The sequence below is a fragment of the Eutrigla gurnardus genome (genome assembly GCF_963514095.1).
Source record: "Eutrigla gurnardus genome assembly, chromosome: 16".
NCBI lineage: Eukaryota > Metazoa > Chordata > Actinopteri > Perciformes > Triglidae > Eutrigla > Eutrigla gurnardus.
This window is the reverse complement of record NC_139927.1, coordinates 8,073,284-8,128,298: the sequence shown is the minus strand read 5'-3', so window position 1 is coordinate 8,128,298 and position 55,015 is coordinate 8,073,284. Positions and strand designations below refer to the sequence as shown.

Sequence of the window (55,015 nt, the reverse complement as noted above, 5' to 3'; positions counted from 1 at the left end):
TTTTTCCGAGAAAATCAACACAATATTATTGTGTGTCTACTAGATTAACTTTTTGTTTTTCTATTCTATTGGTGAAGAAATCGAAAGTTCTACAGTTAGTTATTATTTCCTGTTAAATGTATTTACAATAATCATGTGGTGTTGTATCGAAATTAAAATAAAGACACTGAAAAACATGATTTTTAAGTTTATATATTTGCAGAATTGTGCTGCTTTGCAAGTTACACATAAAGCGATCAAGATATTTTTAAAGTTTAAAACACATTTCGGCCGATATTAATGGCATAATTAATTCATTTTTCCTCAAGTTATCCGTCCTCCCAGGATATTAGGCTTTTTTTATTTATATTAGGATTTTATTGATTTGTATCAATTTATAACCACGTTGCTGCTTGACTTCCGTGTCCTGAACCCGCTTTTATGTATAACGAGCAACATTAAGGCCAACTATTTCTTTTATTTTTTTCTCCATTTTCTTCATGACAAAAATGAAAAATAATGCTGGATGCTTGACGCCTTGCGTCGGAAGTCTCCGGCGGTTGTTGTCGTCGAGAGGACAGATTTATACCTGTCATCAACACCAGTGAACGTAAACACACGAGGCCATTTCATTGTGCAGCCACTTCCCACAAGACAGCCGCTCATTGAGTTATGTGGCTGCCACTAGTGTGTGTGTGTGTGTGTGTGTGTGTGTGTGTGTGATCTGATGAGAAGGCGATCGACAACATAACATGAGTTGTGACTCCATTTAAGTGAGACAGGTCCCTAGAAGTGGCACATCTAAATGGAATGCAGCCATCATTATTGTAATTTATAACACCCATGGGTGCCCATATGGATGTACTTTTTTTTTTCTTTTTTTTTTACTGCAACAAGTGCAGCTGAACACATCGATGATTGAAGAAATCTGTGTGGTTGAATCCTGGAACTGCAGGAGTACTCCGCTGATTTGACACTTTTCACAGCAGCCATTTTTAAAAGGTTTTTAACAAATTAAAAAATTTATTTGAAAGCCATGTGAGCCAGCATCTACCAGTATCCTGGCCCCTTAAACAGGCCCTTAATTAATGTTATTTATTACCCCTGTCAGAATGGCTTCAGTGACAAGGGCCCATTGCAGTGCTGCAACATATATTAATAGATTTTATGCCATGCTTTCGTCGAAACCTGGTGCCCACATTCCCCACAATGCAATTGGACCACTGACAGTCCCTTGGGGATTCTGCTGTGTCATGCTTGGCCCCCACTTGCTTGCAGCAGAGACGGTGACTAGACTGGTGAGCTCACTGCTTTCTTTCTTTTTTCATTCTGAAACTTGTAGTCTTCAGCCCCAACTGACTCATGAGATTTCCCACAGTCTGAGAGAAAACCCCAAATTGCAATGCAACTACATACATGTAAGACTTTGGTGTTTAAAATTGGTGACGTTCCCCTTTAATAGGCCAGAACATCCACTATCTCTATCTGGACACGGACCTTATATAATAACCTATAAGCATATACAGCAGTACTGATTCACTGCCCCCCCCTGCCCGCCCTCTCTTGTAGAAGTCAAGGCAAATAGAGCAATATTGCCTCAATGGAAATGGGGAACTGTCATCAATGTGTAACTGCAGGCTGATAACAGAACCACCAATTGGTGGCTAATAATATCAAGGCGTGGGCCCCCTGTTTGCCTGCGAAGGCTTAAAGTAGCATCGAAGTCAGAAATGATTCATGCGTTTATGGTTCCAGTTAATGTCGACCTGTAAGAAGTTCAGCCTGTGAGTTTTGCATGTTGTACAAGAAAGCGAGTTGGTCCAAGATAAGTCAGTCGGAAGGCTTCTCCCATAGTAGCGCTCAACCTTACGGTCTAATCGGAGCAAATACAGGGTGAAGAGTTTACAAAAATACCCCGAAAATCAAACAGAGTTCATCCTCTTCTTCTGTTATTGTACAGTACAGTGAGTGTTTTGATTTGTGTGTTTGCACATGCCAGGCTGTATCACTGACAGTGACAGAGGCCAGAGCCCATGAAAACCGTGTGTGTGTGTGTGTGTGTGTGTGTGTGTTTATAACCACCATTCTGTGCAACTGTGTGTGTTTTTCAGTGTGCATGAACGAGGAGGTGTTGGGTGAGGGACTAGATAGAGATGCTGGTATGTGACAGCAGCAGACTGTTGCTGAGGAAAGTGTGTGTGTGTGTGTGTGTGTGTGTGTGTGTGTGTGTGTGTGTGTGTGTGTGTGTGTGTGTGTGTGTGTGTGTGTGTGTATCTGTGTGTATCTGTGTGTGTGTGTGTGCAGGCACCAGGAAAACTGTCCCCGTCCTGGCTGTGGTAGAGATTCAATCATTTGGGGTCGGTGACTTACTTTGGCCCCTTCGGCCCTTCTTCCTTGCACACACAAACACGCGCCCACACACACACACACACACACACACACACACACACACACACACACACACTGAGACTAGTAGACTCCTGGCTCCAGGAAGAAGACTTCAAATGGAGAAGCAGGAAAACCCAGGAGTCAGAATACTCTGTCGACATGGCAACACGCACGTCTCTCAGTCGAACTCCTTGCCTTTCTTCATTAGCGTTTTGCAAAGTAGGCAGAAAAGCAGTTCTTGTCTGCATCTGTTCCTGCCGACGTCGCCGTGTTTTATCTGATCAGATTGATCAACATGGATCCACTCATGTGATGCTGATAACGGTGAAACAGTGCTAATCAATGTTCACTCATTGTCCGTCAAATGGGCTCATAAAGACCTCTGATTGGGTCTGAAGACCCTTAAAGTCCCCTTTGTGCTGCTTTTACATTCAGTTTTCTTGTCTTACCATTTTTTGGTAAACCTCAATTGACACTTCTTAAAGATTAAACTAAATAAAACTACATTTTTATTACAGTATTATTATTTATTTTGGTTAAATGAAGTGTTTTATTCTATTAATAAGTAGAATCATCATGCCTCTGTGTGTGTGTGTGTGTGTGTGTGTGTGTGTGTGTGTGTGTGTGTGTGTGTGTGTGTGTGTGTGTTATTCTAAAGTATCTGTATGTTATGCTTGCGGATTAAGTGTGTTTGACCAGGTAAGGTCAGGGAGTCACACCGAGGAGACACAAGTCTGCTCAGCAAGACACCTTGGCTTCAGCAGCACAGATCATCTCTCTCTCTGTCTGTCTAACACACACACACACACACACACACACACACACACACACACACACACGCACACACCATTAACCAGGAGTGGGTGTTTTTTTTTTTCTTTTAGTTTTTGAATAAATTATTAACTCCCCAGTTGCAGGTTCTCATACGTGACAAGCTGGAGTGCTGAATTGGACTCTCGGTTCACGCTGTTTGAAGAGCAGCGCAAACACGTCGCACGACACTCAATTAGGGATGATAAGCATTAAAATATCCAAACCTCTTTTGTTCGCGTGGTCCACGCTGTTTGTAAAGCTACTTAAACAACTCACTCGCAGTGAACGTTTGGTTATTTCCTTGATGCTTGTAGGCTGATATTTGAAATGCCACTCCTGGGCGTTGCTTTCTCGAATGCTAAGCTGGAAAATTGGGAAAAATCCTAAAGGGAGTTCTGTGAGTGACTCATTGTAATCAGGTGAGTAATCGGCCCCCATGTGCAAAATCCACCACTGACCAATCACATTGGCTGGATATCTGGCCTCACAGCAGGGTGCCCCATGATCCCCAGAGTGTGTTTGTGTGTTTTTGTGTGTGTTTGTGCTATAGCGAGCATATTTTTAGCAGTGAAGACTCAGGGATCCCAGGACCTCTCCCTGTGATAAGCAGTGGCCAAAGTCCGCAGGCTAGCAAAGGCCTGAAGAGCAAACAGGGAACACACACACACACACACACACACACACACACACACAAATGCAAAGGCAGTGTTTAATATGCTGATGCTTAGTTGCAGAGGGAAAGCTTTTTGTTTGTACGTGGAGGGGCAAGTTAGGGGCAAGATCCAGGTTAGGTAAAGGTGAGGTGACATCATCAAAACAATGGATTCTGGTGTCTCTGAAGGGTTCACGCAGAGTTCGTGGCGAGAGGGTCAAAGAGGCGTCGGTGGCGTACGACGATGGGGGACTGGCAACGAAGTGTGAGCACTTTTCGGCAATGTCAAAAAAAAAAAAAAAGCTTTTTTCTGCCCATCAGTCAAAGGCAGGCTCCTCCCGCTCTCAAAACACTGAGAGAAAACAAAAACACGAGGAGGAAGCAAGAGGCGAAAAGGTGCCTCAATTCAGGGACGGTACGTAGCACACAGGCCCCGATAACAGCAGGGATATTCCTGTTTGGACAGGGAGAGGAGGATTGGTGGAGGAGAGAGAGAGAGAGTCCAACAAATTGGACAAAAGAAGTTGAAAGTGGACAGAAAAGAGAAGGGGACGTCAGAGAGGAGGAGAAGGGAGAAGCCACCAGACAGGAGGAGCAGTGGAAAACAAAAGAGGCTCCATGCTCTGCTCCGTCTTATCTGTCTGAGGGTCTTATCCACCGCCGGCTCTGTTAGTGTAACCCCATTTGCTCCCTCCCTCCCTGCCGGCCGCTCTCCTTCCACCTCATCCCTCCATCTCCATATCCCCCTTCCTCCCCCCCCCCCCCCCCCCTTGCCACCTCTCCACCGCTCGCTGCGGACGCCGTTATCAGGCCAGAGCTGACGTCAGGGGGGCCCACTGGTGCTGGGGGGCCGGAGACGGAGGCTGATAGCGCGGCAGAGGCTGCCTCCACACAGGCTGTGGGAACTCTGGACCCAGCCCACTTCGACCCAGCCGCCCCGCACGTCCACCACCGAAACACTCACAAAGGTGAGGATGTATAACAGTTTCTACAATTTAAAAAAAAACATTTTTTTTAAAGGGTAGATTTAATTTTAAGGCAAAAAGGGGAACAAATCCATATTTAAATGCATACAAACTGCTTGCATACACAAATGTGTTTCAAGCTATTATAAGCATCTTCCACTCTCATAGACTGCTGTCTCTTTGAGCCTAAAATAAACACAAGTATCTCATCCACTGCAGATATAAATTCGACACTTAATGAGCTGTTTCTTATCAAAATTCCCAACTGCTGAACATCTCAATATCTCTTATCCGCTTCTATAAAAATAGCATGTCCTTTTCGCCCCAAATATGTCCCAAGGTAGCAATATCGCTGCACTTTGTTATCTCCCAGCGTGTTTGTCGCAATATCTCATTGCAATATCTGACTTCCACTTCACAGAAATAAAGTGCACAAGTTCAGGGAATCACTTTATGCATCACAGGTTACACGTTTTCTTTTTTTTTCCGCCACGCTCCTCAGAATCCCCCAGGCACCTTCTCAGCCCCGATAAAACATGACAGATATTATGTCATTTAGCTTTAGATAAAGCTGAGGTTGCTCTCTTTTTGACATCCGTCAGCCTGTATCTCCATAAAAAAAGACAGTTGCGGTTGCCGTGCAGCTGAGGGATTACGTATGATGTCAGGGTTGGTTTTAGTCCACGAGACGCAAACTCACTGGAGGAAAGAAATCAAGGGAATTAATTGCTCGAGTGTGGGTTAAGGAGGCACTTAGCCCTGAGTGGGGGAATGGCTATTGTCACGCCAAAAAATAGCATCTGTAAAAGGTGTGTGTGTGTGTGTGTGTGTGTGTGTGTGTGTGTGTGTGTGTGTGTGTGTGTGTGTGTGTGTGTACGGGTCAACAGGTGCAAGTTTGATCTAAGGGGAGTGAGTGGAGCGTGGAGGCCTGCAGCAGATGAATTTGGCAAGTTTCACATCATTAGTTGCAGGTGCTGCACTCCCAACATGCAAACACACACACACACACACACACACACACACACACACACACACACACACACACACACACACACACACACACACACACAACTCAAGTCATCTTAACCTTGTTAATTATCATCCTTCAACAACAGAGCAGCAACTCAACCCTTCTCCGCTGTTCAACTCTGGTTTGACTCATGTACAGTAAACAGGGAGGGAATTGAACCATCAATCTGCCAGTTAGGAATATATTTCCACGTCGTCCCTACGTGCGTCTCAGATGTTTTTTTCGGAGATGGATCTGTCGGATGGGGAGTGGAGACACGCTTATCTGTGTGTTGTCCTCGATAAGGCGGGGAAGATTTGTAACGGTTGCGGTGTGTGTGTGTGTGTGTGTGTGTGTGTGTGTGTGTGTGTGTGTGTGTGTGTGCTGCTCTCTCACTTGCTCTGACCTCCTCTGGGTCGAACAAGTAGGAGGGAGAAAAGAGTGGCCTTGACGGGGTGAGAGGAGGGGTGAGATGTAAAATAAGAATCGGCGAAAGAAGGAGGCCATTGTTTCTGAAGTTGCTTATTTCTTCTCCTCCACCTCTCCGCTGTCATTTTCTCTCACCCTCTTTGTCAGCAACACACACTCCCCTACATCTCACCGGTGGCTGCCGTGTCCTTGGGTGTAAATAGTTATAAAATATTAGAGCGGGAAACCGAACGTGAACCTTAGGTGCACTCTGAGAAATTTGATGCATGGGAGCAGGAGTGAAAAGCGACTACAGACGTTCACAGCTTGAACTGTGGATGCTCTAGGAATACAACATTGATTCATTATTTGTAATGTGGTGCACTGAAAAAGTATTCATCAACCGTTTCAGCATATGAATCAACCTGAACTATAAGTAGCTTTGGTAGCGCAGCAAAAATGTCTGGCGGGAAACTCAAATGCATAGCAGAACCAGCCACCGCATTATAACTGACTAACATCTCCAGAAATAACCACTAAGTTATGAGTGTGATGAGGTGATTTAATTGAATTACACCAATTCAGATAACACGTTCCACTTCTTGTGTTCTTGGTGGCGATTTCCATTTTAAAGCTTAAAAGAGTCAGAAGATCGATTCATTCAGAGAGATTGTAAATGAATCACAAAGAGAAATCTTATGTTTTGAATTCGGTTATCAAGTCATCAATCTGTGACAGTCAGTGTCATGTGATCAGCTTCCAACCAATCTCTTCGTGGTCTGCCATGCTGCCCCCCCCCCCTCCTCTGCCCCCTGGGTGACATGATAAGCGTGCCTCATTAGTCTTTATAATTGGCCCAAAACAGTTGTAGTGAGCCGGTCTGAGGTCTGGCCACATGCCAGGCTAAAGTAAACCGACCCACTGGAAACATTGCACAGGCCGACCAACAGATCACAGACGAAGACAGCTTTGGATTTCTGACGACCATAGCACATCATTTTTATCTTGAATTTCTGAGTTGAACACTAGTAGTATAAAAAAAAACATATGAGCTTTTAAAATGTTTCTCGTGGATTTTGTTCGATTTTTAAAATAATGCACAATAAATGAATTTCTACAAAACAGAGCATCTTCTAACTGTTTCCTTTAGACTTTTGATTTGTCTGCTCAAGTAAAGGGTGTATTTTTTAATTAGCTTTTAATCATTTTTATTTTTGTTAATCTGTCTTTTCTGCTACTGAGCGTGAGTGTGCATGTGTGAATCGGTGAGCGTGTGTGTGTGTGTGTGTGTGTGTGTGTGTGTGTGTGTGTGGCGTCCCATGGCGTCTATAGCTTGCGGGGAATCCATCAAAGCTTATCATTATAAGTAAACATGACAGAGTGGACAAAATGTCTTGTGCGCCGCCAGACCTGCTATCTAACCACAAGCCATATCTGTGATGATGGACTGATGTGGCGCTGGCTTGGACAAACCAGCGTCTGAGTGTGAGAGTGGGAGTGTATGCATGTATGAACGCACACACACACAAGGACACACACAAGGACACACACATCAAAAGGCGTACACATGTAAACACTCAGGAAGCACACACTCAAGTTACCTTTAACATGGCCCTTATATCTTTTTGCCCCTCGCGGGGAGGACGACCTATACAGTACACAGAAAAAAAGTCAACTTATCGCACAATCATAAATGGGCAGGCACGGTCATAATTCATAGAGGAATTCATAGCGGTTATTTATTAGCGAGTATTTGCTGGTTTTATCTACTGAGCTGAGCTGTGCTTTTTCTTCTGAAAAGAGATGGTTACTGTACGGGACCAGCCTCTTTTTTTATGGCAGATGAGATCAGAGGCGAGTTAAGGAGGGCCGAGGGAGATTTATAAGTAATGTTAGCTAATAGGTCCTGAGCTTTACTCATCATCGTGGCTTCCCTGAGTGTTAGAATAGAGACCTCTGTTCTGTTCTGCGTGGGTTTATAAAAAATCACTCGAATGAACGTCCGAATCTCCGAGCTTTGGTGAGATTCCCTGCATGTGTGTGTTGAGGTCAGCCTGTGTGTTCCTCTACTTATTACAACACCACTGATAAGCAGGGTAAACAGCCGTGCACTGTTTGCGGCCCTACCATGGTCATGTGATCAAAAACACTGATGTGAGGGTGTGTGTGTGTGTGTGTGGGGATATAGTGCTTAATGTCCATCTCTCTGCCTCGTCCTCGAGGTGTGGCTCCTGCATAGTCTGGCTGCTCAGCTTTAAGAACTAAAAAACCCTACATTGATAACCTTTCCCCCCCCTCCACCACTCAGGTCCTGGGTCGAAGGTCATGGCTGCGGCGACTCGGCTGACTTGGCAGATTGACAGCGGGTGTCGTGGCACTCGATGGGATACAGTACGGAGCTGTTTCAAGCCTCCATCACTTTCATTCCCCTCTCTGTCTTTGTTAAACTGACTGGTCTAGTGCAAGTGGTCAGTGTGTGTGTGTGTGTGTGTGTGTGTGTGTGTAGGGGGTCATTAACCTCATGGCAACCTAGAAGGTGGTCTCTCTCACTCTGGACTCTCACCAGACCACCAAGGGAGTGATAGATGTGTCTCCATCACATTAAACGGTTGCCGCTTACGATGCGTCATACAGAAGTTTAAAAAGAAAAAATGGAGTTCTTGGTAACTGCTGCCATTTTTCAGGCCTTTTCTTGCCAAGAGTTAGATTAATGGACCATTATCATTTCTGTGTGGTAGATATGATGCTAGAATCCACATAAAAAAGTGTAAAAAGTTTTATTTTTTACATATTTCTAACCATGGGAGTGGTATCATTAATAAGCCTATTTTCATTCATTTTAAATAATTTGCTGGGAAAGATCTGTTAGCAACTCTGTCATTTGGTCATTTATTTATTATCATAATGTTTTAATTTAATGTAGGCCTTCAAGGTCGCCCATAAAGTTGGAATCATTTGCAAATGTCTTTGTGTTTAATAGCGCCAAACAAAGGTTATGCATGAATGAATATCATATGTAATTCGTGACACATGATGTAATCGTTGCACCTTGTCAAAAGTCATTACTCTCTGTATTTAATAGGGAAAAAAACAGAGGATTGTGTCTGAAAACAAAATATTGCAACTTTATGGGCATATAATGTGTTGTTATTGTGGAATGCAATTAAAAATCCCATCAGCTGCTCTTATATACAGGTATATAGTTAACGTTTTCTTTGTCAGCTGATTTACTGAACTGTATGGTTACGTCTATCACAGTTGTTGGTTGTTGAGATTTTTTAAGTGGGTCTTAAAGATTTCTTGCTTTGCTGCTCTGTCAGCCTTCTCATGACTTCCCATAAACACATAGATAAAAACCCACTGTCTGACGGAAGATTTTCTAAAATATAGCTCCTTCATTTTTTTTTTTCACAGGTTTAGTTCATTATAGTGAATTATGACTCCCATAACTCCTATCAATTATCATTTGTGTGACTTATCCTTTTACACTGTTTAGGTTCTGCAGCTTCCTGCTGCCAAAGTGTACTTGAAGTTATCAGTGTCTGTAGTCTAAGCTAGACTTGTATGACGTCTGACTAAAATGATTTTAAATCTCTCCAAGGCCTGTGGCAGGTCAGACCTTCGTGACCACATCAGTTTAAAAAATACATAAGCAAGGTAATATCTTTATTTGCGCCGACTTAGCATAACATGTCACTGGATAAAACAAGGAAGCATTCCAGTAGCTGCCACTGTGACCGTCAGATTGAAATGTCATAATATTCAGACTGAATACGTCACTATTAGGCTCGGACAAAAACGCATGCATTCTCAGTGGCACGTACACATTTTCAGATATACAATGTGCTTCATCTTTTCCTTTTGCCCCTTTCATCTTTCTTCTTTCCTGCTCATCTTCTGCGACATACATTCCTCTGTGTGTGTGTGTGTGTGTGTGTGTGTGGCTACGATATCAACACACAAAACAGACACTGTAATGCTACCAAGCTGTTTGTGGGACAGTACTGTAAAACTTCTAATATCAGTGGCTGAAATTAATGCATACTGTCCAGATTTTATATGACGGAGAGACCGGGGATGCTTTAGGTTAGACTGTGATTATAAACCGTCTGAGAGCCACATCTTGAAAACATTACACAGAAGAGAGTCAAAAGTTTACTGGAGCTCATTTTGATTTCTTAAAATCCTGTGAAACTGTGCTTCTCCGTCTGCCTTAACGTGTTTTGTTATTTTTTCGTATCTTTGAGAATTCTTAAAGAAAAATAAATGAGGAAAGGGAAGCAAGAGAGAAGGTGGGCGGCGACATTTGGGAGGCGGTCACGCTTGTCCCGTTGCTTAGTCACATGAAGGTTTTGATGGTCTTGAAGGGGGCCGATGATACCCAGAGCCGTGGGGTCCCTGCCAACACAAACCCTGCTCCCAACCAGCAGGGTCCCACAATCCTTTGCTCCAGGCAGGGTAAGGAGAAGTGGGGGGGGCGGAGAGGGGTTGATGAGAGTCTGAACAGGACGGAGGAGGGACACACCGGCGCCATGGCGATCCCTTAGACAACTTATCTGCTCTCTCACAATGATAGCGCCTGTCAAAATAACTGCCAAGATACATAGCCAGACAGGAACTGGTTAACTCCGGCCTTGTCCAATCAGAGGGCCTGCAGTCGGGGGTCTCAGACTCTCCCCACCTTAGAGGGCTCTCTGGGACCAGAGCTCCACAAACACACATTATCTCCGTCTCATTGCTCTCTATCTCGGTTCACTTCAACTAAACGTCACTGGAACGAGTGACAGGGATTTACCACCAGATTATATTTACATCTGAGTTACATTTGTATTGATTTGATACTGATCTTGGACATTGGTCTGACTCACACAGACTATGCCGTTCTGGTATCGGATACTATTTTTTTTAACACTTCCATATATGTATATCTATTTGTTATATTTTGTTTTACAAACTTGAAAAGAAATGTTTTTTTAAGTGAAGCCTGATGTTGCCTCAAACGGAAAAGAATGATCCCATTGAGACATACAGCTTACTAATCAAACACTGGTCTCCTAGGAACTCTGTAGCCTATTGGCTAATACACAAAGTCCAGATATTGGTGATCACGACTGAAACGATTGGCTCCTTTCATACCTTGAATATTGGATTTGTAATAGTCCACGTGCAAACTGAAGAAATTATACAAAATAAATGTAAAAGACACTTAATAATCTCTCCTTCTCAGTGTGAAATGCTTTTATCTATAATCATACAACAAGGAAATGGAATGTTATTGTTCTTTTTGTTATTTTTTTAATTTACAGACAAAATTAAATGTAAATTACAGGATTGTTATGGTTGAGCCTGATTTATTGCGTCGTATATTTTATGTAGGATGTGGAATGTTCTACCTGATATAATATGGCCTCTTTAAAATACAGCATTGCAGATTGTGTTTTTTTGGTAACTGTCGCCACCGAGCGGTGTAGAACTCACACTTGCGACTGTTCAAGAGTCACGTGATAATTCTGAGGAGTCTCCAGCTGGGGGGAAAATTTTATTATTATTTTTATTCAGGCATTAATCTTTAATTTTACACAATTTAGACTATACTATACTATAGTCTGATTTACTAGTCCATTGTTTACTCATTAAACAATTAGTAGAGGCCTTATTAATAGTAACCCCATCTGTTATTCGGTCAGTTTAGTTTGCTCAACTCTATCAACAGGCGAAGGTATTTTAGCCTTATTGGGAGGAAAAAAAGGGAGTTCCCTGACCGGGAATCGAACCCGGGCCGCGGCGGTGAGAGCGCCGAATCCTAACCACTAGACCACCAGGGACTGCCACGCCACTGACGTTCAAGTGATATTTTTAATATACAATCTGCTGTGAATTAAATTGTATTCGTCACCGCGCTACATAATATCAACCAACAATCTCATATTAAGCCAAGCTAACCTTAAACGGGAATTAGCCATTAGCTAACGTAACGTTTAGCAGCACATGCAAACGTGGTGAGCTCATGTCTCTACAAGGATGACACCAGAGGGCGTAGCGAAGGGAGGGGAGGCTTCATTTTGATATAACGTTAGTTAGCTGCTGGAAGATGCACGCAAGGTATGTGGGCAATTTTTTAGCTACCTATTTTCTTTCGGTTTCGCGTTAAAACGTCGTACATAAGCGTTTGGCGTCCACGTTTGTCCAATATTGCAAGAACGGGAAGAAGGTACTTTTATTTATTTAATTATTTTAGAAAACGGGCGAGCGGCTGGACTGTAAAATCGCCTTACCGTCTCCACCAGGTTGCTATTGTCCTGTAAACAAATTGGCTAGCTAGCATAGTTAGCATCCGCTGTTTAGGTCGGTTGGAAATGCAGTATGTTTGCTTAGGCGGTCGCTTTTTAACGTTAGCACGGTTGATAATCTAGTCTTTTGTTGCCGCTGCATCTTAAAAGGAGAGCCCGAAGTCTGTCCTATCAGACCGTAGACGGGGATTCACGCAAGTCGCCACAAACCGAAGAATGTAGCTAGGTGGGGTAACGTTATACAGCCTTCACCTTAACCCTCGGCGGTTAGCCGTTCACCTGTTATATAACGCTTTTAGGGCTTACACTCGGGTGAACTCGCCTGCTTTTTCGTGCGGGGGTCGCGGTTCGTAACGTGTTTTTCCAGTTATTTCGTTTTCATGTTGTGTCGCCGTTCGCGTGTTTACATCCACCGAACAGATGGCGCAGAAAAAGAGGCAACATTGTTGCGATGAAGCACAAGTACGTCACAAAACGGTTTCTAATTGTGGCAAACTCGTAGCGGACGTGTCTTCGCTCCACATGCATTTTTTTCCTCCACCCTGTTGGTCAGCCATTGTCTGACATGCTTGTTACAGGATGCTTTAAAGCGACGAGGCTGCACCGTCACGTTTTGGGGAGTGAGTGTTTGTTGATAAGTGGGGAGGCATTAATCCTCCAAATCGCCTATTCCCTCCGCAGGACGAGAAAGAAGCGTGACAGGTGATCTTCCCCCCCTGAGTCTGCTGGACTGTACACACTGAGTGGGTGTGTGTGAGGGTGCGTGTGTGTATGGGTGCGCGTCACTGCGCGCACATTTAGGACCTCGGCCTGATGGAAAAGAGAGACAGGAAGCCAGGGTACTTTTCCAGGTAAGGGGCCCATGTTTGTTGTTAATTTGTGTCTTTTGCCAAAGTGATCGTTGAGCATATTGCGTGTGTTTATGACAGATTGCTTTCCATCTAAAGCTGGTACAAAAGCTAACTAAAGAGTATCATTTACTTAAGCATTCATGATGATTTTTTCTCTCTCTTTCAGTTGCCATGTTGGTCTAAGTTAGTCATCCTTAGACCCTTGATTAGAATAAGCAAACACCACCAAAAACGTAGAGGGAGATCAAAATGTCAATATGGAGAAACAACATTTGGGAACAAAAGTGCACATATATGTGCAAAACTTTACGTATGTATGTATTATGTGCTGTAGTGTAAAGTCCAAATCCTTTGTGTAATACTTAGTGCATTGCTTGTATCTAATCTGCTGCAAAGGTGCATTGGCTAATTATTTATTCTCACCTTTTTTTACGAATCATGCATCAGCACCGTTAAGACACCTGTCTCTGAGCTGCACCGAAATAATAGGGCCTCCCATTTAATCCGAGTCATGCGTCAGAGCTTCCCGGCCCCACGGGGATGATGTCGGCTGTAAAATTGGATTTTTGGCAGCACCGTGAAACAGAATAGCAGAACATTTTTTTGGAAAGAGTCTGTCTTATCACACCCGAGAAGATGCATAGACTGACTCAGAATCAGCGGGTTATGAACAAAGAGACGCCCACTTGCTCTCTGGCTGACGTCTACACAGATGATGAGACGTCTCTGTTTATTTAAGGGAGAAAATAAAGCACCTTTATGTACTCCTGTGTATGTAGAATATGTCTGAATATCCTTATCCTCAGAATTTAGTTTCAGTTCTGCTTGATTTATCCTGCCGGTTGTACAGTAACTGTATACCATAAAGTGATGAACACACACATAGCTTCTTTGTCTTGTTTATTTGCCTGAAACAGTTGCTCGTATGTACTGTTAGGCCAAAGTTCACCCAGAACCAAATAAACAAGACCGTTTATGGATGAGCAGATGTCGTCTGGTGAGTGTGCTGCTAATATCCCTAGTTGTTGAGTAGGCTTGTGACAAATGGTGTGAGGTAATGCAGTGTAGCCTAATGGCCTTCATCCTTTCCTATTATGTCTCGGGTTACTTGTTCAGGCCTGGTATTGATTTGATCGGCTTGTGTTGGAAATCCTACGTTATTATTTGTTTGTAATGGCATTGCATTTCAGTAGCTCTCCTAACTATTATAGGTAAGCCGTGCGTAAGATGTTAATGGGATTGCTGGGTTTTGAGCCGAGTCGCTGGTGTTTTCCTGCAAAGGCAGGGTTCCCACCTGTGGGAGGGAGAAGCAGAATAACAGTGGAAAGGTGGAGTGGTGCCTGTATGGGTAGAAAGGCAACATGTCAGGAAGGAAAGTCTGCCTTATCTCGGGACGCAGCCACTGCTACCGCCATATGCTGCCTCACTTCCTGGCAAATGTAGGGAAAGTACGGCGTGGAGGATCATGCCAGTAACGAGAGCTGACATGTTTTATTGTTTTACAAAGGTGAAACTTTCACTTAAAGTTCAAAGGCCCCAAATAAACAGTGAGAACAATAAGACCAGGCATACAAAACAAGCTGTACGTGTTCTCAGAGCCAGAACTGGTGATTGAGGAACTCATGGCGACTTTAAAGGAGCTCCATGGCTGTGCTGGAGAGACACTGCACAGGAAGTACCCGTTGTCTGGGCGATTTGACTGCTCCCAGCTTAGTTGCTGTTGAGAGAACTTGCATGACATCATGACCACAAGATATGTGGGACACTTTGAAATCAAATGGGGAAAAAGGTTCTCTTGTCTATTGAGACTAAAATCACGCTTTGTGGCCGTACTAAACTCTATTTTTGATGTAAGCCAAACCCTGCACATCAGCGGTAACGTGAGATTTCCATCGTGGAGTCTGGTGGCGGTAGCGTCACGATTTCGGGTTGCCCTCTTTGCCACAAGAAAGTTGTGAGACGAGTGCTGGAATAAAGAAATATCCTGAAGGGAAACTCACTAGTTTCTGCTAGAGAACTGAGGTTTCCTTTCCTACAAAACAACATAAAGGCCAAGTGAAACCGGAATTTGTCTAAAAATAACAATATTAATGAAGTTGTTTATTTTATTTTTTTATGGAATCCACATTTATAGTTCCCATGGCAGTCCTGCCTCCTGGGTTTCATATTTCAAATATAATAGTGTAAACAATTAGAACAAATTAGATAAACGGACCAAACAAACCAGCAATCATAATCTCAGATCATGTAAACATCCATATTGCAAAAAAACAAAGATTTTGCTGCCATACGTGCCCATTGTCTTGAGGGCTCTCTCCCTCTTTCTTTTTTGTATGTTACATTTCAAACTTCTTACTAACAGCATTGAGCTTTCTCTGCCATTATGCTGTTAATGGATGCCGTGGGTTACATAATGAAAGTCTGAGTGGAGTGAAGGAGAAAAGGGCCGAAGATGAAGTCTTGAGAGATGCTCTGAGAAATGGCCCAGTGTGAAACAGACCCAGTGTCTGCAGATTCTTGAGTTCATCGCTACCAGATGTGTGCTGCATGGGTTTGAGCATGAGAGAGACCTGAGGCTAAGGGGAGAGGCCTGAACTATGTCTGTCTGCAGCTTTATCGACCCACTCTTGCCTTCCCATTAAGGCACTTGGAACGCTCAAAACGCTTCTCTTTTTGTTTTTCTTTTATTCTCCCTTTTTGGCCGGGGCTTTGCCATCACTCAAAGCTTCTGATAATCTAATTTTGATCTAATCTTTTCTTAACATACTCAAATCCACACTTAAGGTTGGGTTAATGGGCCTCGTGGAGCGTGCACTATCCTTAAGTGCACCGCTAACCCTCGGGTTCCACTGCACTGCAGTTGCCCCCCTTAATGTACCCCAAAAGGGTCTGGAGATGCCATTACACCATTGCCTCATCTATCAATGATTTAACAGGGGTAGAAGACCGACTGGGAGGGAAATACAGCTGAGGCAGCAAAGTAAAGAGAGAGAAAAGTTCAAGCTCAAGCCAATAAATTTGAGCTCATTTGCACCTGAAGAGAAGGTCTGAATTCACAATGGAAGTTTTCATGACGTCGGGCAAAGAACAAGCATGTGCTGCCTGGTAGTCCACTGCAACACTAGTAAAACGTACAATTTTATATTTTATTATGAAAAAGGTCTTTATCTACAGCATTAAAGTGGTTCAACATTGGTTGTATTATGAGGCCATGAGCACCTGGGCACAATCTTACAAAAGGCCCACCTCTCCAAATAGGAGAAAGACACAGACTTTATAGCCGTTGAGCCTCTTCTTGGTCTCTTTCTAGACATTTTGGGTCTCTTTTTGGTAATTTTGTATCTCTTTGTTGTCATTTTGAGTCTCTTTGTGTTTGCTTTGCGTCTCTTTGTAATACTTGTCTGTCTATTTGTGGTTGTTTTTGGCCCTTATCATAGTATTTGTGAGTCTGTATCTCTTGCTGTCTCTTTGTAGTCATTCTATGTTTATTTGTTGTCATCTTCCTGTTTTATGTGTCCTGTGCATCCGTGGCCTGTGTGTACGTTTATATATCTACCGATATCACCCCATTGTAAGAGTTGTCATGTGATCAAATGGCCATCTACACTCCCGTGTTTTCTTTATTTTACTTATAATAAATGCTTAACGTCCGTCTCTCCTCTGGCGTCCCATCAGACTGAAGAGGCGGCGACAGCTCAAGCAGAGTCAATCGGAGAAGAATGTGACTGAGCAGAGCTCGGCGATCATTTCCTGCCCGGACGTCCCACGTGACGTTGACCCGAACAAGAAGACAGACCTACAGAGAGTAACAGCGAAGGCACCTGCAGGCTCAGGTTTGTCTTGTTCTTCTTCGTTTGATCAGACAGATTCACTCTTCATCATCTAGCTAAGCCTTTTACAGAGCAAAACCCTCTGCTCACCACAGCCCTGGTAATGATGTTTCCTGAATTCAGGACTCTCCCGTCTACAGAAGCTGTGTGACACAAAAATCACTGGGTGAAGTCCCTGAGAATTATAATTTAGTCGTAAATGTTCTCGTCCTAGTCCACTATTATGGCAGTTAACCTTGGTGTAATAGCTCCATTCAAAGCAGGTTTACTATCTAATTAAATCCGGCAGGGCAAATCCAATTATCGCTACTGCTACAGAAGTATTCAGGCGTTTGTTTCTTAGCAAAATCAATTATTTTTTTGTTGTTCTCCGTAAATTCCCATTTTCAGACAAGTGCTGTGTTATTTGACTGTTATGCAACACAAGGGTCTTCTGTGTTGGGAACAACTTCAGCAGTTTTAAACAGGAAGTTGCATAACTTTTTTTAAAATCCTGTACTCTTTTTCTCTTGATGATGACATTTACGATGCTGAGTTGGTGTTAGGGAGTTAAAAAGTGGAAAAAATGGATAGAATTCTAGTTAGGATAATAGCATCAAGTTATTTGAGAGGACATTTGATGAAATAATAAATAGATATCAACTGCATTGTATCGTTAGGCTATTAAACTGATTGAGACTAAGATTAATGATTAATATCCGTGTAAGCTAGTTGTCCGAACACATCTAAAGCTTCATATTAAACCTGATTGAGATTTAGTGTATGCTACCTTGTGTATCATGCTGTCATGTGCTGCTGGGGGTTTTTTTTTGCAGCATAAATCATCACTAACTCCTTCATATTGACTGTGATAATGGAGTCTCGTCATGCGTGCATGGCGACAGCCAGCTGTGTAAACTCTTGTTACCTGCAGCCCATCAAACCAGACACGATGCTCTGCTGCAGTGGGACTCTTTAGGTTTATGCAGCCTTCTGCATAAATCCCCTCACAGTATAAATTCAGTGACTAAGCGACGGCGTTCACAGAAGTGACTGCGGTCTCGTCTTTAATGCTCCGTACAGTAAGGAGAAGCGGTAGTCTGCTTAGTCATGCCCCTCCGTTTCCATGGAGGAGGCAGCAGTGTAATTTAGCATTCAGGGAGTGGTACGCTAATAGCTTCTGTGTTCTTGGCAAGGGGAAAGTGCTGACTGACTGTGGACCTTGTCTACTACAAGGGTCAGATTGTGCGTGTGTGTGTTTGTGTGTGTGTTTACGATAACTGCTTCAGCATGTGTGTGGCAGGGTTTTAAGGCTGGGTAATGATAGGGGACAAACAACCATTGGTACCGACTCGAAAAGGCAATGAAGCACATTTAGATGTTATACTGGTTTTCATCTCTGGTGGCCTATTTCTTTCATTCATTCTAGACATTTAAATATATGTGTTTCAGGTTGACAGAATGAGCATGAATGAATGTCTTATGAGAATCATTTTTTGTTTCTTTTTCTAGATGATGGCTGTAAAAGTAACAATCAGGCAAAGAAGGAGAAGAAGAGGCCACCGGGGACGGTGGAGTTCATTGTGAGTAAAACTACGATGGCAACACGTTAAAATAATGTACTGACTTACTAGCAGTAATGTTCTGACTTGTGCCCCTTTTTTTCCCATCTCTTGTTACAGGTGGGACCGAGTGATTCCCTCAACAGCATCGCGCTCAAGTTCAACATCACCCCAAACAAACTGGTCCAGCTGAACAAGCTCTTCTCTCGCAGTGTCTACCCCGGTCAGGTGAGAATCTCGGCAGGAACACGAACCGCCGCTTCGGTTTAACCTCCGACTGGCTGACCATCGGCTCCCCATCATGATTATTACAGAAGCTGTTTGTCCCGGATGTGGGCCTGTCGGAAGCTTATCCAGAGTCTCAGAGTTCCTCCGATGCCTCCTTTACAAATGGCTCATCAGAGAAAGCATCTCATGTAAGTAGAGCGTTATTCGATACGTTGCTTAGAGCACATGGCATTTAGCAGTCGTTAACAGAAGCCATTTAGGGACAAATCTGTTTAAAATGTTGTTAAAAGGCAACTTGCAGAACATATATCCCACTCAATCTCTTCAAACTTTCCAGAAAAGGCCTTATGTCTTTATTTGGTGTTATTGTATTGATGATACTCTACTTCAGGGTCTGTCAAAACAGTATACAATTTTTAATCTTTGTCCAAAAAGATCCATCTCCACTGTTTTATTTATGTTTTAGTAAAAAATATAGCTTTCAAAATGCTTTAATATTGTCTCGTAATTCAAATTCTGATACCGTCCATGATTACAAATTTAATCTACGGTATGAGTCAGCAGTTTTTAACGATGAGTGTTTTTTTAAATTGAAGTTCTTTTCATAAACCAGCATTTGACCGTCGAGTGAAAAAGATACTTTCAAGCACTTTGAAAAGTGGGTAATGAATGTAAATGTAAATTGGTCCCTGATCTTTTTTTCGAACCTCCTTCAGGACGGAACTTCAAACTGCATGTCAGCGACGGCAACGTCCCTCCGGCGTGAGCTCTCCCCAAACTCGGAGGACGACAGCCCGGCAACGGTTAAATTCATCAAGATGAGCTGCAAATATTTCACTGACGGCATGGTGCGAAGCCTGGAGACTTAATGCTGAAACGCTTCCTTTAATGAACTCATTTAATGCAGCGCTGCTGTCCGTCTGTGTTGTTTCACGGCTGCAGGGCGTGGTGGGCGGCGTGCTGATCGTGACGCCCAACAACATCATGTTCGACCCCCACAAGTCGGACCCCCTGGTGATCGAGCACGGCTGCGAGGAGTACGGCCTGATCTGCCCCATGGAGGAGGTCGTCTCCGTGGCGCTGTACGACGACGTGTCGCGCATGAAGCTCAAAGACGCTCTGCCATCGTAAGAGCGCCCGAAACCGTCCCTCTTTACTCTCGTTTCCCTTTCTGTCTTCTTTCAGTCCGCCTGTTTAAAACTGTTCACAGGACTTTTCACGTTTGCTTCTTTACCACATCTCTTTTTTTTTTTATGATGTACCTTTTGTTTCCACTGTCGATTTTAGTTTCAAATTTGATCGTGTTCTTTGTCTGTTCTTCATGGATCATTTTATTTGCTGTTTACATTACATGTGTTGTTTTTGTATCATTCTGGTCATTTATAAGTTCTGTTTGGACCTTTTTCTTTTTCCCCCCCTCCCCCCCTCCCCCCCCCCCCCCCCCCCCCCCCCCCCTCCCTCCTTTTCATTTTCACCCTGGTTTGTGGTGCGGTGTGTTTGCCGCCCCGTGACCCCACAGAGACCTACCCCAGGATTTGTGTCCTGTGTACAGGCCCGGCGAGTGGGAGCAACTGCCATCGGAGCGAGATCTCAACCCCTTCAGCCGCTATGAAGCTCTCGATCCCAAGCGGCCGATCGTTTTGGACGACATCGAATCGGCCATGTCGGAATCCGGTAACATCACGTCATCTAATTTTGACTTGAATTGGCTGTAATGAGTCTAAACTCCAAGGACTTAATCTTCTTAATCTTCTTAATCTTAGCGATGAATGAAACCACTGAAAAATGTATTAATGAAAGCGGCTAGGGAATGTTCAAATTCTTCCAAGTCATTCATTTCTGTATCGTCAACTCTTGAGTATCCAAATTTCCTTTGGTGTGAGTTTAAATGTCTTATTTGAGGTGAAGGAGGATTAATCTTCAACCTGTCAAAGCTTCTTCCTGCTTCTCAGATTTTTTTATCAATACTGAGTGTGATTTTTCACCATATTACGGTCCTAGAAACCAAATTATTTATCCACAAAATCTGCAAATTGATTGTTCATGAAAATGTCTTGATACAATATTTCAAGGTTCAAGAATGAACTGTTTCATCTTCTTAACTCCAGCGAGCACAGAGGGCGGGCAGACAGAGAAGTCTCCGTCAGACGAAGGATTCACAGAGTTGGACCCAAGTGTCAACGGGAGCGTTGAAGAGGTGGAGGGGGCTTCCTCCAAAAGCATCGTCGGCAGGGACCAAAAAGAACTCGGACCGAGCCGCCCAGGCACGGGAGACTTTCAGGACAAGTCGATGCTTGGTCAAAGTAAAGGGAAGCCGAATGACGAAGAGGACGAGGGCGTAGCTCAGAACAGCTCCCTCGAGGACGGGGATTCGATACAGTCCTCGCGTGATGAACCTACGATCCGGGAGGAAACCAAAGATAGAACACCTAAAGAGAATGAAGAGCTGCTGAATGGTGTGTGCGATGAAACAATCGATGCACCGGCGGACCAAAGCGGGGACTCGAGTCCGAGGAGGCAAAGCCCGGACAGACCAGCAGGTGGCGCTGAACTCAGCGAGGAGGAGAGACGGAAGAAAAGCTATGAGGCAGAAGTGAAGTCGTGGTTGCTGGAGAGGATGCAGGCTCCGATAGAAGGTTGGAATACTGAACTGCATATTAAACTCATGGCTCACAATTACTGTAGCTATTTGACAATATTCCCTAAAAGGCTCTTCATAAAGCTCCCTGTGTGTCGAATATGACCATGGTGGCCTTTTTTGTCCACAGCCATGCTTTTCTCATCAGAGGAGAAGAGTAAAATCCCACCTATGTTCCTGTGCTTCAAAGTGGGGAAGCCAATGAGGAAGTCCTTTGCCACCGGGGTGACCTCTAGCCCCGCCCACTCATTTGGGGGTCGGGGTAAACAGCCCGAGTACTGGTTTGCCGTACCACAAGAAAGGTGAGACTTTGAGAAATGATACTCGACCCTCGTCTTAAAATATAATGTGCTGTTAACCGTGTGTGTGTGTGTGCGTGTGCTTCGTTCCTTCCTTACTTCGTTCCTTCCTTCCTTCCTTCCTTCCTTCCTTCCTTCCTTACTTACTTACTTCCTTCATTCCTTCCTTCCTTCCTTCCTTCCTTCCTCTACTTCCTTATTTCGTTCCTTCCTTCCTTCCTTCGTTTATTCCTTCCTTCCTTACTTCGTTCTTTCCTTTCTTCGTTCCTTCCTTCCTTCGTTCCTTCCTTCCTTCCTTCCTTCGGTCCTTCCTTCCTTTCTTCGTTCGTTCCTTCATTCCTTCCTTCCTTCCTTCCTTCCTTCCTTCCTTCCTATGTTCCTTCCTTCCTTCGTTTGTTCCTTCCTTCCCCCCTTCGTTCCTTCGTTCCTTCCTTCCTTCCTTCCTTCGGTCCTTCCTTACTTTCTTCGTTCGTTCCTTCATTCGTTCCTTCCTTCCTTCCTATGTTCCTTCCTTCCTTCGTTTGTTCCTTCCTTCCTTCCTTCCTTCCTTTCTTCCTTCCTTCCTTCCCTCCTTCCTTCGTTCCTTCGTTTGTTCCTTCCTTCCTTCCTTCCTTCCTTCCTTCCTTCCTTTCTTTCTTTCTTTCTTTCTTTCTTTCTTTCTTCCTTCCCTCCTTCCTTCGTTCCTTGCTTCCTTCCTTCCTTCCTTCCTTCCTTCCTTCCTACAGGGTGGACCATCTGTATGGATTTTTCGTCCAGTGGTCTCCAGATGTGTACGGGAAGGAGGCTCGAGAGCAGGGCTTTGTTGTGGTGGAGAAAGACGAGCTGGACATGATAGACAACTTCTTCAGTGACCCTGCATCTTGCAGCTGGGAGGTAAGCTCAGCAAAAAAAAATGTGCTAATATCTTTAATGCAGTCGTCTCTATAAAACTAGGAATCTCCGTCTGTCTCACGTCCGGAGAAGCGCTCACCCGATCTACTTCTCACGTGGCAGCTGCCTTGATTTCTCTTCACTGTTGACTCGCTATGTGCTCATTTTACTCCCAAGATCATCACCATCGATGAGGCCAAGCGTCGGCAGAGTTTCGGCAGCTGTGACGGAGAACTGTCCGTGGATGCGCTGCCCATACTCAGCGATGACAGCGATCTGCTGCAGGACACACACATTGAGAAGGTCATTTTTTATTATTAAGCAGTCGTTTGCCTCTGGCTGCTTATCACATTAAAACAATCCAGTTACTAGTCGAGAAAACTTTCAGGATGAAATAAACCACATACCAATCAGGAGTTCTAGTAATCTGATTATGTTTTCCCCTCTGCAGCTCGCCTGCCGCTTGCCGGCCCGTGTGCAGATTTACCCGTGGAGACTGGCCTACAGCACTGTGAAACACGGGACCAGCCTGAAGACTCTGTACAGGAGCCTGGCAGACGTGGATGGTCCGGTGCTGCTGGTCATCAAAGACATGGACAACCAGGTAGATAACCGTCCAAAGCAACGTACCATGTGCACCTGGTCTTGAATTTGGTGGTCACTGAGGCTTCACAAAACAAAAGTTGGGCCACAACTTAAGAATTCATGTGCTATTTCTGTCTGCTCAACACAAAGCAACCTGTTTTTATTGTTCATTAGAGGTCACGGATATTCAGATTTTAAGTCTGTGACTATTGACTTTGAGTGGGAACCCTGTGTTTATTTATTCCAACTCTTCTCATCCTGAATCTCACTCTTGTCACAGATATTTGGGGCTTTCTCAACTCATCCCTTCAGAGTGAGCGAACACTGTTACGGCACCGGAGAGACATTCCTCTACAGCTTCTGCCCTGAGGTCAAGGTTTGTATCACGTTAGTTTAAGACCTCAGTTTTGAATTTGTACTTTTATTCCACAAATGTCAACATCGGACATTGTCTGCCCCTTGATGTCCAGGTGTACCGCTGGACGGGGGAGAATTCCTACTTCGTGAAGGGCAACACTGACTCTCTGCAGCTGGGAGGGGGAGGGTAAGTAGATCCAGCAGCTGCACTGCAAGGGACTCGCTTGTTTCATAGGTTTTCTCGTGACTGAGCACAAACTCTCTGCCCTCTCTCCATCCCCTGCAGCGGTCAGCTGGGTCTGTGGCTGGACTCCGAGCTGTACCGAGGCACCACCAACAAATGCGCCACCTTCAACAACCAGCCACTCTCCGTGCAGCAGGACTTCAACATCCACAGCGTGGAGGTCTGGACCTTCGAGTAGCCTCACCTGTCGCTTTCACCCTCCACGCCGAACCTTCGAAAACAACCCCCAAATCTATTACGCACCGCTTGGAGGCCAAACTAGCAACCCCACAATGACGCTAAATGTTCTGAGAGAGAGAAGCCCGTGCAGGTGTTACGTTTTCTGGAAGCGGAGCGCTCTTCTGCAGCCTGTCGTTGAGGCGGGTTCGACCTGCAGGTAGGTCGGCCACGTGTCTGGGTCCTCCTTCCTTCAGCAGGTGGAAGTGTGAGGAAAAGGCTCTCAGTTCATTGACTGCCTTAGACATCGGTCAACGCCTTCAGCTTTCCCAGCATGCAGACTGCCATGAGCTCATGAGGATGGAGAGAAGAGGAAGGGCTGCTGATGTTACTGCTGAGGTAAAGAAAAGCATGTGTGAAAGAACAAGATATCCCACGATGCTGTAGGTTAATTTGTGCAGATGTAATTATTTTCTTTGGGAATGTACAGGATTATGTGCTGAAGACAAAGCGCAGTTTGTTTGTTTTTTTAAATAATGCAATTAATTTCAAACGTAAAGGAAGTGGAGTTTGCCGGGGACCTAATTTTTGGGATTCTCCACCATTTTTAAAATTAATTTTCAGAGCAGGAAATGTTGTGATTGTTTACAATGGAAGTGTTGCACTTCCTCTGAAGGCCGACTTGTTCTCTTATTTTTGAGATTTGGAGGAACCGGATGAGAATTGTTCCATTGCATTTCCTCACAACCACATATAAGGTTTTAATTCCCCCCGTACAACCCAAAACAAGCGGTGAAGCCAGGTTTGTGATGACCAAATATGTTCTTTTAATTTCATATTTCTTGTGAATTCATTAAATTTTATAAAATATTTTTAGATTATTTTATTTTTACATTCTGTTTTTACATTTTTTTTTTTAAATGGTTGTACTTTTTATAGACATGTTGTGTTAAATGTTTCTGATTGGAGCCAACAAGCACTATTAATAACTGTTTGTCAGTATTGAATTCATATCTCACGTCGACTGATTTTTCTATTTTTTATTTATCATGCGTGGTCGTTCAGAGAGCCAGTGGAAGTTAGACATGATGCCACTTTGCACTACAGGATTAATCCACGGTCGATGCTGTGATGTGCGTGGCCCCGTGGAATTAAAATCGTTACTGACTGCTATTTGACCACTACAGGAGGGACGCTTCCTGTCCAACCGGGGTCAGACTCTGTTTGGATTTAAAATGGGTGTAAAAGGGACCGCCTGTTTTTTTTTGCACATTGGTATGCCACTAACTAAATATTCAGATCTACTAACGCGGAAAATAAATGTTCATTCATATCCTGTGTATCCCGTACAGGCGTGTAGTGCATGGATATGCGATACTGCAAATGTCTGGCACCACTGTAATGACCCCTGCCATCCTATCCACTAACGCCACTTATCGCTTCATGTGAAAATGAGCTTTTTTTCGTCTTGTGTTGTAACTGTGAATGCTCCCCGAGTATTATTTCTTGTGAATCCAAAACTGCTGTGATATCACTAAGGATCTATTTATTGTGTTGTTATAGCAAACACATTCAAACCTAAATAAATGTTAAATATATACAAATATGACAATGGCTTGTGTCAGATGGTGTATCCCCACATGTTGTTGTCTGTGCAGGTTACCAGTGTCGTGATGAACGATCTTGTTATGAGTGGGAGATAAAATTAAATCAGGATGCTGACCAGCTGCAGAGACGATGAATGAAGAGGTTTCACTCCACCTCTGTTTTTAATTAGTTGTTTAGGTAACTTTCTTTATTTCTCTGTAAAACAAAGGAGAAATGATCTTACACCAAGTGGACATGCATAAAAACATATTTGCAGATGATGAAAAGCATAAAGCAGAAGAAATAGTTGAAACACTTGTTGCCTTGGTTTATATATTCGAAAAGGTGTGAGAAGGAGTACTTAGACTTATTACTTATTTATTCTCCATAAGTCATTTATCAATAATTAACAAGCTTCTTATTATTCCTAAATGTGTCTTTTTACCATCACTTTGGCCTACCCACTTGTTGCCCCACTGTATTTATGTAAAATAACTAAATGTGTTGTTTTGATGTGAGTGTTTCGGTAAAGTAATCGGAGTGAGTGATCGCTTCGGGTTCATAGACGATCTTCGGCGCCGTTTACGGCCGAGAAGAGGAAAGTTTCCCGGCAGCGAGATGAAGAGAATACAAGAGAGACGGTTCGAGGAAGTACCTGAAAATATGGCGAAAGACAAATCCGATCCAATGGAAAGCAACGGTAAAAGTTGTATTTTCTGTTTGATAGCCAGCGACCAAGACACGGAAACGGAAGTCATCAAAAAGGTAAACACAAGTAAATTTGGCACAAGCGCATCTATAATACAGCTTATTATTACACTTTTGTATCAGCCTCAGTCTCGGGATGTAATGTGGGTTAAATATGTTCTTCTTATTAACTTCTTATTAAATGCCTTCAAACAGTATAATATCATTCACATAATTTGATAGGGAAATTGTATATATGTAGAAAAATCTCCATATTCAACATATAGATAATAGGCACGAGCTGAAGTATATACAAAATTAAATTAAATTTTTTGCAGCAGCATTTTTGACTCCAGCCAAAATGCAATGCATTATTGCGTTTGCAACAGTGCTGCGTTCACTGACCTCTAGGTCAACGCGTGTGTTTCACCTCTCCATCCCCTCCAACAGACCAAGGAGCTGGTGTGTTTCAGAGACATCCACCCTGGTGCTCCTCACCACTACCTGGTCGTACCAACGCGGCACATAGTCAACTGCTTCTCGCTGCACAGGGGACACGTGGACCTCGGTCAGTCACACTGGATCACTGCAAGCTCGTACAAGTACCGTAAATAACCACTGATGTATAATCCTGAGCTGCTGCTAACAGTCCTGCTGCTTACACACACATCAAACCAGCTGAAACGACACTACAACTAAAAAAAACTATACATATATACTGAAGCTACCGTCAGATTGATCTCCAAGTCTCTACAAAGAAATAACAGTCTTGAATCCCACAGTTGAAAGGATGGCTGACATGGGGAAAGCTGTACTACATGAACAAGGCGTCGATATGACGGACATAAGGTAGATGAGGACGCTTAGTGTGTGTGTGTGTGTGTGTGTGTGTGTGTGTGTGTGTGTGTGTGTGTGTGTGTGTGTGTGTGTGTGTGTGTGTGTGTGTGTGTGTGTGTGTGTGTGTGTGTGTGTGTTGACCTGCTTGTCATTACATTGACGTGTTTTCCTCCACAGCCTGGGGTTCCACAAACCCCCCTACATTTCAGTGGATCACCTCCACCTCCACGTGCTCGCCCCCGCCAGCCAAATCTACAAGCACATGCAGTATAAGTTCACACCAAGGACCAAGAGTTTTGTTACCGTGAGTGTTGGAACAACTAGAGATCCCCACCGGCCGCTTTGCTTGCTCCTTATTTTATTACTCCTTCCTTATTGGTCATTGCAGTGGCTTGTGCAATTACCATTTTATTTGTGCATTTAGACATTTGCACTCTGGACAGTTTTTATGAGATTTCGTTGTCCCATCTGAACATTTTTTCTCTCCACAGAAAGAAAGATTCCAGAAGTATCTAAAGGATCAATCTTCGCCTGCTAAAAATATGTGTTCGCAAATTTGAGACACTACAGCGATGACAACGTTATAAACTCTATATTAATGAGATAATGAAGGAGATGATATTTATACCAAAATATATACCAAAAGATAATTAATTTTTTTGTTTTAATTGACAAAATGTGAAATTAATTGCACTTTTATCATCAGTATAGGGAAACAAAGGACTGACTTCTTTAAACACCATGACCACGTGTATGTTGAGATATTTATTAAAATGTTATAAAGTTTCTGCAGAATTTTGTGTATTTGTGTGCATGTGTGTCCTTTTGAGATTGAAGAGTTTCTTTTTATTAATACAAAATACATCCCCGAAACTGCTCACATACATTTTCCACTCAGTTACTGTAATTAACCAAAAAAGGTCACATCCAACAAACCTAGACTGGAACTGCCTACAGGCCTGTTTATTATTGGCTTAGTTTAGTATATAGACATGGAAATGAGGAATCAGCTCTGACTGGATCCACCTACCAGCAGCTATAAAGCTCACAAATTAACACAATATCGTCTTTAATCAAAAAACACAAACAGCTTTTATGATGGAGGTTCAGTTGCCAGGTAACCAGCAGCAATTCCAGGAAGTAACTGTGCCTCGTTGCTGTCAGCTAGATTTCAACTCTGGGCTGGAAAGCAAATGGGTCCTTTTTTTTCCTCAAAATGTTGATCTTTTCATTTGCATATGCACTCTAGGATTTTCTTGACATGATGTTGATTTGATGTATTTAGCACAATTAAAATGCATAACAGTAACTGAAGAGATAAAACACTAAAACAGTGCAGGGAAATCATGAAAGCTTATAAACTCGTTTATTATAGAATCACTAACAAACTAGGACATATAAAAATATATGTCTGATAAGTCGCACTCAGGATTGAAGTATTTGTTGACGTGGGAATGTCCGCGTGTACCATGAAGGCAGCGTGAGGACCGACTCGATTAGCTCGGTCAGCGACTGGTTGTCCTGGACGAAGCCACGCCCCCCAGACTCCCTGTATTCAGACCTTACAGATCGACTCTGAGGCAAAGACACAACTTTTTAAACACAAATGGGGACGCGGGACGATTCCGGAGGCGAAGACTGTCCTTTCTGCCAAATAGCGAACAACCAGACGGACGCAGAAATCCTGCTGAGCGTAAGTACGAACCGTTCATTCATGAATACGAAGCTCAACAACTGTGAAGTCTTGACCCTCCCTCCTTCTCTCCCTCTTCTCTGTCTGTCACCGCAGGATGACGAGCTGCTCTGTTTTCGTGACAGGAAGCCCGGCGCCGCACATCACTACCTTGTGGTTCCCAGGACCCACATAGACAACTGCAAGAGTCTCCAGGGGGACCACATACCTCTAGGTGACATAGAAGAACACAGTTGGTCTGCTCACATTTTTTTTAGCAAGTCACGAGTATTGGTAGTTGTTCAATAGAGAAAGATGAGTCAGCAGCCTTTGATTGATTTCAGGAGAATTTGAATGGGACTCATTATTATATTCCTTATCATTTAATGCTTATTCAAAACCAAAGGTGTGCCTGTGATCCTGTCCTTTATGGACTCAAATTAATATTTTTTACACAGAAAAAAAAAACACTGTATTTTAGTTTTAGCCTGTGTGACGGGACCATATTAATGTGACTTGTTTGTTGACAGTGGAGCGAATGGTAGAAATGGGAAGGAGCATCCTGAAGAAGAATAAAGTCAGCAACCTGGATGACGTCCGGTAAATCAAACTCCTGAGATGACATCACCACATTTGTGACTTGTGATTGACTTTTAAAAATAATGCTCTGTGTTGCTTTGCATCGCAGGAACGATTTAGTTGTTAGTTGTTGATGATTTCATTTGTTTTTCACGGCCGGTTCAAACCCATGTGGACTCTGTGCAGGATGGGGTTTCATGTGCCTCCGTTCTCATCGGTTCCTCACCTCCACCTCCACGCTCTGGCTCCAGCCAGTACGATGACCTTCAAGTCTCAGCTTCACTACGGGCCCAAGTCTCACTGGTTCATCACGGTTAGTGATATCCCCGATGACTGCGTTTGGAGACCAGAGTGTGCCAATAAAACACTTTTAGACTATGTTTTAACAGTAGATAAGACTGATTTAAATTTGGTATATATTGCAATTCCAGAAAGATTTGCAGTTTTTAATGTTTTTTTTCTAAATCAATTAAGTAATCAAGGTTGTTATTATCCATTAATGACATGACTAGTATTTTAGTGGCATATCCAGCCTCCTATAGTGATGAAATCCTTCAAAATCAGAAAGAATCCACATTTTCTCTTGTGCATCTAGTGTGTACACGACAAATGTTTCATACTTTTATTTGTAAATGTAATTTATGAACACACTGAACTACTACAATATTGTGAATACTGCATTGGTTTGCTCTGTTGCAGGTTGACAAAGTACTTTCTCAGTTGGAGACTCGCGGCAAGGTCAAATGAAGAGAGTCTGAAGGTGCAATGGACTTCTTTTATGTTTACGGGTTATTTATCGCCATCCCACTTCAGTGCAATTTTAAATTAATTCTCTATCTGACTTTACATTTTTGTGATAATTATTAATAATTATTTGTATTTGTTGATGCTGCTTGATGATTCAGTCGTGGAGAAAAGTTGGAAAATGGGCTCCAATTTTAGGTGGAAGAATATTTTTTAACAATTCGTTAATCAAATGTGCAATGAAGAGAGAATTCCAGCTTTTAGGGTGTGTAATATATATATTTAATTAAAATATTTAAGATTAACACACATAAACACATCTATGTATGGTTTGGAAATCACATGGAAGTGGATAGCTTTTTACTATATTAAGATTTGTTTCTATTTTTTAAATTGTCTGTGTGTAAAATGGATCATTTTAAACGGCTGCTTATACCTTTAATATATATTTCTGTCACAACCTATCTGTATAATATTAATATCATTTGGAATAAAATGGGGTTGTAGCTGATGATAACTTTCATAATCACAGGGGACAACGGGACCAAATGTCCGTCTTTGTTTCTCTGCCAACACCGACACAAACGCAACACTGTTTGGAGGAAAAACACAGAATTCATTATGGGAACACAAACAAACCTCAAACATCACCATCACAAGCCCTAATGGGCCTCAATACAGAAAACAATGAAACCTGCGTTCCTTTAATTTATTTACAACTATTACGGCTCAATATTTCATCAACATCGTGTGAATTAGCAGTGGGTGCATAAATATCTGAAGGGTCTGTTTGAAGCTTTGTTGTTTCATCTTCAAAATGTAAAAAATCAGCTGAGACAAATAAATCTAAAATTAACTCAAGATGCATTACTGTTTTTCATAACAATGGCAGTTCCTTCTGTGATCCACTAGATGTCACTAGTGTCGATGGTTTGTTTTTCTTTGTTTGATTTATGGAAGGGCAACATGAACTAATGGAATTCATAAGCTGACTCAATCTTTTTTATTTTATATTATTACTTCAAAAATGATAAAGAAGCAAACTTCACAAGGGATCCTCTCTGTTATTATCAGCCTGACATCGTCCTGCTGCACTTGTCATCACATGCACTTATCATGTTTTAATAGAAAAACATTTGACTGCATGTATTTTGGGTATTTTACCCAGAGCAGAAACGTCCTGCACTTTATTTCATGGTTGCTTACTTGACATGTTTATAAAGCTGTGAAACAAGAAGTCAGAAGAGAAATGAAAAATAACATTGAATTGGCTGGTCGTTCATTAAATGGCTGACAAAACGGAACATGAATAGAGCAATATGTCTATCACACTTACACGCCTAGTTAGACAGACAGATGCTACATTACCTGTAAAACCCAGAAATCACAACAGTCGTTGACAAACTGGTGTAACGCCGGTGACGTTACATTCTTGACATTCTACGTTTGACGTGACGCGCTCGTGCGCTGCGGAGTAGCCCCGCCCCTCCCGCCGTCAACAACTGGAATCCAGCTATTTGTAATTTTTCGTCAACTAGAAATGCTAGCCTGCTAACGACGATTCATTGCGTGCGCGAAGAAACAACAACAACAACGAGTTAGCCCATTTGGACGGACGTTTATTCGTTTTTTTGTTCGCTCGACAGCCGCTCCATCGACAGCTCGGGCCGATGTGCAGTCAATGCGAGTTAAAGGACCGACGAGAGCGGAGGGATCGCCTTGCACACCGTCCTTTAGCCGCCTCTGAAACCAGCTAACGGCTAACACCTCGGAGATCTCGTTAGCTGGTTGGCTGACAGTTGGCTCGGTTAGCTGCGGGCCTTTCAACAGTAACGTAGCTGAGATTTACTCCAGGAAACAATGAATCGTCTCTGACATTGGTGAGTACAGTTAATGTGTCGTGGCTTAGCAACACCAAATCACCGAGAGCTCATTTGTTTTGAGTCGCTTCAACGTCGCTTAGCGAGCTAACTGCATGGCTAACCATTGGCTTGTTTGTAGCAGCACGGAGCCACGCCTGGGCCATTTAAATCAACCTTTATGGACGATAACGTTATGGTCTTATTTCACGTCACAATGGTCAGTATTACTGCACTGACACTTATACCGCTGTTTTTTTGGTTCACAGAGAGAACTGAGGCCCAGTCGGTTGACACATTGGAGTAACCAGAGACCGAGACTAGCAAAGGTGGGTCTCGGTTGACTCTCACGTTGGTGCCGTTGAAGACAAGTGGGTGAGCCGTCAGTCAACTGGCTGATGCACCCTTGGTTTTGACCTGCCAGACCTGCCACTATGATGCCGGTGAGTACACACAACCCCCTGCTCTTCTGGTATAAAACAATAGTTTAAGCTTTTTATCTTTTCAAGATGCCTTGACAACTGATTATTGGGATGCTCAGGTTTGTCTTGTCAGGTGTCATGCTGTCTACATGAGTGACTTTCACCAAGCTTTTTGCTTTCTGTGGCATTTGGGGGGGTCTTCAGCTCCTCACAATGTGATGGAGGATCATGTGATTCAACAGGCTAGACAAACAGTTTAGGATGAGAAGCACAGTTTGTCTCTCTGACTATGCACAGGTTGCAAGCTCAAGCAAGATTCATATGTCTATTTGCCTTTCTCCGATTCACTCAGCTAATCTGTGAGTGACATCACTTCCTAGAAAGCAAAAGCTTTATTTGATCTGGTGCGACTTTACCTGTCAACTGTTTTTACAGTATCTCTGTAGCCTGATTCAATAGCTGCAGGGCTCATATTTGTCATGTTTGATGGCAGTGTCCTCAGGAAGGGGCTTGCAGTGGGGCTTGTCTCTACTTGATAGACAGGCATTATCTGAAGTCTGTTTGCTTTCAGCACAAAGAATAGATTATGTTTTCCTGCCAATGGATGTAATGTTGAACAATTAGAATTACTCCTGTGTATGAGAGAAGTAAGGGTTAACTTCCCACCCTGTACCCTTTCTCTAATAAAAACAAAATAATTGCTATATTTATAACAGTAAGTACAGTAGGCTTTGATACAAGTTAAATCAATAACTATTTTCATGCTGTTCTTCTCCCTGGTGTTATTGTTCAAGGCGCTCTGTGTTGCGAAGAATAGAATACCTAAAGGGAAACACTATAGGGGCGGTGCTTTGTTGGGACCTCTTTTGTTATCTCTTGTGCTGAGAATGCAGCGATGGATTGTGGGAAAAGTGATTGCAGCCCTTTTGGCCTTCAGCAAGGGGAACATGAACTCGGAGGCAGGATAAGTTTACAGTAGGTTCAGTAAGGTGTCATCGAAAACGGAGGCGATTCTTTGCAAGTTATCTTTCCGGACAAAGTGTGCGTCCGTTTTAAAATTCAGTGTCACGGTAACAGTTTGTTTATAATCAACACAACTCCAGAGAGGCTTAGTGGGTTTTCAGGAGCACAAGGATAGAAGTAAGTCCATATTCCCTACAACCGTCAAGTTCTCAGGATTGACTGCGACGGTAGCCTCTGTAGACATTCGTACCCTGTGGCACCAACAGGCTATCAGAGTCAAAGAGCCAGTGGAGCAGAGAGGCAGCCTGCACTTGGGTCTCGCGTGACTCCGGCAGCCAATGAGACCTTGGCAGATCTAGGTCTGTGTGGCTGCGTCGACTAATGCTCTGTTGTTAAGGAGAACATTTGAGCCGAGTAGATTGTCAAATGGCATTAATCTCACACAATGGAGCTGGGAAAAGCGTGACTTAAAGGGAATGTAAACATCTTACTGTCCCTTTTAACATTTATTTGGAGGTGTGCTGGTTTAAAGAGACCATCACATTATAAAGCATCAAACAGTAAAGTGTCATAAGTTTAATACACTTCTTTTACTGTTGAACCTTTTCCTTCAAACTCACTGTCAACAGATGGAAATGGGGATTGATTAATGTATTGAATCCCACCTGTTTAAAACAACTAGATCTCTTTTCTTATTGCTCAAAAAAAGAATACATTATTGATTCAACTTTCCTTGTCTCATGCACATTAGTCAGCTATCGATCAAAGGGATACATCCTTTTTTAAAGAGCTGATTAAATCAAATAGGAACTTGATATGTTCCCCTGGCTCTGTCCAGATTTATACATCCTTATTTTTTAACAAGCAAATACATTTTGTGATAAGAATATGAAATATTAAAGAGTTTATGCTATCTACTGGATCTATGAGGGCTACTATACAAGTCTGTAATAGCAGACACAAGAGAGTGTAACTTCGTTATCCAGCTTATCTTAATAATCTTGTGTTCCAGTGGCCAGATAACGGAAAGGACATTTTTACATCTTGCTCAGCGTATTCTTGTGTAATACACAACTGCATTATTGTTCAGTTTTCTGTCACCCTTGTTTCAGTTTATTTTACATCATTACCTCCATTTCCTCCATATGGTTCAGTGCCACTTTAGTCAGATGGGCAGTGTTTGGCATATTTGGCTGCATGGAATGTTGATTTGCGTCCAACCAGATGATAAAGCAAAACTATAGTAATAATACTGATCATAGTGTGTTAACCTAGTTGTTCCGTGCATTTATACTCGTGTTTGGTGAGAATTGTTTTACTGTTCATTGTATTTATTTATTTTTGTCCCTATATGAGTAGATAAGTTGAATTTATCCTTTTTTATTGCAATGTCATACACTGGAGGGAAGTTTTAAGTCAAAGTTTTTGCTTTCCGGAGGCAGTGCTCTGCTTGATTTAATTTTGTATTCATTGTGAGCACATTTTATGTGCGTAAATGACTGACAGGGTTTGTGAGAGGAAATGAATGTTTGAATCATCCTACTGGAGATCCGGCCAGCCAAGCATCCCTCTTTCCCTGTCAGGAGAAATATGATAAATGCCCCGCTATCCAGACAATACACAATGTACCATTATGCATCAAGCCAGAGGAACGCATATGTTTCCAATCAACGTACAGTATAAGGACGATCCCTTTCTCAGCCTTACATGATAGTGCCCTAACCCACTTGCCAGGCACAGCTGTAGCCAAAGTGTTGGTGTTGCAGCCTCTGGCACAACCAGGGACAATCTTCCAATAGAAGGACTTGTCGGCACCCTCCTCCACCACACTGTGACTCCCTCTCTCTCTCTCTCTCTCTTACTGTTTGTTTCTCTCTCTCTCTATCTCCCTCCCACCCCGAGTTACACATACAGCAAGAGTTTTTTCCTCCCAAGTCTCCTCTGCAGCACTTTTCAAATTCATGCACCGCGGTCCCTTTTAGAGGTCTGCTCGGGATGGCATAACATTTAAGTCTCATGTCTGCGCGAGCGGCAGTGCCATGATGAAGAGGTTTGTGACTATAGTGTTACGTGGCCTTGTTAGCCTCTCCAAGGAAAACCCCATTTGGGCAAAGGAGCACCACCGGCCGCCGAAGAAGGAGATCAGGAGGAAACGGAGGGCGGCCAAAAGAGCCAAGACCATGGGCAGACGCAACTTAGTGAGAGCGGTTGGTATTCCTCCAGTGGTCGGCTGGATCACTGGAGTTGCTGTTTTCCGCTCTGTCATTCTCTGAATGTATATTCACATGATTTGGAAGTATATTTTAGAATATTCAGTGTTGGCTGTTTGTGGCCAATTTAAATTAGGCCCAAGTTGTGATGTCGTTATGATGTCTGATTGGTTAATTGTTTGTCCTGAGTAATTGAATGTTTGTTTTGACATTCTCTGAAGGATATAGTTCTGCTGCATCGACTAATAATCTGCATCAACTGATGATGGAATATTATTTTATTTTATAACTACAGCATTATCTTAGCTATGGTATTTCTTGCATTAGACACTCTTGTTAAACATACATGTAAATAAGGATGCACAATATTTACACCAGAATTAATTCATATAATGGCATCAGTGGGTTGTTTTGTGCTCAGCATTTTTCGCCCTCTAGTATGTTGTGTCTTATTATGCAGCTGAGTGCACTCCATTATCCCTGGGGGATTAGCAAAATAATTATCTATAAGTAAAATGTATACATAACTAGTCGCCAGCTTACTTACAACCCGTTTTTCCCCCCTCATTCTGCATCATTTATTTTTTGTTGTTGTTGTTTTTCTGTTAATGTGCTTGCAGATCAGTTCCCAAAAATGGCATCCATTACTAGGCCATCGTGGCTCATAATAACAGTGTAAGAAGCAACATGAAATCATAACTGGGTGGCATGGATTGGCGAAGAATAAAGTGCCACAGCTCCGGTGCCGTTTCATCGTAAATAATTTCTGAGTTTGCCAAAAAATCTGAGCTTTTAGGCTCATAATCAGCTGAGTTAAGTCTCAGAGGCTCCCAAGCAAGAGTGACTATATCGTTTGAGTTAGGCTGCTGCAGAAAATGTCAACGAATCACACGGCTGCATTATTAAAGGGTGAGTCACTATGTCTTGGAGAAACTCCCGGAGTAATAATCTATAGGTAGCTTAGTGACTAAACTTGGATATTATAAGATATACAATTATCGTGGCACCCCGAGGCCACACATCCAGTTATGCACCGGTGAAATGTTATCGCTTTTTGCTTTGGAGCACCGACTTAACTAAACAAGTAAATTGTATAGGGGGTTCTGAGGTAATCCTAGTTGACAATTCGAGCCATATGTAAACACAATGTTGTTTATGTATTGATACGGCGGGAGTAGGATTGGATTGTTTAATTTTATGTCTTGGATTACTTTTCTTTGCATCATACTTGAATGGTTTCCTGGCTTAAATCAACCGTGTTGTGTGCAACCAGTGAAGCCTACACACTCCGGGTTGAGCTTGTGTGAGTGCTGTGAAAGGATGAGGCTGAAATACGGGGAATCGTGATTCTAGCTGAACTCATCTAACTTGCACAAAGGCCAAGATAAAACTCCTCTCTTTTCAATTACAGCTATCTTTTTATTTCATTTTGCACATCCCTCCAAACTTTTCCCTTTGTTATAGATCTCTATTTTTGCTCTCTCTCTGCACGTTATTTTATGATCTCTTCACAGTACTATATCTGTTGTGAGTGACACCAAACGTGAAGCCTGTCACATAAAACAGGAAGGCACACCTCAACCCCCTGGAAGGCTTTGTATGGAAACAATGAAATTATAGCAGAAAGGAAAACACTCATAGATATGCTGTAACAATGGATATAGAGGAGTTCATTTTAAGCAGTTTTGCTTGATCTCATCTCTAATTAACAGGAAACGGTAGAAGTCAAAGTTAATGTTGGTTGGTCTGAACATTATCACTATCATAACTCAAACACTCCAACTTACAGCTGCTCATTTACAGTTTGATGACTTATCTTTCTCTGTGTGTGTGAGCAAGAGAGCGAGAGGATGGATGGATAAGTCCAAAGGTCATATATACATTGCAGTCGACCCTACTGGTCAGCTGAGGTTGATTAGTAATGTCAAGTTGTACAAAGGAGCCCTTCTGACCACTGAAGTGATCGCTTGAAGATGCTGCATTTAGAACGAAGTTCATTTAAGTCCTCATCGTGCCCTCTGACTCCAGGCTTTTACATTTAGACATTTAGTCGCTCACATTTAGGAGGATATATTAAGGATAGAGCTGCAATTTCCTCAGCATGTCCTGAGAGTTATTTATTGAAAAAAGTCTGGTCTCTGCTTGTAGTACTTTTACTGTTGTGAGTACAGACAGAAGCATGTCGGGGCTTGCATTGCTATGTCTACCCTCCCCAGGTTAAACAGTGTGTTTTCAACGATATGGCAGGCCGTAATCATAGTAAACACAAATGTGGCAGGCACAGGCATGAGTGGACGGCAAAATGATCGGCAGACTGGGCTTTGTACAGCTCTGTAGTGGTTTGAGCTTCATCCTTAAACCAAGCCATTGCATATTTTCTCATTTCTTGTATATCTAAATATCCTTTTTATTTTCCAAACGGAACACAATTTCATGTAATTCCCTCTTTTGAGTTAATTTCTGGCAGTATGGTATTTTTATGTTTTTTCTTTCTTTGTGTTTTATTCTTGTTTCAGATGATATTGACGGTGTACCTCAGTGATGGGGAACAGGCCGTGACTGAGGTGCCCATCACCCCTGAAACGACGTGCCGCGATGTCGTCGAGTTCTGCAAAGAGCCCGGCGAGAGCGGCTGCCACCTGGCTGAGGTCTGGAGAGGCAACGGTAAGAGCTGTTTGGAAATGGTGCTGCTTGTTACCTGGGGTAAGAAAAAGTTCAGCACAGTGAGCTCTGCTTTTTCTTGTGGGAAGTGGCACTCAGCGCTCTGCCATGTTTAAGTGGGTGTCTCCAATAATGCATGAATCTGAAACTCCATTATCACTAAGCTTGACGCTTCATTTACATGCCCAAGAATGTAATTATATAAAGCAGTAGCCTTTAGCCTTCCCCATTAAAGTAAAATCAAGCACTTCATTAAAGAAAGTTCCGGTGCCAAGTAGGGCCATGCATGACTATCTGATTGGAGGAAAATCACCGAGAAGCCATAGATAAGGCTTCACACCCTCGAGGAGAAGAAAGGTGCCTATTTAAAAATACATCAGATATTATCAGACTACAATTATATCATTAAAAGTACAAATTCTGGAGGTCGGAAAAGGGTTAGAGTCCATAGAACTGTCACAACAGATTGTACTCTGTGGAACTGATTTTCTCCCATCACCACAGTCGTGCTGACACACCCGTTGTTATCAGCACTTTTTGCTGAGGGGCCACTCCCCTGTTGAAAACAACATCCCAGCCAAGGGCTTTATTAACCCACGTTATGCAATCGTGTTCGGCTGGTGCCTCACAATGCAACTGTCTGCCCCCGAAAAACCTTCTAAAACCTCTCTGTCTTTGTCTCTGGCTCTTTGTCCCTCTATGCCCACAGAGCACCGTCCTCTTGAAATGTGGAAAAGTTTTAGCAGACAGTTATCCATCTATCTCGGCCGTCCCAGTTTTTATAGGGATAATTCATTTAATTCCCAAATCCCCCCCTCCCTTCCATACTGTCAAAGACATAGACAGACAGACAGAATACATTGTATTTAATGATACCTTTCAACATGCATCACATAAAATCTCTAATAATAAAATGTACAATAACCAAGAAGTACTAGTAATACAACATTAATAACAGCAGGCAACAGGGGATAGCTCAACTATGAGAATGCATTTGTAAATGAGTCAAAAGATGTGTTTTTTGAGTAGTTTTGAATTCTGTAATGGAGCCGAGTATGCAGATGTGATCATAATTGTCATAGCATCAAAACACACACACACACACACACACACACACACACACACACACACACACTTTCCCCCTCTACTCCCAAGCAAAGTTTGCATCTGCCCATTTCTTTCAACTGGCCCACAGAATGACTTATTTAACTAATCTTTTCTGTCTCTTTAGAGCGAGCCATCCCCTTCGAACACATGATGTATGAACATCTGCAGAAATGGGGGCCTCGGAAACAAGAAGTCAAATTTTTCCTCCGGCATGAAGATTCACCAACTGAGAGCAGTGACCAAGGTGCGTATCGTCGCCGTCTTCTCTGTCTGGAGGTTTTTCTGCTTGTTGACATCTCTACCTGTCGAGAGTCGAGGGTTGTTGGGGAATTCCTGACACCTGTTCTGACTGACTGCTCAACTATATGTGCTGCAGTCTAGGTCATGGTTCTACATTCCAACTACTTTCTATTGAGGTTTCGATGGTGGTGTCATCAACCCTTAAACCTTCCTTTATTTCCTCAAACAAAAATCCTTTGTATAAAGTGATTAATCTAGTTGAATGAGTTTTTTCTTTTTATTAAATCAGCTTTCTTTAGTAGATATAATTTATAATAATATAATAATAGCTGGATCCTTTTATTCTCCTAAGATTATCTTGATGGTTATTTTATTAGCATGATAGTTTGTGCTATAGTCATAGATTGCTCTCTATTTAAAATATGTACACATAATTCCAATGTTGCAGTTGAATTTGTCTGCACATGTAGACAATATAAGGGATATGCACACAACGTTAACAGGTGGCAGAGAAACAGCCGCATCCTTGTGTCATCATGATACGATTCATATTTGGTATCATTTTGAATTTGACAAAATTGTATTTTTGCAGCAAAGATACCGTCAAGATTTTTAGCAGAAGTGGACAGTTTTCTGTTTCCTCCTGTGTAGTTTTAAATCATTCACTCTCATCTTTCCGTCAAGCCTTTCTTATAAAAAAAAAGAAGTTTAGAGTTAGCTGGCTTTAGTCAGCAGTGCTTGGCCCAGTTCTAAAATCCCTCTGTCATGACCAATCAACCCAGTGAATTTTCAAACTATTCCTGACAATGGTTGTTGCCTCTGAATCTGCACTCGTGTACTCGCGCGCACATCTGTGCACGCTAGTGTGTCTCTGCCCTGGCTGTGTTTGTGATGGCGACTGTTTCTTTTTGCAGGGAGTCAGCAGTCTCAGGATCAGACGAGTCGCAGGAGTGGAAACGCTGGAGAGAAGCACAGTGAGAATGGGGTGAGAATTAATTGGCATTACTAAGATATGTTCATATAGAAATGTACTTTTACAGAATGGCCATAATAAGGTCCCTCAGGTCAGTTCCACAGGCATATATAAAGAGAAGTGCTTAAAAGGAAACAAATAATACATTTTAACAATCGACTAGGAAAGTGGCATGACATTCTTCCGCAAATCTGTTTTTAATGCACTTTTGAGGTATAATTTTCGGAAGCTCCGTACAACATTCGTTATTTTAGAGAACCTATTGTGCTGTTATGATTATATTTTACCTCAGAAATTTTAAGCTACTTAGACTCGCTTGTTAACACCGACACTGATCCCTTTTGATTTCACTTTGACTTCAGTGAAAAAAACGCTTCTAGTCTGAGTGGCTTTCTGATACAAAAGAGGCATTTGGAGTGGCTGCAAAGCAAGTATTCACAAGGGTTATTGTTCTTCCAGTGTGATCAGCTGATGTGATTATTTTACATTGACATCTAAAGTCATTGGTGATAAAGCAATGTATTGGACAAATGTACACCCCAGTAATGACACAACTCCGGTCTCTGGTATGGGTTTAATATCAGTAAGCATCTGTGGATTCTGATTTTAAGCCAGTGTTTGAGCGTAACATCACAGACCATAGTGTTGCAGAGCTGCTCCATTACTACACAGTATTTCTATGTCAGGTGTACCCGTTGATGTGTGCGCTGAGCTCTAGCTTTAGGATGTGTATCCTAGGAGATATGAACGACTCTGATAAGAGCAGCCTCTGGCATCCATTCTCTCTCAGACAGTCTGTCCCAGATTTTTGAAAAAGTAAAGAGCTGCGGTCAAGGAATCAAGGCTAATTCAACCTTAAGGGTGGAGGGAAGAATCCAGCGCGGCCGGAAATGGAGGGGTCGTTGTTTTTTGTTTTCAAAAGCAGATTGTAGCACAAGAGCACCCAGAAGCCATTCCCGTGACTGTCCTGAAAAACCCACAACTTTTGACTCTGTTAGTGTTGAGAAAGTATCATGAGGTTAATATCTATTTTTAGAAATTGGATCTATTTAAGCATCGCCAGTGTCATGCTAGTAGCCTGTAAAACCCACACCAAGTATAAAACCTCTATTTTACGGTCTCATTTTCTCAACATTATCAGTTGCATGGCTGACTGCTTAACCTCCCAAGTGCTGAGGCTCAGTTGTGTCCGAGTTTCTTCCTAATATCTGATTTAGAGGATTATATCAGTCAGCCCACTGGATGATATAACGGGCCCTAAGAGGATCATTGCTTTGGCTTTTCCACGGGCTGCTGCCCAAAACCCCAGGGGCTTTCTCTCCACCATGCAGAGCTGATCATCCCCTGAGAGGGATGCAGTGTCTCAAGGGAACGCTTCGACGATTACACGCATTTTCAATATTTTTAATATCACAAATTTAGCTTCCAGAATCCATGATGACAGCTTATTGGCAGCAGACAGCTCATTTCCTTTGCCAAGAGCTGAAACGATGAGTACCAAAAGATGAATCTGCAACTAGCGGAGTTGCTAGTCTGGTTGCTGCTTCTCAAATGTGACGATGCGCTGCTTATTTTTAACATTTATGAAAGATAACTATACATTTTTTCTGGTTTTAGACTTTTTGTTGAACAAAACAAGCAATTGGAAGACATTCATTCAACAATTCAAGTATTGATTGGTATATATTTTGGTCTATAGAATGTTGGATAATAATTGAAAAAATGTAGATCACAATTCCATTCCTCTGAGTAATTCATGACAAGATTAATCTATTTATTATCAAAGTGGTTGCTAAATTTTTATCCTGTTGATCAGTTCAAGTTATTGTTTCATGTCTTAAAAAGTTAGTTTGTTATTCTTCAGAACACTATTATTGATAAGATGATTATTTTATTAACATGGTAGTTAATAATAATTATAGCTTGCTCTCCATTTCAGATAGGTAGAAATCCATACAAATGTTGGAGTGAGTATTAAGGTCTCCCATGAGTGAGGCTGCTCCCTTTCCCTGTCTGCTCAGTCGGGTGTTCCTCCGACTCCCTCTTCATCACTGTCTGAGGGCGTGTGTGTCCGTTTCTCCCTTGGGTGAATTGTCACTGATGCAGCGGTGCCTTAGTGCATTTGAGCGTGGCTGCGTGTGCGCCAGTGGCTTCCCTCGCTCTCCCCATCTCGACCTCGGTTGAGTCACCTCCCCCATCCCCCCCTCTGAGTCTTCCTAGACACTCATCTCTAAATGCCTTAACAAATGCCAGGTAGTGTGCGAGCAGAGCTGCAAATGCTGTGTCTGTGCGGAATGTCTTCTAAAAGATGAGACGATGCATAACATATATACTAAAGTCAAATTATTCCCAAAAAGAAGCATGATTTATTCAGACAAGCTGAGTCACAGAAATGTCTGCCTCTTCTAATCGAGTAAGAGCAATGCACGCAATATTTCTGTCTCATGCGTGTTTATTTCACATGGACTTTATCATAGTATCTGTTTTTCCAAAGCAGTATTCTACATTTCTCAAATGTTTATTGTAAAAAAAAAAAAAAACACCATGACATTTCCTGCATCATCTCCTCCCTCATTGAACAAGCTTCCTCAAGGCAAAGTCTCGGAGGAATTCAACCTTTCTGTATTTCAGTTTAGAAGACTGTACTCGCTCTCTCTGCTGTTTGACTGAAGAGGAGTATGCCTGTGTGTTGATGGCATCAACTGCTTTTAGGATGATATTTTGGGGGCGAAACAGAATTGAATGCGATTGCAAGTCTTCCTTTATTCCGGAATGTCTCGAACAACACATGGGTGCTGATTTCTGGGTTAGGAGGAGGATTTTAAACCATTTTTTTCCCATTCCTAGCTAGATTATATAAACCCTATACAATTTTTATATGTATTAATTAGATACAGATGTTTTCTTGTTACAGTTACAGCTGAAATAATTAGTTGATCAACAGGAAAAAAAGCCAGAGAGCCCGACTCTCACTGCTGTGAGTCTCCTGTTATTTGATCCCCCGACTCTTGAAATCAGATGTCTTTTAAATACCCTTTCTGCAAATGTTTTTTTGCGTAACTTGCTTTTTTGTAATATTTTTAGGTAATGCAAAATGTATTTTTCTGCACTTATTGACTTATATTAAATGTGAAAAAATTGTATCAAAATGTTCAACATTGGTCAAATAAATGACAAAATTACACAGAGATACATAATGCTACACAGGACCTCATGATCATTCTCAAACTACCATTTATATATTATTATTCATTATCATATTCAGTATTACTGAAACTGAATTTGAACTGTTCACCGTAACTCTCTGCTACTAAATGTTGTTTTGGCTGGAGGCTGGAGTTGTGTATCTTCGTTAGTGTGTCATCATCATGCTGTCATCATAAAATTAAATGTTAGGTCATGCCCTGATTTCTTAATTTGAGGAAGATGGGGGCTAACAGTTTTTAATGTTAATTTGTTTTGATCTCATTGTGTAAAATAAGAGAAGTGCCAACAAGCACATCCTTGTTTGAAATGTTTTAAAGTCCTTATGTATCATCAGCCTACATCAGTGTCTCTTGTAACATCAGGACCACCATGCTCAGATTTTAGTGTGTTGTTGACCAGTTCTCCTGCATATATATATGTGTGTGTGTGTGTAGGTGGGGAATCAGCGCGTGGAGCTCACGCTGTCGGAGCTGCAGGAAATGGCCACACGGCAGCAGCAGCAAATTGAGGCTCAGCAGCAGATGCTCGTCGCGAAGGTAGCGTCATGTCGTTATTCTTTTATCTTTCTATGAATTGTTCCCCTGAATATCATAATGGTTTTCATTCAAAATATGCTTCTTAGTATTCCTACTGGGGAATAACATAGGCATCGCAGGTCCTCTAGGCATCGCAGGTCCTCTACGCAGGCAGCTTACCAAAAGCTGCAATATCGTCCTGCTTTTCCAGTTTGAATCGTTCAATCTGAAGCACTACCTCAGAATTGTGTTTTAGATTGTGTTTTAAATCTGTTTTAGATAATTCATGTGTCAGAGGACTAAGACGTGGCAATCATTCTTGCAGTAACTTGGCAAAGAGACATGGCAGATTATGTGTTGAAACTCAACTAAACATAGCTTTAATCTTTTACATTTTGCATAAAGTGCAGAGGTGATCAGAAAGGTGCAGATATTCTGTCGTCTAGTCCGATACACAGCCTGGCCAAATTCGTTCCGTACGCAGCCTTGAAACTTTCTCTTTGAGAAAAAATGGGCTTTAAGTGTTCAATCACGACCAGAAACTGAGGCAGTATCATTCACTCTGCTAGGATTGTCCAGTTTGTCACAATTCATAGTTCGGTCTTTATTGAAACTCGTGCGCAGACATTGCAGTGTTTACTCAAGCATGTAAACTATGACTAAGTATACTCCCTTTGTCAGATCAATTATAAGGAGGAGTTTTCTTGTGTTGGAAGGAATAAGAGCCAGTCTACCAGGATTCTCAGTGCACTCAGTTTGACCACTCTGCTTGTGGTTTGCGGATCAGTCGAGATCAGTCATGCAAGATGAAGCTCACTGTATACGCGCAGATAGGAAGACTTATTTACTGCTTTTGTTGTGGTGTCTGAAAGTAGGCCCACATGAAGCCCCCCAGTCATTTGGAAACCTGGGCCTGTCATTTCCTATTTTAGGACATTAACTGGAGCAATACTCAGTTGGGTTTGAGAGATGAAGTCATCTGACCCTTTCTTCAGCCTTCAAACTGTCTTGACACAGCGCAGCATTTAATTTAGTGCATACAGTAGAAAGGTTTAGCCCAGTTTCAGTGTGTGTCTGCCACGGAGACATCTTGTCAGCTTTGGGTTGGTGCCTTGCTGGTTTTAGTAATGAGACAGTTTGCACCGTTGACATCAATTTTGTACCTCGTGTTAATCTGCTTGCCTTTAAAACGTCATTCTCTGTCGGGTCCTCTGAAGGAGCAACGCTTGCGTTACCTGAAGCAGCAGGAGCGGCGTCAGCAGCAAACCGTTTCAGAGAGTGAGAAGCTGCAGAAGCTGAAGGAGCGCGTGGAGAGCCAGGAGGCAAAGCTCAAGAAGATTCGGGCAATGAGAGGGCAGGTGGACTACAGCAAGGTCATCAATGGCAACCTGTGTACGTATACTTTCAATACATGCACAATTTACTGGCTTTAAACACTCCTGGCGTTGTAATTTTTCGGATCATGCCACCATAAAGAACTAAAATGTTGTGTGTGAGGTGATGTTATTCTCTTAGTGTCACATATTTAAATATATTAACATCAAGAGTTAAAAAGCCTCATCGCACCTGTACATGAGAAGAAAGATTGAGCTAACTTGCTAAATTTAAGGTAGTCACCCAACATTTCTTCATTTCTTACATCCAGCGGCAGAGATTGAGCAAGTAAGCAGCCTGTTCCAGGAGAAGCAGGCTGAGCTACAGTCTGCAGTGCTGCGGGTGGAGCAGCTAAGCCTGCAGCTGGAGGACCTGCGGAGAGGAAAGCTCAACGGCATACAGACCGCCCTGGGTGGCCAAGTAACCGGCGCTGCGGCCCTTGAGCTTCGTAAACTCTACCAGGAGCTTCAGGTACTTTGTGGTAGAAATAAGTGCAGCATCCAGTGAATTATTTCATAAGGTCCACTACATTCCACTTTACTACAGTCATGGCAGTATCTGTTGTTCTGTATCTACATCCGCATTTACCAACCCTACAGATCCGCAACAAGTTGAACCAGGAGCAAAACAGCAAGCTGAAGCAACAGAAGGACCTCCTCAACAAACGCAACATGGAAGTGACTCTCATGGACAAACGCATCAGCGAGCTGCGGGAACGCCTTTACAAGAAAAAAGCTGAGGCACGTCAAAAAGAAAACCTTCCTGTAAGACTAAGAGCGTGCAACACATCACACTAAGACTCTGTTCAGGTTAAAGGCAAAATGCAAAATTAGGATTATTTTAGCTTTTCAAGTCTTAGTGGCAACTTGTCGTTGCTTATGCCCTTTTAGGGGCTCCATAAACCATCTGCAACGAGGTAACTTCTCACTTATGTCGATCAATGCTAGTGGCTGGGAAACTACATTTTGAAAATATTATACATCTGCATGTTTATCGTTTCTCCTGTCAGCTTTTTTTAACATTTAAATCTTTGCTGACTTTCTCCCTCTTATAGCTGAACAGAGCCAACGGGCCTCCCTCTCCCCAGCCGGCTCCCGGGACTCTGGGCCGCGTTGCTGCTGTTGGGCCGTACATCCAGGTCCCTGTACCTGGTAGACAGGAAGGAGGCTACACTTTACCACCTGATCCACTGAAGCCTCAGACTCTGGGCGTTAATAACCAAGCCAACCATGGACGCACCAAGTCAGGTTGGTTGAAACCCAAAATATTACAATTGCAGTGCAGATTTTTGTTTTTACAATACAATAAAACTTTATTGTCCACCGTTGTACTGTAAAACGACTGAAGTAGTGAATACCAGGTGATACACTTTGGCTAAGTTTTGATTTAATAATTTAGTTTCTTGTTATTTTTTTCCTCATGAAGAAAGTAGTCCCAGAGGCAGAGATCTTACTACACATTTAACACATCTTCTTGCATGATTGAAATGACCTCCTGGGCCCCGACTGTCACTGTTTCCTTTCTACCTGATTTCTCAATTAATTCTCCAACCTGGACTTGATTTGTATGATTTCTTTTTTCCTTCCTCTCTAACCTTCCTTTCTATCTGTGTTGTGTATTCTGTGATATCTTTCTTTTTCTCTCCCTCCTCTCTCACGCGTCTGTGCTGTGTCTTTGTAATGTCTCTGTTTCACTGGGTGCGGGGTGTGGGGCAACGCTTCCTGGGGCAGACGGTGTGCGAAAGCCTCCCGGCCCTTGGAAGGTGTCCGATTTAGACATTGTTGTGGACCCGGTACCCCCGTCCCTTCCAGAGTCACACCCGGGCATCGGGGCCTCCACTGGCTCTGACAGCACTTCCCGTGAGTGCACAGTGCTGCATTAAGCAGAGGGGTGGCACCTCCTGAACCTTCTTCGATCGTAGCACGGGATCCTCAGCATGCACTAGAGATTTTACTCCATAAAACAGCCTTATCTTTTAAATATTATTGTCAGTTTGATTGGCAAAGATTGGCAAAATTGTGCTCTGCCTAATCACAGTTTGATCCACCATTTTTATACTCCAGACATGAGATTTTACTTAAAAGGTAATTGATCTGATTTTCTCCACCAGACAAATCAAAGTTTACATGCACAGCTGGAAGAAGGAGATGAGCATCTGTGCCTGGTGAAAATGAACAATGTCTGACTGATGGAGGCATCCTCGTTTGGCATCATTAATCTCTCCTGCCAGTGCGGCATTGAGCCAGTTTATCTCGTCTTTTTTTTTGTTTTAGAACTGGAGAGAGCACATGTTGACATTTCATTTGGAGTCTTTTCTGCTTTGCATTGGCTCATGATGTCAAAGTCGTGGGGTGCCATCTTGAAACACTTTGCTGCCATCTGCAGAAATTTGACGCTCTTAATCGCAGTTGACATCATGTCTCAATTGCAGAAAGTGTCACTGCCAAAGCGCTGCTGATCCTTTTGTGTTTGTACTCTTCTGAGAAGGTTCAATGAGTTGAGTGCCTCGTAGATTTACACACAAGATATCTGGGCTTCGTCCTAATTTCATAGCATCCCCAGCCTGCCCTACCTTCACTCCACATCCTCATAACTGAGCTGTAAGAATCACTTTTAGTTGTCCAACACCAAACATGCACAAGGAAATGAACTCGTGCATGTTAAAATGTCATTGAACTAATTTAGCAGCTGTCACTCCCCACTCCCCATAATCTGTGAAGACTCTGATTGAGCTGTTTCCTTTTAGACTGTGCTTAGTGTTGGTAAAGCTGCTTTATTGTTAGTGAACTAATCTCTGTTACATTGAAAGAAAAGATGGGAAGCTGCTTTTTAAGCAGATATCCCAGTCAATCACATTATATCGATCTACTGTATTATTTGTTTCCACGTTGCCATAGAAACTAAATGGCATATTGGACCAATTGATTTTTGAGACTTTTTGTGTCTGCAACGAGTCACTTATTGTCTTATTCCTCAACCACATTCCTGTGGAATTGTACCACAACTATTGCTGTTGTTTGTTTGTCTTCTTTTCCATCCTTTCTTTTCAACCTGTCCTTACATCCTTTTTTATCCCACACATGTATTTTATTCAAGCAATCAGTCGGTCACTGAATCTTCTACTAAATCGCAATTTAGTTACAATTTACCAAATGTAACTAAATGAAAACATTAAATGCAAGTGCGTAGTAGCAAAATACTAATGCAGATACATCCATTGCACTCATTGCTGTGAAGTGAAGGCTCAGGATTTTATCCTATTGATCAATTGCCCCTCTTGCAACATTTAGTGTGTGTTGTTTTTGATACTTTTTCCTTAAAGAAGACAGTAGGACGTATTTAGGGGTAAGATTTCAAGAAAGAGGAACAACCTTCCGTAAAACAGTCATGTCACTATAAGTAATAGAGCTTTTTGCAAGAATTGAGCTTAATTCCTCTCTATCTTTGTTTGTGGAATATGCTGAATTCATATCAACAAAAAGGCAACAATGTGTGATTGATTGCCTCCTAATGGCGGCTGGTTAATAGGATAGGCTTCTCAAAATCCTGAACCCTCCATTTAACACCAATCCTAGGTCAAAATGGTACAGCTATATCTTCTATGTGTATAAAGTATTACACATAGTCATGTTCTTGAAATACCATCACTAATATTCAGGTTATGCTGAGTTTAAAATGTGAACAATTAGAAAACGATACCATTTAGACCTAGATCTGGTGGATATGCTTCGTCACTTCCCCGCGTTATACAATGGACTTCTCCTACCACCTCAATCATTGAGTATGATCTTTTTCTTTTTTTGCAACATGCTTACTGTGTCCTGTTTGTGCCTCAGCCAATGATACGGGTTGGCCTACTTTAGGCAAGACCAACACATCTTTAAAGCCTCCTGAGAGACGAGACTCAGGGTCTGATACCCAGGGCAAGAGCCCTCCCTCAGGCTCCCCCATCACTCCAAGTGGAGAAAAGGTTTGTGCTCTTTCTTCTGATCTGTCTATTGATTTGTAACTATTAACCTCCTTATGTAATGTTGTATCTATAAGCAAAATGTTTGTGATTATGCATACTGTGTGTTTTCATGCTTCTTTACAGGTGCTAGACTCCAAAATGGCCGTGTCCTCGCCCGCCATATCCAAGCCACAGCCGCCTCCCTATGGCTCCCATCTCACCTCCGCAAACTCAGCCACCTGCTTGGACCGGCGCAAGGACGCGCCTCCTCCTCGCCCGCTCCCAAACCCGCCAGCTCCCGCTTGGCCCCGCGTCCCGCCCACCACAGGCTCATCCTCCCAGCAGATCCAGCAGCGAATCTCGGTGCCGCCGAGTCCCACCTTCCAGCCTAATGTGCCACTTTTCCCTCCCGGGCTGAGCGAGCGACTGGATCCCCCGCCTGCTGTGGCCGTACGCCCCTTTATCCCAGACAGAGGATCACGGCCTCAGTCGCCCCGAAAAGGCCCACCTACCATGAACTCTAGCTCCATCTATCACATGTACCTCCAGCAGGCAGCGCCAAAGAGCCAGCCACTCAAGCCTGCTCTTAAAGCAGGTAAGTGATGTGTTTGAAGTAATTGACAACAATTATGACTTTTTCCACTTTGACATTCTAGAATTGATTAATTGAAAAAAAATGAGTGTGTGAATTAGTCATGAAAGTTATGATTATGTCTAATGTAATACCGCTCTCTGTTTGTCTCTAGTGTATGGGAAGCCTGTTCTCCCCCCCAGCTCGACACCCCCCTCGCCTCTGCCTTTCATCCAGGCAGGAGGGGCCTTCCCATTGCTCCAAGGCCACCCCGGTGGTGAGGACACTTTGGACGGAGAATTTGATGATCACGAGTTCTTCCAGCACCCGGAGCCCTTGGCGCCTCCCCCCAGTGTCGAGAACATCCCCCGACCACTCAGCCCCACTAAGCTAACACCCATGGTACACTCCCCGCTGCGCTACCAAAGTGACGCCGATCTCGAGGTGCTCCGTAAAAAGCTGGCCAACGCTCCGAGACCACTCAAGAAGCGCAGCTCCATCACAGAACCAGAGGGCCCCAGCGGACCCAACATCCAGAAGCTGCTCTACCAGAGATTCAACACTCTGGCGGGAGGCATCGAGGGAAATGGAGTCAGTGGATCAGGAGGAGGCAACGGCGCAGGTAATGGAACGCCATTCTATCAGCCAGCTAATCCTCCCGCATATCTGGGGGGCGACTTCGTGGCCGACACAGACAACGGTAACCTCCCATCTGAGACGCTGCTCCCGCCGCCGGAGGCAGACGAGGCGGGCTCCGAGGCTCCGCCGCCATCTACCGACCCTAATGACAACGAGTCACTGCCCTCGCCGCCAGAGCTGGATCCCGCCGAAGGAGAGGAAGCGGAGGACGACAACAATAACAACGTGGGAAGCTCTGAGGCGTTGCTGCCCAGCCCTGTGCTGGAGGTGACCACTCCAGAAGAGAGCAGTGCGATGGGCTCACAGACCCTGGTGAGAGATGCACACACACACACTTGTGATTGCATTTAAAGAGAGATTTTGCGATAGATAAATAAGCATGCCTCCTCTCTGCATCCGTCACAGGACAAACGCACAAACCTGAAGAAGCCAAACTCTGAGCGCACTGGCCACGGCTTCAGGGTGAAGTTCAACCCTCTGGCCCTCCTGCTGGATGCCTCATTGGAGGGAGAGTTTGACCTCGTCCAGAGGATCATCTATGAGGTATGTCATGACTGTGTGAGTATACTTTTGATTTATTTTAAATTGCACGTTTTTGCGGAGAAGCACTCATCTTTTCATCTGGGCCTTTCTTCTTTTTTTTCACCCAGGTGGAGAATCCTAGCACAGCCAACGACGAGGGCATCACCCCCCTCCACAATGCAGTGTGTGCCGGACATCACCACATAGTCAAGTTCCTACTGGATTTCGGTGTGAATGTCAATGCTGCAGACAGTGATGGATGGTGAGTGGCGAGGCATATTTTTTGAAGAAATTGGGTTCAGGTTGATTTTCCTGTTGTATCCATTTCCCACTTATACATGCTGTTTTTTCCCCCCCTGTGTGCTGGAACAGGACTCCGCTTCACTGCGCCGCCTCCTGCAACAGTGTTCATCTCTGCAAGTTGTTGGTGGAGTCGGGGGCCGCCATCTTTGCCAGCACCATTAGTGATGTGGAGACTGCTGCAGATAAATGCGAGGAAATGGAAGAGGGCTTCATCCAGTGCTCCCAGTTTCTATACGGTGAGAAACAACCCACCAATCAGGGCAGTGAAAGTTTTGGGATTACTTTGTCTATGAAGATATTGGTGTGATGCTGACGGTCTGTTTCGGATCCTCTTATGCAGGTGTTCAGGAGAAGTTGGGTGTAATGAACAAGGGCACGGTGTACGCTCTGTGGGATTACAAAGCCCAGAACCAGGACGAGCTGGGGTTCAGCGAGGGCGACGCCATCACTATTCTGCGACGACAGGACGACAGCGAAACAGAGTGGTGGTGGGCGCATTTCGAGGACAACGAGGGCTACGTGCCCCGCAACCTGCTGGGGGTAAAAACACCATGCTTGTTTTATCACGTTTGTCCCGTTTCCATCAGCTCACAAGTAGGATTAACTTAAACTGTCCCTGTCTGATTTGTTTATCCTTATTAGAGACTGTAGAGCTGAAATCATAAGTGAGTTATTCGATTAGTCGAACTAGTAATTGCCAACTATTTTTATATTTTGGATAACTATAAGCAGCAGGACCGGTATCTGCTCCTTTGTGGTTTCTGTTAGGTATAGGAATGAAATCCTCACATTGACCATTGTGTCTTCATTTTGTTCTCAATTTCTCATCACTAAAGATTTTCAACGTGAATAATTTGTTGTGCGATTCAAGTGTTCCCTTCATTTTTTTGAGCCGTGTACTTAATAAACAAGATCACGATAAGCATGTTAACCATTTCTCCTGTTGCCGTTTGTTTTCTTCGCAGCTCTATCCTAGGATCAAGCCTCGTCAGCGCTCCCTGGCATAGCGTCTCCCTCCACGGACTTCTGGCTAACAGCCGGACTACAAACAAAAGAGCAGAGAACAGAGGAGCCTGGTGCTCTGTCTTCTTCCCGTGGCCATAACCTCCCCCGGGCCTCGTGCTTCACACTAAATCCTTTTTTCTCTGAAGCAGTGGGCACCAAACTCTGACACACATATTTACACACACACAGACACACACAGAATGAAACACAAGCACTCCAAAAGCTCTTAAACTACTTCCTCCTGATCCCCTCCTCTCCCCCCACCGTTCAACCTGTTGCTCTGTCATGGTCCCAACTTGATTTTATCCCAATTCAGTGTCAGCTCTGTATCAGGCAGCACCTTGAAGAATCAAACGCTAACCCATGTCTCAGTATTTCTTGCAGTGTTCACACTCCTTCAGCCATGAGTTCTATGGTGGCACTGGTTGCATGACACTGTATGGTGACTGGAAAATCAGCTCTAATGGGACTCTTAACTGTTTTTACACCAATTTGATCCCCTTGCACTAAAAAACACGAACACAAATACTCTGTGTTTGCATTTTGCTGTAGTCTACCCACCAAAGATGAATATAGATGAAATTATCCTCCAATCAGTAATCATTAACAGCTCCCAGGAGTTGATTTAAAGTCCTAGATATTGTCATGATTTAGAAGGGGGGAAAGGAAAATGTTATAGAGCGTCAGTGTTTTACGGCTCACAGATTGTTGTGAATCACATATTATGAACATTGCAAGACTTGTTTATTACATCCAGTGTCGGCTGTTCAGAATCTGGATGCAGGACAATCCAGTTTTTCTGTAATGTGAGACGTATCGAGCTGTGTGGAAACACTGAGAGTTTGTAGGTTCGGTTATCTGATGATCCCTGAAATGAACGAATGCTGCCGTTTCCAGAAGATACTGTGATGGAAATACATAACAAACAGTATTTTTTTGCTTTACCAAAATATGGTTGCCCGATTGAGAAGTTGTGTTTGTATAAAGATACCAATGTAAAAGATCTCTCGCTTAAAAAGTATTGGAGCTATTAGGCATTTGGGGGGGGAGGGGGGGTTGTTTTATAGTTTTAAATTCTGCAGTGGTGAGGTGGGAAAGAATCGGCTCCACAGAGACGGAAAGATGCTAGTTCTTGATGGTGTTATTGGGCTGTTTTTGCTATTTTCAAGTCATTTAAAATATGTATGTTTTTAGACATTTATGATAAGTTGGTCCTCACTTCAGACATACTTGAAGCAGTATCTCTAAATGAAAAGGAGAACTAGCAAATATTTTATAAAATCCAGACACTGCACCTCAAAAAACACTATAATCATCACCCAAACCACACTACAAACTTTGTTTATCCCACTAGTCAAAACTATCCCTCGATATCAATAACCTAGTTGTTGTTTTTTTTCTCTTCGCTGCTGAGTAGGTCATCTACAACGTTGCAGTTATTTTTCTGTGGCTGTTACAAACCCCATGTAAAACACTTAATCTCAGGACCAACATGGTGCTGCTGACACTGTTCCACCACTAAACTAGTGATCATATTTCTATTTTCTACGTCTACAAACATCACCTACATTTGAGCAGCATACCAAATAAACAACGAAATTAAAAAAAAAAAACTCAAATCTGTCTCAGCAATGGGCAGGAATGATTGATCGATGAAGTGACAGTTATTGTGTCAAATTCGCTTCAGACAATCCTGAATTCGCCCACTGCTCTTCCTCCGACTGCCCCCGTTCAGGTATACACCTCTCCAGTACCACTCATACATGTGTTGTACGTCACATTAGTGAACACTTAGAGTCCATCAACTTGTTCTGATCCTTGAGTGACTGAGTGTTATGCCGAGTGTGCTCGAGGCCCAGGCTTCGTCGTGGCTCAATCTGTACATAGTGTGAGGAGATATGCTATATGTCTGTTTGCTGTATGGACAAGTGGGCTTTCTGTATAAACGATGTACTCACACATTGAACTATGTAAATGTGAATAATAAAACGGAAGCTCTGGCATGACTAACGTCTTTCAGTGTCGTATCACCAAAAGCAGTGTTAATATGGTGAGTGTATCTTTTTCTATGACATTGTCATGAATTGATTCATGATTTACGCAGAAGCAGCTGTATCTTAAAATGTATTTATGGGTATGGAGAACCTTGATGGTAAACACTTGTGAATTCTCAGGATGCACTGTCGACATTAATCTGTCTCAATTATTGGAAATTACAGAACTGACATCAAGCACAACAGGTGTAGTTACACAATATTACCAACAGGTGTCACTGTGTGAACATCC

General features: G+C 42.9%; 3 protein-coding genes across 9 annotated transcripts; all 3 read left to right on the top strand.

Moving 5' to 3' along the window:
- Positions 1-12,196: 12,196 nt before the first annotated feature.
- On the top strand, positions 12,197-25,715 carry ncoa7b (nuclear receptor coactivator 7b). Of its 4 annotated transcripts, none has more exons than XM_084031135.1 (17): positions 12,197-12,316; positions 13,186-13,355; positions 17,031-17,188; positions 18,677-18,747; positions 18,847-18,954; positions 19,041-19,142; positions 19,671-19,802; positions 19,897-20,081; positions 20,474-20,628; positions 21,072-21,590; positions 21,723-21,894; positions 22,617-22,764; positions 22,939-23,064; positions 23,213-23,365; positions 23,627-23,722; positions 23,817-23,890; positions 23,990-25,715. In XM_084031135.1, the coding sequence occupies exons 2-17, from the start codon at positions 13,318-13,320 to the stop codon at positions 24,123-24,125; spliced, it is 2,373 nt and encodes a 790-aa protein (XP_083887261.1). In that variant the 5' UTR covers positions 12,197-12,316; positions 13,186-13,317; the 3' UTR covers positions 24,126-25,715. The 4 variants fall into 4 exon arrangements, with proteins under 4 accessions (XP_083887261.1, XP_083887263.1, XP_083887260.1 ...); XM_084031137.1 differs by having other exon boundaries at positions 12,198-12,316; positions 20,507-20,628; XM_084031134.1 differs by having other exon boundaries at positions 12,198-12,316; positions 21,063-21,590.
- A 526-nt stretch (positions 25,716-26,241) lies between these two features.
- Positions 26,242-30,302, top strand: LOC311026777 (uncharacterized protein). The gene is made up of 10 exons (XM_084030476.1): positions 26,242-26,455; positions 26,828-26,945; positions 27,160-27,226; positions 27,392-27,518; positions 27,706-27,722; positions 28,820-28,907; positions 29,004-29,121; positions 29,417-29,486; positions 29,652-29,778; positions 30,165-30,302. Exons 1-10 carry the CDS (start codon positions 26,309-26,311, stop codon positions 30,210-30,212), a joined length of 927 nt encoding a protein of 308 aa, XP_083886602.1. The 5' UTR covers positions 26,242-26,308; the 3' UTR covers positions 30,213-30,302.
- Positions 30,303-35,477: 5,175 nt separating this feature from the next.
- On the top strand, positions 35,478-54,735 carry ppp1r13bb (protein phosphatase 1, regulatory subunit 13Bb). Of its 4 annotated transcripts, none has more exons than XM_084031243.1 (18): positions 35,478-35,660; positions 38,180-38,327; positions 39,556-39,675; positions 40,586-40,656; positions 44,286-44,387; positions 45,584-45,758; positions 46,012-46,211; positions 46,340-46,504; positions 46,795-46,987; positions 47,471-47,599; positions 49,577-49,710; positions 49,834-50,284; positions 50,436-51,211; positions 51,305-51,442; positions 51,550-51,683; positions 51,794-51,960; positions 52,065-52,264; positions 52,690-54,735. In XM_084031243.1, exons 1-18 carry the CDS (start codon positions 35,493-35,495, stop codon positions 52,729-52,731), a joined length of 3,513 nt encoding a protein of 1,170 aa, XP_083887369.1. In that variant the 5' UTR covers positions 35,478-35,492; the 3' UTR covers positions 52,732-54,735. The 4 variants fall into 4 exon arrangements, with proteins under 4 accessions (XP_083887369.1, XP_083887368.1, XP_083887371.1 ...); XM_084031242.1 differs by having other exon boundaries at positions 51,305-51,457; XM_084031245.1 differs by having other exon boundaries at positions 35,481-35,660; positions 46,340-46,480.
- The last annotated feature ends 280 nt before the right edge of the window (positions 54,736-55,015 follow it).

Bases quoted from the DNA above. Each gene is read 5' to 3' on its own strand.
- ncoa7b (XM_084031134.1), top strand. From the start codon at position 13,318: ATGGAAAAGAGAGACAGGAAGCCAGGGTACTTTTCCAG. The intron at 18,748-18,846 runs GTGAGTAAAACT...CTCTTGTTACAG, and splicing joins CGGGGACGGTGGAGTTCATT to GTGGGACCGAGTGATTCCCT. The intron at 23,065-23,212 runs GTCATTTTTTAT...TCCCCTCTGCAG, and splicing joins AGGACACACACATTGAGAAG to CTCGCCTGCCGCTTGCCGGC.
- ppp1r13bb (XM_084031242.1), top strand. From the start codon at position 35,493: ATGATGAAGAGGTTTGTGACTATAGTGTTACGTGGCCTTGTTAGCCTC. The intron at 40,657-44,285 runs GTGAGAATTAAT...GTGTGTGTGTAG, and splicing joins AGAAGCACAGTGAGAATGGG to GTGGGGAATCAGCGCGTGGA. The intron at 51,961-52,064 runs GTGAGAAACAAC...CCTCTTATGCAG, and splicing joins GTGCTCCCAGTTTCTATACG to GTGTTCAGGAGAAGTTGGGT.
- LOC311026777 (XM_084030476.1), top strand. From the start codon at position 26,309: ATGAAGAGAATACAAGAGAGACGGTTCGAGGAAGTACCTGAAAATATG. The intron at 28,908-29,003 runs GTAAGTACGAAC...CTGTCACCGCAG, and splicing joins ACGCAGAAATCCTGCTGAGC to GATGACGAGCTGCTCTGTTT. The intron at 29,779-30,164 runs GTTAGTGATATC...GCTCTGTTGCAG, and splicing joins AGTCTCACTGGTTCATCACG to GTTGACAAAGTACTTTCTCA.